We start from the raw sequence: 64,498 nt of genomic DNA on the forward strand, positions 1-64,498 counted from the left end.
ACAGGGAGGTTTCTAGTCACTGTAAATCTAGGTTTTGGAATTGCATTTATGCGTGAATACTCTCTTAAAATGTAGTAACTAATACCTAGGGTAAAGAAAATCTTTGCTGAAAGCTTGACAATCCTGCCCCTTCAATTAAGCTATTAGAGCTCGTAGTCAGCGTGCTAGCTGTCAAGAAAGGGAGAGGAGAAACTGAATAGTTAGAAATGAAAAATGGTAGCGGGGGGGAGGAAAGCAGGCTGTGAGAGAGAGGAAGCCAAAAAGTCCATTTAAAAAAAACAGCCCACAAACTTATTTCACAATTATCTTTATATAACTTCCCAAGCCCAGCAGGCATCAATTGTAAAGCTTGAAACAGTTCTGGAATGTTTTTGGCAAAATATGATTTTCATTTTTTGGCACCTGTATTTGCATTTACACAAGTTAAGGTGTTTTTTTTGCCATGGTTTAGGCTTAAAAGGAGAAAAACATGACTGAGTATAGCATCTTTCTACAAGAGAATATCTTAAAATGTGAAGAAACACAACAGACAAAATGGTTGTTTCCTATTGTCTTGCTGGCTGAGAGCAGCTGAGCTTTTTCTAGTGAGAGACCTAAATTTTAGGTGTACATTAGAAATAAAGAAAGCTGCTGAGGAGCAGATGCAATTGGTCTTGCCTGCGTTTGCTTTTTCTAGGCTACTGAAACCATTTCCAGTTTACTTGGATTAAGCCCTCCATCTAAGTTAGTTGTCAGCCAAATCCCAAGTCCCATGCTGTGTGTGCAGAAGGGAAGAAGATCCAATGATGAGCTCTGATTTGTAACATCTAGTAGCAGTAACTCTTCATTGTGGTCGCTTCTGTAGCCATGGTATAGCTGTTACTAGAAATGGGTGCCACCAGAATAAACAGTCTGGTATCTGACCTTGGCTTTGTAAGCATACTGGAAATGCAGAAACCTTCATGGATCTCCTTAAGATAGGAAAACAGTTGTATAATTTTTTGTATGGACTACTTGTCTGCAGGAAAAAGAAAGCACCAGCTGGCAAATAGCTATTGTCCACTGCTCCTGGATTTTATTATGTACAAAATAGACATTTGTGTGTGTATGTATACATGTGTATAAAAACACTTGAGAAATAGTGATTTCTGATACAGCTGGTTGAATTTCATCTTGAATAGCTGACTTTTCATTTATCAGGAAAAAAAAATGTGTCAGTGACACAGCTGTCATCTTTTTTGCCAAAATGCAGGTCTGTATTTAAAATTGCACACTAAAGATACCTAAGTGTTTAGGTAGTTTGACTTCTCTCTCTGGGCCTTCTTAGGCATCAGTATAGTACAAAAGAATAGCTCTTGGAAAACAATAAAAATTATTTTGTAATTCCAATTTGAAAGATCAATACAAATATTTCTTACTGGGTTATGTGAGAGTAACCACTACAGAGGCAATAAACTAAAATTTAAGCATACATATAAATACTGGGAACCAGATTAATGATGAAAAGAAACAGAACAGCAATAGGGAAAAACTAATAGAAGGAGACTTTGCTTTTGGAAGAAATCTGAAGCTCTTTATATTTTTAGTTAATATGCAACTTGGTGCTGTCTTGCTAGACAAAAGGCAGAGCAAAAACTAAAACTTTCTCATGAGAGGTCTTTTAAAGATTTGATATTAACAGTAGGATCATGAGCAGGAACACAGGCAGACAGAATGATTTAACACTTGACTGAGGGAGCACAACCCTCAAGAAAAGAAAAACGAACCACAGACCTCTTAGATGGAAGCTAGAAGGACTTTTACAAATGCATCTCAGGAAGAGAAGAATTTTAGAGGTAGTGGGAACATAGTCATAAAGGCTTAAAAAATTAATTCCAAAGTAACTGAAATACTCAGTTCTTAGACAAAAATAATTTTAGAAACATAAAAGAACCTGACATGGGAGAAATGATTTTGCACAAAATCATGAAGCCAGATAAAATACATTTCGGTATCAGTAGGGAAGATGTATTACTGAAAGATACAAAGAGGTCAGTTTTGCATTGCCTTTGGGATGGTCTCCACAGTTTGAAAAGTTTTATTGGATTTCTAAATATTTAAACAGGTTTCTCACTGCCCTTCTAGAATAAACCAGGATGATGTCCATTTTAAAATCTTCATCTCTTAAATATTTGACTGGACATGATATACTCATTCTTTATGCCATACCTGTGAAGAATTTGAGAGAGAGAGAGATGGTCCAGATTTTCTTTCAACTGAATTCTCACTGTACAAGAATAAAAGCAGGCCTACAATACTGAAAGCCGAAGTAATTTAACTTTATACATCGTGCTCTGCTAGACTTTTTGGCTTCCCGTAATTTAGGAAATTGTGCTGCATTTTCAAAGTGATAGTTTGTATGCTCTCTCCCATTCTTTGACGGCATGAAATAGTTAACATTTATGTTTTCAAGTGCCATAACTAGGATCTGAATTTTATCCAAGGATGGAGAATTCACCTTCTAGCTATTGTTTTTGGCTTTGGTTTCAAATTTGGCAAACGTTGCAGTGGTGTTATATGTGGGTTATGTTTTGGGCAATTCTTTCTTCACAACTGTAACACTAGAAAACTCTTTGAAAATAACACTTTGCAAGTCTTTGGAAGTCAGGAGTGGAGAACAATGGTGGCAAATGTGCTTCCAGTTGCTCTTTGGCATACCCAAAGACTTTTCTGGGTAACAGCAGAAGAGAAGAATGGTAGCTTCTATGTTTCTTTGAAATTAAGCTGTATGGCAGAAAAGAATGCTATACCAAAGTTACTAAACTTGTCAGAAGCACATTTAGGTTAGCCCAACACTCAAGTGAAATAATACATGATCTATCGCATATGGTTGGCCTTAGCATTGTAAGTCCCATTAACATCAAACTTTAAAAGTGTTGATGGACTTACGGTTGAATGAGCTGTTTAATTTTCTTGAAATTCAGTATATGAAAATACGATGTTTAACATAGAAACACGCTTTCAGTTTTGCATTATTTACAGTGAGGGTATTAATGAAGGTATAGGCTTGGTTTTAGTGAAGATGAGCAGTCTGAGTGTAAAACATTAAGAGGAGAGTATCTCAAAGTAAGCCTAAGATTCTATTAACTACTTGGAAACACATGAAAGAAACATTTAAAAAAAAAATACAGAACATATATATTACATGTTTAAGGCTTTAAAATGGGAGAAGGATCAAGTTGAAAACATTTTGATAGAACTCTTGAGCACTTTGTTTTCTGTCCAATGTTTATTCTTCCCCTTACATTTTTTCAATCTTCTTTCTGCATCTAATGAGCATGTAACGTAACCACCCTGTGGAGGAGAAAATTAAAGGCTGCAAAGGCTGCGGCTCAAATAAATAGGATGGCTAAGAGCTAAAAATTATTGTAAATAACATTGTAATTTGAAAATCCGGTGACCTATTTTGCCAACTTTTTTTTTTTTTAGAGAACATCTGTAGCTCATACAATGATAGAAAACAAGTTAGATTTTCTAGTACAGAAGAGAACTGTATAAAATTGTGAAGATATTTTTTTTTTATGCTTTACAGAAGTAAAGCTGGGAATTGTTGATTTTAATTAGACATTTGACCACTTCTTTTTTCCATTTATGAAATAAGTATTAATATTTTCTTTTATTCCTATTTCAAAGTTTGTGTGGTTTGTTTTTTTCTTGTGGAGGGGCTTGCTTTTCTAACCTGTGTATTTTTTTTCCTTTTACATGGAGGAAAATACTTGTAACAGGGTTTTTAGGATGTTAGTTAAAACAGTTCTTTGTATAGGCGATAGTTATTTATACAAAGTGTAAACACCTAGTTTGAACTGCCAAATTGAAAATAACTTTTTGCTGCTAAATTTATAGTTCAAAATAAAACACCTGGATTACTTTTGAAAGCACGTTGTTTTATTGTGTTTAAAAGGGCATTTGTGCGTTCTAGTCAAAAATGAAAGACACAGGCTGTTTGCAGGGCAGAGCGGGGCAGAACTGAAATGGAGCAAATGGACACAGAGGTCCATAAGCACGTGGTGCAGCTTCTACCTAAGTCATGGGTCTAGGGATTCTTAACCAGCTGTTCCTGAAATCCCAGGGGAAGAGGAAACTCCCAAGTACAGGGTCTTAGAAGAACTTTAGGTCTGCTTGAATCTTGCTATGAAGTTGAATATTGAACTGAACATACCACTGATTTTGATTGCAGGTACTGCCTGTTAAGAACTCTCAAACAGTGTCAGACACTGAGGGAAGCTCTAATTGCTGCAGGAAAAGAGATTGTCTGGCATGGGCGAGCAAAGGACGAGCCAGCTCATTACTGTAGCATTTGTGAGGTCAGTAAACAATATGCATTGGGCTTATGTAGTACTATAATATTTATTTGATTTTTTTTCCTGTCTTTGGTTGTTATTAATATTTTAATTTTGCAGTATTTTAATTTAAGTTGCAGCATCTACTATAAGAACATATAGGTGATGCAGTACTGTCTTCAAAGAGCTTATAAAGCTGTTTTTCTAGACGTAGGCTATATTTTGCTGTAGTCTTCCACAGTACTTCACAGCATTGTTATACTCTAGGTCGATTTTCAATTCTCAGTTATTATAAAAAATTGTTATCCCTTCCTGCATATAATTTGATCTGCTGAGCTTCATTGTAAAGGTGTGTCTGTCTTCATTTCAGAAGTCAACAGCTGCCCCAAAAGAGAGAGAATTTAAGTAAATTGACTTCACAGTACATACCTTTTGCTGAAATTTTTGATTCTGCTTTCTGTTAATAGTTCTTTAAAGTATGTGATCACAGTTTTCATGATGCTTAAAAGAAAATAAAATTATCCTGCCTCCTGAAAATATTTTTTCTAGTTATTTTCTGGCCGAGCCTCTTGGGCAGGATGAGCATGTGACTGAGTAGTAAGGAAATAAATCACAAACTTCTTTTGCAGACAAATTGAAATAAGGAAAATTAGGTATAATTGTTACAAATCCCCACCTTACTGAGTAACACCTATTTAGAGTATGAATCCTGCTTTGTCAATATTGATTAAAAGCTTTCCCATAGTGCTGTTCATGCAGACATTCTAAGTGTAATGTTAGTGGTTTTAGAATATTTCACATCTCTGCTTGAGCATTACAAGGATAGATTTTTCCCTGAACAAATCTAATTTTTCTTTTTGCATGCACAGGGTAATGGTGTAAATCTTAAAGAAAATGCAATTTTTGTTGGTTTAACTTTAAAAAAATGAAATTCTAATAGTTGACTTTCTGTTTCCTATCTAATAGGTGGAAGTCTTTGATCTGCTTTTTGTCACTAGTGAGAGCAACTCTCGAAAGACCTATGTCGTACATTGCCAAGACTGTGCACGAAAGATAAGCACGAACCTGGAAAATTTTGTGGTGCTAGAACAGTACAAAATGGAGGACTTGATGCAAGTCTATGATCAATTTACATTAGTAAGTCACATTAATAAGTGGGTGCATAAATACATGATTTGTAAAGCAGTTGTAGACTGTCTTGGTACTCCACTGTATGAGTACCATGGACTTTCTGATTCAAATGGAGGTACGGGTTGTGTGTGATATTTACAGAACAAAATGCTGAAGAGTCAGAATTATGTGAAATAGTAGAGTAACTTACTGCAGAACATAACCGCTCAGTTTTCAGGAAAAGTATGATGTTACAATTCATAAAGTTGTGGCTTTAAAAATCCAATAGAGATCACCTGAAGACCATAACTGGATCAGATGGAGATGGGAAGAATCAGGACAGTGAAGCTTGGAGAAACTAGCACCAGGTTCAAGAGCATCTCTAATACATTGGTTGTGGTATGAAGTCAGTATAGCAGCAGAGCATCCTGTGCACTCAGATCCCTTCCTTCCCCTTCCCCACCCATCCTCTCCCAAATCAGCACTGTCCTTCTGCTTAGCAAGTGGATGCTCTCAAACAGTTCTGTCTTTTGGCTTGGGGCCTCCTTTGCATTTCAATTTAAAGCAAAAAGCCTCTTTGCCATTATAGCTTTGTGCTATATATGGCAGCCTCCTGCTTTGAACTGTGTCAGCACAACTGTCCTAACATTTCACCCAGGTTTCATTGTTTCAGGCAAAGATGGCTTGTTTGTAATCACAATGAAAGCGATCCTGGATTTATTTATAAGCCTTGCCTTTCTGTCAAATGAGACAAACATCGGACTAAGCGTTATGAGAATTTCATGTTGAATTAATACAACAGCCCAGAAATGGCTGTGCCTTTTGATTTGTTTCCAGGTGCTGCAGAAAATGTATGTTTAGACAATTATTTCAGGTAATGCTGGCATGATAAGTTGTGACCTTTTGAGCTAAGGCCTCAAGGTTCAGGCTGGTGAAAGGGCAGGACCGTGCCCTCTGATTTTAATTCTCTTCATCGGTCCTACAGAGCCTGAGGTGGTTGGACTTCAGTTCATACTTCTAGGAGCCCATTGTCGTTATAGTTTGTGAAATACTGCAATTTCGAAGTGATGATCTGTTATAGAAAAGCATATAAATAAACACCTGTTCTCAGATACGTCATCCAGTTGAGTTGAAATGGGCAAGAACGTTTCTGTATGGAAAAGAGGGGGGAGGGAAGGGTATTTTGTTGTCTGTGTCTATAACATTATATAGGCAACAGTGATGATACTGTCCCTAGAACAAGGGTTCTCAACCTGTTCTCAGCCTCCCACCAAAGACTATCCCTCCAGTCACAAAGGGCGTTAATGATTGCTCTCTTATGGAATTGGTGTGCACATTCATTCCTTTTAAAGGGTATACAGTCTCAATTGAGAAGAGTCATAGCCTAAAAGTGACACCTGTCAGATCTAGAAGAGATCAGGCTTGTTCCAAGTCACAAGATGAAGATAATCTCAGATGGCAAAGGTGCAATAGGCCTAACAGAGAGGGTCAGAGTTGGGGTTGAAATACTGGGAGCAAATACAGGGGTCAGCTAGTGGTCATGTTTCATAGGTGGACACTATGGTATGATTAAACTGTCTTTAAAGACTCTGAGCAGCTTCTTGAAGGGATTCCACATCATGACAGGACTGATGAACAGGAAAAGAGGAGAAGGAAATGCCATCAAACATTCAGCATTTTGATGGTAGTGCCACAAAGTGCAGTATTGGGAAATAAATATTTCTGGACCTCATCTCCTGAAAGCAGGCAGGAACAAGACATACTCTACTCTTAGGGCAGTCTGGTGGTGTCTTCCAGGATTAAAGAACAAAATAAACAAGGAAAAAAAAAAAAAACCCAACCAACTCTGTCTCCATGTCAGAGAATCTGAGACCCTTTACACAGATACTGTAACTTCAGGGTTATATCTTATTGCTAAGGTATAGGGGGGGAAATGAAGCCCAGAAGGCATCTGGAGAGCCAGAAATGGACAATACACCCCCACACACACACAACCCCATTGGTAAACAGGTTGAGAATCCCTGTTTTAGGGTATATAAAGATATATCCATACTGAGCCTACATGGAGCTCTCTGCTGCCACAAAGGGACTTGTTTTGGCAGCTCACATCGTATTAACACAGACAGTGCCACAGCATACTCCAGTCTGCAGTATAGGCAAAATCCTAATGAAGAGTAATCGTAAAATATGTGTTGTATTTGAGTAAGTTGGAAAACAAAAAAAAAAGCCAGTATCCATCCTGAAAAAACTCCTGAAGTGTAAAAGCAGTAGTGCGTGTGACTAAACTCTCATGGTTACTGTTTGTGCAGGTCTTGGTTAAACAACTGAGTTTTACACCCTTGTAGAAAAGGTAATTTAATGTTTTCTTTTTCAGGCTCCTCCATTGCCATCCTCCTCATCTTGACATTTTTTCATGGACATTAAATGAAAACTTTTCTGATATTCAGGAAGTGACCCAGTTCTGCACCACTGATTTTTGTAGCTATCCCGTAAGGCTGCTGGCTGAAAGCTGTGTCTATGCAACCTTCCAAGTGCGGAGTGTCAACCAACTGGACAGGAGAGAGCACTGCCTCCTACTCCAGAACTCAAAACAAATAAAGCTCATCCAGCTGTACTTCAAAAAAAATAATTCCATGTTTTGTATATATCTGACAAAACTGGCAACATTATACAGACTACTGACTTGAAGACCACCTCTTTTGTATTTCTCTGTTTCTGGGCTGATGAGTTGGTTTCATCCATTTTTCCCCTTCAGAATTTCCCTTGGAAAAGTACTAGCTTAGCTGGTCATTTCTTTGTAAGGTAGTTAGAAATTTTAAGTCTTTCTTTGGGCAACTTCTTCTTCTTCTTTTTTTTTTTTTTTTTTTTTTTTTTTAATGTGAAGAGTTAGGTGATATAAATTTTTTACTGCTTTTATGTTTTTCTGTCTTGTTTTGAAACCATGACGGTTACACTTTTGGTTCCTAAATAAAATTTAAAACAATTAACAGCCAAGTCACAAAGATAAATGGGTTGCACATAGACTAAGGAATAAACTTCAGATTTGTGATTTTTGTTTCTAATCTTGATGTAAATTTACACTATTTATAAATACATATTTATTGCTTGAAAATATTTGTGAATGGAATGCTGTTATTTTTTCCAGATTACCTGCCATTGAAATTTTAAGGAGTTCTGTAATTTCAAACACTACTCCTATTACATTTTCTATATGTAAATAAAACTGCTTAGCATTGTACAGAAACTTTTATTAAAATTGTTTAATGTTTAAAGTTTTTCTATTGTTTGAGTTTTAAAAAGATTTTATGTACAGTGCCCAGTTTTTGTTCTTTTTTGAATCTGATTATATATATTTTATATATACTCTTGTGCTTGTGTATATATATAATATATATAGAAACTCGAATATAAATATGTGTATAAAGATTTAGAGACTAAATTTTTCTCGTTTTAAGTTTTACATCTATGGTAGATTTGAGGTGTCTACTGTAAAGTATTGCTTACAAAAGTATGATTATTTTTAAAGAAATATATGGTATGTATCCTCAAGACATAAAATGACCTTCAGACTGGTTTATTGTTAAATTGCACTTTTTGCAATAACAGACCAATAAATAGTTGCTGCCAAAATGTAGTAGTAGAAAATAAGTAACGGCTAAACTTTAAAGCTCTTTGAGAAAATACCGGCTTTGACAGGAAGTTTGGCACTAGTTTTAGAGGAGGAATGAAAAAGGTGAATTTGAGTTTGGGTGGGGATATTCTCTAGACTTCAACCAAATTGCAACTTATATATTACAATATGTTCTATTAACGATTTCAAAAGTTAAGACTGAATCATCTTGGCGTCATTGTCGACCCCAAAAAAGGACGTTGTTTTGTGGTACACTATTGTATTTTCACATATTTTGTAATACGAATTCACTGGTAAATTTTTGAAGCACTAGGTTTATTTAGGACAAGTTTATAATATATCATTGTAACAGTTTGCAGTTTTAATGATGGTATTTATTTTAAGTTGCTCCTTTCTCATTAGCTTCTTGAAAATGCATTAAATCTAAATTTCAAAATGGATAGCTTTCTTATCGATCGGAGTTGACTGATGCAGAAGGTTCTGCATCAAACAATTTCTCATAATTTCTCATTAGTGGGGTATGTTAGTGATTGCATTGTTAAATTCTTTTGTAATCGATGTGAAGTGTTAAAGGCACAGAGCATGCTAATAGTCTCTTTTGAACAAAAGGAATCGCCTCTTACATTTGTAGCTTCAAATGAAGGGTGTTGTAATGAAGAATCAGTACAGCTTGTCTAATGCTGTTACAACAGTTTAACCATAGTTACAAACAACTTTCTTGCTAGTTCTTACAACAGTTGGACAAAAGGGTGTAGAGGTTACAAAAAAAAAAAAAAAGTATAACAAATGCTCTTGCCAGGAAAATTATCAGCTAGCAGTTAGGAAGCCAGTATTTGCAGTTCTGTAAAGATGTAAGTCTCAGCTCTTGATAACAAACTCTACAAATCATAATTTTTTTACTTATGTATTTTATGCAGTCGTAAATATTGTAATCTTGACAAACCATGCTGCAACTGAAAAGCTACTCCTTTACAGTAGTCTTAAACCCAAATAAAAGCAAGATAACTTACCTCAACTAATGGTAAACAAAAAGACCTCGTTTCTCAGTGCTGTAAAAGAATATTGCTAATTAGGGAAAGAGCTACTGTGCACTAATCAAAAGGGCTTGGTACCTTTTTCCTCTCCTTTGGAAAAGAGGAGATGCCATTCCCAAGGAAGAAAATTTGCGTTTCGCCAATGGGCAGAGCATCGGGCAGCGTTGCTCGCTCTGCCTGGAGGTTTTGTTGTGGATTTGAGCTGCTGCAGGGGTTTAATATTTTGCAGTTTTCACACTTCTTAACTACACTGCGCTCCCAATCAGTGGACAGTTTTGATCTATCAGCCGCTATGATTTAGAACGCTTTTGTTTTCATTTTATTAAAAAGGCACACGTTAGTATTTCATCAATTGTAGTTCTTAACGAAGCACTTCCGCTTCTTAAATCACGAAGCGCGTGATGGAAGCGAAACATTTGTAATCTCTGGGTGTTTCCAAGCCTTAGCAACTGGGTGGGCAGGGGGAGGTGGGAGTCCCGAGCTGGCTGGAGGGGGCCAACTGGCTTTCCAAGGAGCAGGGTCTCGGGGTCCATGAGCTCGGCCACAGAGGAGCCATACTGCTGGTCACCCCCAGTGCCTTGTGGCTACAAGTTATTGTAGCTGGCAAATGAAAGACCAAAGTGAAAAAGGGCAAAAACGGCCAAAGACGTGGCATTTATTGCAAGAATTTTTGAAAGGTGCAGGCTATTTTTAAAAACAGCGCTATTAGGGAAGGGATAAAACCAGAGATACAAATGGGTGTTTAATTCAACTTTTTACTACTTTTTTTTTTAAAGATAAGAGGGGATTAAAAATAAATGGTAACAGTTACTACTGAACTGTGGACCTGAGAACTGTCCTGGAAGAGCGTGACAACAAAGGGATCCCATAAATGGGGAGAAGGAATAGCCCTATGTTTTTTGAGCTTATTTTTCAGTTTTTCTGTATATCGAACAGAGCATTTGATTTTTAAGCTTTCCTTCCGCTACCTAAGTCGGGAGCACTATCTGCTTGCTTTTTTGAAGAAGTGAAGTCCTACCAGTGGGTTACATTTTAGTAGCAGCGATGTTGGTAGATACCCAAGTAGGAAGTATCTAGAGAAAGATTCACTAGAGAGTGAGAAATTTCCCAAAACTTCCTGAATTTATATGGCAGATAACTTGTTGGTCCTGAAGACAGAGTATCCCGAGTCTGTGCCTTTGTAGTTGGAAGAAGGACTTTCAAAGTACGAGTGAAATGATGTTGGTTTGCTCAAAAGAGGACAGCTTGGCTCAGTACAGCGCAGTATAGCAGATTGTTGGAACAAAGTTGGGCAAGGACTGGGGACTCCACAGCTGGTGACAATCCTGGCCACAAAAACACTTAATACATTAGGAGATGGAAGATGGGAGGAGTCAACTGAGATGACAGGGAGGAGGGTGCTCATCCTTGGCTGCTGCCCTGATTGATCCTGGAGAGGGGGCTCAAGTAAAAATTGAATTTGGCGTAGAGGGATTTGAAGCTGGAGCTTCCCTAGGTTTTGTCTGGATCTATGGCTAGGATGGGGCCAACAGATCATAGAATCATCTGGGTCGGAAGGGACCTTCAAGGTCATCTAGTTGGACCCCCTCATGACGATTTATCCCTGGGGTGGGTCAAAGCCAAGGAGCATTGACTGCTTCCATCGTGGTGATGCTGCAGCAGAGGAAGGAGGGATGGAGGTGATGCCCAGGCAAGTTCAAGCTGAAGCTCAGGTTCAAGCAAGCCAGGTGCAGGGCAGGACCCCCCCATGATGATTTATCCCTGGGGCGGGTCAAAGCCAAGGAGCATTGACTGCTTCCATCGTGGTGATGCTGCAGCAGAGGAAGGAGGGATGGAGGTGATGCCCAGGCAAGTTCAAGCTGAAGCTCAGGTTCAAGCAAGCCAGGTGCAGGGCAGCTACCTGCCGGGCACAGGGTGCTAGCAAGGCAGCAGTGCGGGCATGGGGCCTACCAAGCCCCAGGGCAGCCTCCTTCAGCATCATTCCTCCAAAAAGGGGGAGGAGCAGAACGTTGGCAACTGGGGAAAGGTTGCAGGGGGGAGATGACAGATTTATCTGTTGGTGCCAGGCGCTACGTGCAAAGCTGAAGAAAATAGAGATGGAGAAAGAGAGCATCCTCCATGCTGCTCCTGGGGCAGAGGTTACCTGGGGTGGGGTGTGATGGGATGCAGTGCAGCTGCGTGTCTAGGCGAGGAACACAGGGAAGACCCCAAGCCTCACAGGAGCTGTCACCCTGGGTCTGGGGGTGAGCCCACGGGCTGGAAGAACATGAGTGGGTGCTAGAGGAGTGGTGCTTGGTCACCCCCCGGCAGGCTGGGCCCTCCCACCGCTTGTGGTGGGAGAGCAGGGGTGGTGGTAAGGCAGGGGAGATTGCTACAAGGCACCTTCCCATTAACAGATTCAGTGCAGGATGAGATGCAAGTGTCCTTATTTATTTCAGGAAGCCATAAAAACATCCTGGAAGGATGGAAAAAGGGAAAGGGCACCTCTTGGTGACAACAGTAGGGAGAGCTCAGCTTCTAGCTTCACCGCTGGGCCTTGTTAAAGTATTAAAATACAAGTGCTGCTGCCTCTGCCTGGGGAACGGCAGGGTGTTGGGTAAATGTAGCATTTGGGACACATGTATGGAGGTGGGATGGAAATGGATTTATTGTTAGAGCCCACTGCCTCCCTCCGGTGTTGCCCCTGAGCTCCTGATGGGTGATGATCTTCTTTCACAGAAGGCCGCACGCTCCAGTTTCTAGCAGGACGGAGCACCACTCTCAAATGACATATCCCACAATTTTGGGGGGGGCAGGAGGCTTCTTCAGGCCTGGTTTAAATGTGCACTGTTGCCCAGGATATAGGGAGTGATACGTGGTTTGGAACCAAAGCTGGTGAAAAGGGAGACCAATCCAGATGGGCATAGGAGAGAGTAATTTCAAAGTACCAAAGCCCAGGCAGCGACTAACAGATGGGCTAATGGTTAAACAAATGGGCTAAAGCACTAACCTTTAATTCGTGGAGCTGGGAGATACTTGAAAGAATCCCACCCAAAGCCAGAGTGTACAAACCAGCCATTGACAGAGTCCACGGGAACACTGAAATGTGGTTATGGAAGAGGTGACTGTGAAGTCCACGCAAAAACTTAGAATCATTGAAAGGGACAGAAAGGACACCGCAAGAGAAGATTGAGAGAAGTAGCATAAGATGTGTCCAGTGACATGTGGCTGGGCTCTTGTTTATAGTAGCTGCCTGGACACATAGAAATATGAACAGGAATAAAGAATATTTTCAGCCCATTCCTCGTCTATACTTTTCAGCCCAAAACTGGTGGGAAACTGAGTAGTCCTTTGAGGAAACCGGACGTTTCTTGTGGCAGCAGTCAGGCATCTTTAGCTTTCAATGCCATGTGCAAAGTGCAATGGGCAGTTCATTTCCTGGCTGCTGCTGGAGCTTTAATTTGTTCAGTTTTAAGATATGGAAAGTTTAGGGGTTTGAGGGTTTGTTTTTTGGCAGTACATCATTGCCAGTGGGCTGTCCCACAGGCTGGCTGACCTTTGAAGGATGGTTCCAGAGCCTGGAGAAGGCTGAGGGGTTGGAAATGGGTGCAAAAGGGGTTTGGTCACCTCCTGTCTGCAGGCAACATTCAGGTGGGTGCAAAAATGATGTATTTAAGAACCAAATTGGACCTCAGGTACAAGTGAAATTCGGCTAATGGAGGATAAATGAGCCACCAGGAAAAACCTCACATGGGCTGTGAAAAACAAACCAAGAAAAATAACTAGCAGCCAGTCACAGTTGCCACAGGTCCTTTTTTCAGGGGGGAGAGGGAAGGGGTATTTTGAGGGCAGTAGCACTGGGCAGGGTGTCCAGCGCAATGCGAGAAGAGCATCTGCTGTGGTTCAGTTCCAGGACTTCAAGGCCACCTCAAAGGGCAAATGTCTTCATAGCTGAAGATCTGGAAATGCTTTCCAGGGGCTCAGGAGCTGCTGGCAGGCTCGGGGTAGGTTTATGGCTCTGTATTTATGTGCAGGACCTTGTCTTGCTCAGGAGATGCCAACGTTACCTCGGCTGCCCTGGATTAAGTGCTAATGATTTGGGGACGTATTCCTTGCAAACAGGGCAGCTCTGCCAGCTCCTAAGTGGGGTGTCAGGAGGAAGGAGGAGCAGGGGGGTGCTGGCTCTGCTGGGCAGTGGAGAGCAAATGCTGCCAGCACAACAGCAGTTTTCCCTGAGTCCTGCTTGTGGAGGACCCAAGGCAGGGCTGGGGGCTCACCCACATCCCTTGGGGCTGGATTAGCCTGGGCAAAACTATCAGCAGGAGCTGCAAGATATGTTGGAGAGGGTTTAGGACTGTTGCTCCTTAATACTGTGCCCAGCCTTTTATCTACGTAGGCTTCCCGGGCTGGTGGAAGCCTGAAAACATTGTGAGAGTAGATGGAAAGGTAAGTTTTTAGGTGGCGAAGTGATGGTGGTTACGCTTGAGGAGGCAGATCCCTGGGCAGCTTAGGGATGCTGATACGCAGTCACCAGAGAAGGCGGCGGATACTTAATACCTGTCTGGCAGATTTAAAAATAAACAATTGGTTTTAGCGACAGGTTGCCTGAGTGTAATGTTACTGAGAAATGGCAGTGTGGGCTCAGCCCCCTGGTGCCCCACGGGGGTGCCATCCCAAGCACTCACGTGGCACGGTGCTAAATGCGTTTTGCAGCAAAATGCTGCACTTTGGCCAAGAACCAGCCTACAGCAGATCGTGGGCTGGTGGACACCTTAGGAGAAAAAGACCCTGGCTCTACATGGATTGAGTTTCTATCGTCGTTACCCGTCGCAGCACTCGAATGCAACGTGAGATTTTGGCATTCCTAAACACAGCCGAGGGAAATTGCTGTGTCTGTGTGCGTTGAACCGTGTTTGTACCCTGTGGCTGGAAGTAAAGTTGCAGCTTGACATTTAAACCCTACGTCAGCATCTTTCAGCTTTTACCTTTGTGCTCTGGTCAGAAATTCTACAGGGTTATGTCTGAGGTGCAGCAGAAAACGTTTCCCCAGAAAAAGAAACATTAAAAAAACAGGGAAAAAAAACAACCAACACTGGTTTTATGAGAAAGTGTCTTAGAGGTGCAAGTATACAATTTGTTAAAGGCAGGAAACCAAGAAGAAAAGGAGCAAAGTGTAGCAGGGCAAAAATCTGGACAGGCAAAAAGTTGTTTGAAGGAGTGCTCTGTGGTCTTCCCTCGGTTCTGGTTACCAGAGAGACAGTATGTGCGGCAGTGGCTGATGGGACCTTTGAAAAGCCACTTCTTCAGCAGCTACAAAGTTAAAAGCAAAGGTGGGATGAGTTTGCCAGCACTGAACAAAATGAGTTGGCAACTATCATAAGGGCAACTTTGGTTCCAAATTTTCAAAGTCAGTGCAAAATGCTGTTTACGGAGCCTGATGGAGCCTTTAGCAATTATTGCTGTGTTATGAAGAATACTGCAGACAATGATATATGTGGCTTATTTACACAATTACAAGATGGGAGAACATGAGAAAGCGTATGAATTAAGTGCTGCTGTGTTGGAATAGGTATTTGCTTGTCCTGAGCGTGCCAGAAGGTGGCTACTTCAGTGCTGCCTGGTGTTTCTCCAGCCAGTCCTCTCGGCCCCTGCTGGGTAAGAGCCCCAGGGCCTGACAGCACAACTTCATTGCCTCTGGACACTAGCTATGAGGTGTTTTGGGCACGATGCTGGACAACACGAAGCTGTGCATGAACATGGAGACAGCACTAGAAAAATGCATTTGGCTGTCAGCATGGAAACGTTCCCAGCTCCTGCGGTCCAGCAAAGGCCTGTCCCCTCCCCACCACCTCCTCTTTCTCAGCATTTCATCCTGGGGGAGGTTGTGGGCAGCCACAGTGGAGGTGCTGGCTGCTGCAGGAGGGTGCTGGGGCAGCTCAACACTTTGTCCCTCGCTGCTCACCACCGGCCAGGCTGATGCCAGGCACACGGGGAACATGGGGACCTGTGAGGGAAAACACAGAGTTCTGCTAAGAAAGGGTCTAAGGAAGGGATAAGGAGGTTTGTGCTGGCAGATTTTGGCACCTGGAGGGAGAATAAAGGGGTGGAACATCTTGCTTCACAGTTTCCTTTCCTCCTTGCCAGTGATTACCCACATTTACCATTTCTGCCTTCAGAGCAAACCCCCAGGGAGCTCACACACCGCACGAAAGGTGGATGCAGGGCAGCAGTAGATGTACAAGTTAAGAAAGTGGGGGTTTCTGTGGCTGGAGAGAAGGGAAGTGCATTTCTTCTCATTTTCCTGAAGCTGGGTGGTGTGTCTGCTTTCAGAAACTTGAAAACACAAAAAAAAATATCTTAGACAGGGAGAGCTGCTCACTGCTCTGTGTCTTTTTTTGCACCTCCCCCCTCCTCCAGTTACTCTGGCAAGCTATCGATCTGCCATAGCAGAAACCCTCTTTCTCTCTATTCTGGCAAATCTCCTCGCTTCTTGAATGTCTTGTATGCTTTATGTGCTCATTTTGATGCTTTTTAGTGGTTGTGCTCGTCTCTCTTTCTCAAAATACATCCCCTTCTCTTAACATTTATCTCCATGCTGACACTGCCAAGTATCCTTAGCATAAGCTTTCCATGCGTTGACACACTCTTTGTTACTCAGCTGTGCTCATCACCTTCTCCCAGTGCATTTGATGCTCAAAGGGGAGCAAGAATTTGGGTCTGAGGAGCAGGTTGGCATTAGGAGGAGCTTCCAGGCCAGGGATACGATAAAGCAATTAGCTCAATACCGTACCTAGATCTGTGCCTGTCACTGGCGATGGCAAATCCACTGGGATACAAGAAAAATAGTTCTTTTTAAAATAAGCACTTATTTGTCTTTCTGGAAGGTGACTCATTTGCTTGGGCTGTCTGAGAAAGCATTAAGTGCTTACAGCTTTAAAGACTGTGAAGGCTTAATGTCCCTCCAACGCCCCTCCACCTCAGTCCCCATTACTGAAATGGTGTTTTAAGTGTTGGTTTAACTTGAATTATTCTGTGATTCTTTATTTGGCTTTCTCATGTTTGCCTCTTGCCATGCTAAAATGCTCTGACTAGAATCATCCCTTCCTGGCCACACAGGTCACAGCTTTCCTTCTCCTGCGTCCATCCTTTACCCACCACGTGACTGACCTGACAATCTATATGATTCATCCTCACTTCTTCAGCTGGAGCTGTAAGGTCTTTCTGCACGTATATGTGCAGTTGTGTTTGCCCCTCTCTGCTACAGCCTGCACATCTTCCCCCACCCACACGGGGTTGGGCTTTGTACCCCCTTGCATCACGCTCCCCTGCCCAGATGTCCTCCCCACATCAGAAAGCATTTTACGCCTCTTGCTAATCATCTCTGGCTGCTCCTGACCTGCTCCCCTGCATCTCGGCTTGGGTTTAGGTGACTTCACATAGCTAATCTTTCAAGTTAATGACCCGCAGTTGACGTGACATGATGGACTCCGAGCTCAGCAGGCAGGGGCATCTCCTGCTTCCAGTGGGCTTGGAAAAGGGCCGGGGGACAGGAGCTTTGTTGGAGGGATGTTACTTTATTATGGCCTTTTCCCCTGAGGTCTGCAGTGGTTATCAGGTCAGCAGGGGAAGAAAACCGTGATCCAATTACCAGGAAATGGACTGGAAACAGTTGCATTTGCATTTTTTTTCGGTGAAACCTCCTTCACAGTTTCTGCCTCCTGTGATGTGTTTGCTGTATCTCTTTGGATGGCAAGTTCCCCCAAGTAGAGTTTATCTCATCTGACATGGAGCTGCACTGGCAGAAGCCCAACATCTCACGTCACGAGGCCCTCTGCCCCACCATATTCCCTTAATTTAGTTGGAATTGGAGGACCCAGTGGTTTGGATGGTAATGACCTTTCCCTAATTCCTCTCGTTGCAATCCACATTCATCTCCTCTGGCACGCACCCGGAGGAAGTTTTTCCCCTGGTGCCTCTCCAGCTGCGGCAACTTCTAGGAAGTAGTTTCTCTTCCCTCTTCCAAGCCGTGAAAGCAGCTGGAGTCCAGGTGATACTGGGGCACAGCTCCTCTGCACAGGTCCTGGGGGGAGAGCAGTGGCCTGGCAGCTGGGGCTGGTGGCAGAGGGGACATCCCCTAGGAGCAAACAGGGTGATGGCGGCACTTCATCTCGAGGCAGGGAAAGGTGTCCTCTTCCCCAGCTGCTTGCTCCCTGGCAGAGCTAGGGAGCACCACCAGGTGTTCACCAAAGTCCTCTTTCATTTAATTTCAGAAGACACAAAACTCTGTTTCTCAAATGAGTAATTGCCCTTTAGCAAGGAGGCTGGGTTCTCTCGGTCCTCCTGGAGAAATGACTTGATCCCAGCAAACATAAGTGAGTGAGGATAGTTAGAAGAAGCAGCAGCCATAGATTAAGCTGTTTTGGGTAAAACATCAAAAGAGCACAATCATGGTAGTTAACGTCTCAAAAAAATGAGGGAAGATACAAGGAGATGGGAGGAGGGACAAGTTCCTGAGCTACCAGGTTTTGCCTTGGAGGAAAGCAAGTTCTCCAAGCCCAAGGTTTCCAAACCCTAAAAAGCACACAAACATCAGATCATCTCTCTTGGACCAATTCGAATCTATGAGAGGAAAGAAACTTGTATTAATCCACGTACAGCCACTGAAAGCTGCTTCAGATGTTGAAATAAAACGTCTCTCGAGGGTTCCTGCCCTCCAAACTTAAACTGGATTCATTTTTGCCTGATGACTTGGTTTTGATTAGGATGAAGGTTTCTTCTGAATGAACATTTCCAGACATGCAAAGCGGCGAGGCTGGCAAATGAACGTTTTAATAGATCTGGGGTCTCAAAGCTCCCATGTGCCGTTACACAGTGCTCCGTCCCTCCCACTCATGACATTGATTTTAAGACCGTTTCTCTGGATTAGGATAAGCTTATTTCCTCCAAGTTGTGGGTTTTTTTGTTTGTTTTCTTTTTCCTCCAAAAGAAGATATCAGTGGAAAATCAGGGTGTTTCCTTGAGAAGGCAGTGAGTCATTAGTAGCTATGTTGCAATAGCTTTATTCATAAATATTGGTAAATTAATCACATCTTTAGTTTTATGGACATCACAAAGCTAAAGACTCTTTGTCCACTGAGGAAGATGTCATCGGAAGTGGACGCCTGGCCACAAGCTGAGACTTCCCCCCCAGGTAGCTCCAGGCCTCATTCCTGGCCATTCCTATGACCTTTAAAATTCCCTTGGGCTGACACATTGGGCCAAATCTCCAGTGTTGTGTTTGGGGAGGAATGTAAGAAACAAGATGAAGAGGGATCCTTCTCCTGTTATGTCCTCCCATTGCCCTGCAGTCCCTGATGTGGGGATTTCCTCTGCAGTCACCTCTCTTCAGGCTTATGATGCCTTGTGAGGCTGCCCTCCCCTGGGAAATTCCTCCCATGCCTGTGCCCATCTGGTTATCCCATTTTCTTCTGTGCTGTGCTCCAAAAAACCCAACCCTTTCCAGGCTCCTTTGGCAGTCTGAGCTCCCTGGTGCCCCTGCCTGAACTGCTGCTCTGCTCCTGGTTTTCTCCCCATGATGAACGTCTGCCTTGAATGGAGTCATACCCACCCTGTGTGTCCCCTGCCTCGGCAGCGAATAACTGAGCAGGGGTCCTCACTTGCACCCCCCGGGTAATACTTCCATCAGATATGTTATTAGCCAACTTCCCTATGGAGCAGCAGCAAGGTCTTGCATGGCTCCCCACCCTCCCCTGTGTATAGGCCCTGACAACTGGGGAGAATGGGGTGGGTTTTACCTGATTTTGTCCTTAACGGATTCATTTAAGCTACTCCTATTTCTTTTTCAAGACACTGCCTGTGAATAACATTGCAAAATACTGATTTCTTTGTTCCTTGGGCCTCCTCGCGCTGCGATTGCATGCTGGCCACAGCAGCTCTTCTGGCAGGCCTTCTGCTTCTGATGTGTTTGAGAAAGGGTTTATTGTCAGCCTCCACGCTGTTAGCAAGTAGCTCCTTGGGTTTCTCTTCTGGGGCTGCCTTATTGTAGTCTTGCATCTAATTTGCCTAATTTCTGCGTTTGATTCCTACTTTTTGAAGGGTGTCTGTTTGCTTTGAATCCCCACGTTGTGCTGCTGTTTAGCCACCTGGGGTATGTGTGTATTTATTTTTTTTTTATTTATTGTCAGTACACATTTACTCTGAGCTTCTAATGTGGTGCCTTTAAACAGATCCCACCGTTGCAGAGCTCTTCAAGAAAAACTTGGGCCGACATCACAGCAGATCAGGCTTTCCTGTTGGGCTCCATATATGGCTTGAACAGTTAAGTCACAAAGCAGCTCACAGCTGTCCTTGCAACCTGCAAACTCAGCCTCCACAAGCTTCCCTCTGGATGAGTTCACTCGTCTGCCGTGTAGCATCCCTCCATCCTCATCCAGCAGCAGGAGGTGATTTAGGGGGCTGCACCAAGGGCCTTTTCCTCCACCCACTCCAGAAGAAGCTGCCCAGTGTCTCAAGAGCAGGAATGGGTGTGCTCACAGATCTAGATCTGCGGCAGGAAAAAGAAGAACTTTGAAGTTGCACCTTTTCCAGTATCTCTTAATTTTTGCCTCTGTAGTACCGAGAGCACTCTCTCACCGCCCATCAGTTAAATCTGTGTTTCTGTCAAATTTATGAACAATTCTTCTCATAAAATCCCATGAACACTGACATTCCTGGGGCTGACAGTCTTTTGAAGACTCCGGTCCAGTTAGAAAAGTTCTAGTTGTTTCCATGGCATTTGGCCTTTTATACCTTCTCCTTGATTTTGACGGTGCTGAGGGGTTAGATTATTTTTTAAACTAAATGTATTTAATTTTTGTGGAACCTCAAGGTCATGTTCATACTCATGTCCTCCATTCAGAAGCTACTCTTTTCTGCCTTCCTTCCCCCGTAACTTTATATTGCTGTGTATATAATCTTTCAGTCATGCAAAAGCTGTATTTTTAGAAAGCTCTGCCTGGCTCCTACCCAGGGATGCGCAACCGTAAAGTTCAGCACTGCTTGGCCAGCCCTTCCCTGCTCGCTCTGCAGCCAGACACAAGTTCCCTCTCAGGGAAACTGAGATACTGATGATAGCCCCAACATTACTGTTGGAAAAAGAAGTTGAACAGCTTGACTTCAGAGACCCTTTCTCACAGTACGTTTACAAAGCAAGTTAATAGCTGTTTGTTAGATTTTTCCAGTTGTTTTGCTCACAGAATTGATGAAAGTGCTTCCTACAGGTTGCTTTTCTTTCACACCCTTGTAGACACAAAGAAAAACTCCTGTCAATGTTTGTCCCCAGGCAACACAACCACTAGATGGAAAGCCCCTGAGCACTGGGCATCACCCCTGGCCTTGCTCATCAGGTGGCTGCTGTGGGTGGTCCTTTGGCACCTGGGAGGTTTTATCCTGTGCTGCCTTCACGTGGCAAAGGCTCCCGGTGGGGTCCCCTTCTCCAGTGGAAGGGGACAGGAAGAGCAAGGAGTACCATGAGTGGAAATGGGAAGGGGTAAATAACTTGTTTCCTGAAACCTGGACAGCTGTTCCCATCCCTTGCCCACTTGCTGAAGGGATTTCTGTTTTCAAACACCAACAGTGATGCAGCAACTCACTTCAAGGACATCTGAAGTGGTGACGGGTACCCTGTGACTGGGAAAAGAGATGTTTAATCCCAGCTCTTTCCCTCAGCAGCATCATTCTTCCAGCACCTTTCACCTCCTGTCCTTCAGCAGCACCTGAACTGTACACAAATCCCTGCTATGTTTTGCTAGTAGAAATAGTGCAAACATATAAGGGCACTTTCTTTTCTTCATCTCCAGCTTGAGATAGTGGGGGAAAAATATGAGTAAATGTTTACAGCTGCTCCAGCCAGAGTGGAGTAAAAACCCAAAGGTGATCTTCTCTCATGCTCTTTCAGTACTGAGAATGCAAACAGAGGGAAGTTTTCAACCCTGTGAAAAGTCTGACTGTTCCTAGTGACTTGATTATTTTTCTCAGAGCAAGAAAAAAGCCCACTATTTTAAGACATCACTAGAGGAATGGGTTTGACAAGCCTTTATCCAACTGAATGTTTAAATTTTGAAAGGAAAAAAAATCCAGCGTGACTGACAAGGTCCTTTTAAAATGCATAATACGTGGGTGTTAGTCTAAAAAGCTATCTTTACATGCAATGTAGCAAATGAACTGTGTAAGACAAGGGTCGTAGCTATAAGCATCTTTGCTGAGTAGTACTATAGGATTGTAAAACCTGACAAACTTGTTCTCTTAAAGCTCCGTGTCTCCAGGGAAGAGGCTGGTATATTCTTCTTCTTTCAAGCACCTGAAAAATTTGCTTTAGGCTGACTATTGCCATTTATACTCTATGTGTAAGGAGTAGAGCTTGGTCTTCAAAAGCCCGCTAATCCCAGGCAGTTGATCCCTAAAGAAGTGAAGGGCTTAGGCTTGGAGAGGTGCTACAGAGGGAGCTGGTAGAGGTGAAGGTGGTGCAGCTCTGGCTCTCACTGGAGCTTGTTGTCCTTTTCCTGTTGAGCAAACTTCTGCCTGAAAGTTCCCCTCGAAGGTTAGGAGAAGGCTGGGGGTGCTGTAGCCAGCCCCCATCCCAGCCTGATGGTAGGGAGAGGTGAGAAGCTCAGTGGTGGGCTTTCGATGGCACTTAGGGAAGGAGTAAGGAGTGCTGGCAGCAGCTGAAGCTACTTTACAGGGCAGGCAGCATCCTTCTAAGCTCCAACTGGAGACCTGTGGAGAAATGGAAACTTCCTCTCTTTGCTCCAGAAGAGCAAAAACATAAAATCCAGCAAGTAGAACTATGCCAGAAACACAGTGTTTCTTTTTTCAATGAGAAAATTGGCTTGCTGCTGCTGCCCCATGCCTTCTGGTAGTCTATGCACAGATGGGTAACCCCACTGTTTTCTTCTCTGGATTCAACCACCAAACAGCCACCTGCAACATCACTTCTTTTAGGAGGTCTTGTCTCCATGCAAGATGTGTGGACCACAGTTTTAAGAGCTGACAGCTCATCACACATGAGAGAAAGAACTGAGGCGAGGCTGTCTGGCCACTGAGGTGGCCAGACCTGGTACAGGTCAAGGATCTCTAGTTGTCTCAGGGTCAGTCTCCTGCCCAGTTTGGTGCCATGTTCAGCCACATCACTATGCTTTTGCTTCCAGAATCTCAGCAGTGGAGACCTTGCAGCTTCTCCATCCATTTCCACGCTATTCCTACTGTGGCCCATCTAGCCTGCTACCCCATAAGTTCACATGCAGAACAGCTTATCCCCATCCTTTTATTGCTTTTTTAAAGAACTCTTTGAAGGTCTTTATCAGTTGACCTTCTCTAGCTTTCCATCTCTCTTTTCTCCTCTTCACTTTTTTCTGTACCTCTGTGCCATCCTCACCCTTCCTTGGGGGTCTCTTGACAGTTTTTCAAGTCTTCCTTGAGGAGCAGTGCTAAAAACCTACCAACCCCCTCTGACTGAGGCCGTCCTCATGTGGAGAAGAACAGATGATCTTGGCCATTTTTTCTAATCTGTTAGGAAGGAACTGTGCTCACCTCCCTCAGCCTTCTGTGGGCTTGCCATGAGTAGCTGTTTTAATTTAATTTTCCTTTCCCTGAAATTCATGTTTGTTTGTTTTTAATTTCAGGATGGCTACCAAACTCCTTTCAGCACTGAATTAGAGAAACAGAGGATACAGTGGCAGCTAGATTCAGTTATTAATCAAATGAATATGTCTTGGTACTGTGCTGCTGGCTCTTGTGGTTTCGTAACATCTCATGCCATTCAAATCTTTTGTTAGAGCTCTACTTAACTCTGCTTTGTTAAAGCTCTACATTATTCTATGATACTTTCCATATTCATGTGATAATGGGAGAAGCTGAGGTTTCACTTAGGAAGTATTAGCAATAAAGTACCTAGAGCACCTGGCTGTAGAGAGTAAATGGCAAATGGGACCCAAGTGCATCCTAAAGTCTCGGAAACCAGAAGCCAAATAAAAAGCACCTGCAAACAACTGTTGTTGGCTGAGCTTGCTAGAAAGAAGCTTGCAAATAATGTGCTTATCTGGCTGCTTCTGTGGACAGGAGCTGCTGAGTTCTGATCCTCAGTGCTCCAAAATGCATGGGTAGCCCCTTGTGGGAAGCTGGGAGGGAGGTGGAAGGGATGCAAAGGGAGACAAGAAATTATCACCCCAAAAGCTATGGAGTAGAAAACCTGGACCTCCAACCCTCCCCATGACCAGTTGTAATGAAAATACCCCATCAGAAGGTTTTGTAGTGCTCTGTGTGTTACCAGATAACTTGACTTCAACTGCCTTCATGGACTTTCCTGGTGATGCACAGCATCCCTTCCAAGGGTGCTGGTTGGGAGGTGCCAGGAGGTGTCAGAACAGCCCAGAGTCAAGGGCCACAGACATACCTGTGACCTTTGGGAGCACATGTGTCTCGGTGCCGTTTCCCCTGTGTGTCAGCCGTGGATGAACAAAGGCAAGGGTGGAGAGCAAATGGGCACTGGGTGCGTTGCTGGTGGAGGGGAAGCAGATTTATCAATTTTCCACTTTCTGTGATGACGACCTGTTTCAGGCAACGCTGCTGTCTTTGGAGGGATGTCTTTTGGTGCATGAAAACTACAATTTAATGCCATTGTCAGCTGCTGTTTCTTCCCAAGGGGCTGTGTGGGGCAGGGGACAGCAGTGCAAACACGATGGACATGTACGAAGGTGCTGACCGAAGATGATCCTTAGAGGAGCAATGAATTTTGGTGGGTGAAACTAGGACTGCTCCTTGCTATGGGCTGCCCATACACAGCCCCCATGCCCAGAGAAATTAGTCTTAAAATACCTGCTAGACAATATATAGCAGAAAATACAGTCTTACAAACCTCTTGACAGGAAAACTTCAAATATATCTGGGATATGGGGCACCCAATATTGGTACCCGATAAACAACTGGCTATAAAGACAGCTGCAAACGAACCACACATAAAGGAAGCTCTGAGGCTAATTCTGAGATTGGTAGAAGACTTCTCCTATCATCCTTGTCCTGCTGTGGAAACGTTTTGTTACCAGGAACAGTTTGCAAAGGCTCACACAAAGCCACTGTCAGAAATAACTCGAACACAGAGAGGAAAAAATTGCTCGAGAGTTCTTTTGGGAAGGATTAGGTTTAAAATAATTGCCATTTATAAATTAATTTCACATCCTTTTGGAGCTTGGCCTACTAGCATTTCAAGGTTTGACTGGAGCTGGCAGACAGGGTGGGCACCGATTCCAGGGCTTGACTGCCAAGAAAAAGGAAAATACTAAGAGAAAAAAAATGGCAATGCAAAAAATCAGGCCAGGGAAATATAGGGAAATGAGATTTAGTTTAGGAAAATTATTGTTCTCTGAGCCATGGACTGATTTTATGGTTGGCATATTAGTCAGTCTTACATGAGCCTGGCCTTTGTAATCAATGTCTGAAGAGAAACTGGTGGTCAACACAGGTCCCCATGCTTTAATAATTTTTAAATCCATGATTCTGTTATTTTTAATCTTTTCCTTTTTCTTTTTAAAAATTCATATCAAAGTCTATTGAAAGCAGTGGGGATACTCCTTTCAGCTTCAACAACTTTGAATCAAGCTATGTAAAAATAGATGCCACGTGCCTCAAGACTTCTCTGCAGTCTTGCCAGCTGAGTCCAGCAGCGGAGTATGACCATGATTCTTCTATTTCTTACACCTGATATTTTAGGTTTATGAGTTCTCAGGGCTCAGCTGAAGTCTGTGTGACACCTCTCAGTCTTCTGTTGGATTAGACCTGAGAAATCTGAGCTTGCTCCTACCATTCTCTAAGACACTGAGCACATGCATCCCCTCTGCATTTCCATGGACTAGTTTGAGAGCAGAGAGATGTTCTACTGCCCAGGAGACATTTTGCACAGAGCCATACAGTAGATGAATGGCTCATTTCCATAAGAAAATATACAAAAACTATGTGGACAGGCTGGATAGGGTCCAGAGAAGGGCCACAAAAACTGTCAAAGGATTGGGAAGCCAGCCACATGAAGAAAGGCTGAGAGAATTGGGTTTGTTCAGCCTTGAGAAAAGAAGGCTTAGGGAAAACCTTATCACTATGCTTTGGTATTTCAAGGGTGGCTACAAAGAAAATGGAGACTCCCATTTTACATGGAAAAGATGAGAGGTAATGGGTACAAATCAATCCTGGGGAGATTCCGATTGGACAGAAGAAGAAAATTTTTCACAATGAGAACAATCAGTCATTGGAATAACATCCACAGGAAGTGGTGAATTCCCCAACATTGGACACTTTGAATATTCAGCTGGACAGGGTGCTGTGCCATCTTGCCTAGATGGTACTTTTGCTAAGAACGGTTGGACCAAGGGATCCTTGAGGTCCCTTCCGACCTGGTATTTTATGATTCTTGGAAAGGAAAATGTCTGTGGTGAAAAGGAAAATGCCCAGGACACAGGGGAGAGGAGTGAACCCAATGTGGAGCCCTGTTGCGAGGGCTGCTCCTCCTTCCACTGCAAGTCAAGCCACTGCGAAACCAAAGAGTGCTGAACCAGATGCCAACCTGAGTCACAGGGCAGCTGTGAAGACCTCTCTGCAGACCATAGCTTGCCCATCATCCCTGCTGGGGCATGGGTGGGTCAAGACAGTTCCTCATCTCAGAGCTTTTTGAGGATTTTGCAGTGTGTGATTTTAGTTACAACTGGATGAAGAAGGCTGCCCTCCAGCACTGAGCTGGCAGCTTGAAGCCCAGGGTGGGCAGCACCTCACTGCTGCCCCATGCAAGAGCGGTGGTGTAGCAGGAGCTCCTCCTGCCTGGTGCAACAAGGCCAGCCTTGGCAGAGGACTCTCTGGAGGAGAAGGGGCCTGGGGCTAACGCCCAGCTCTCAGGTAAAATCACAGACTGAGAGATCGGAGATGCAGACAGATTCGAGAAAAACTGTTGAAAACAGATTGTTAGTCAGCCTTATGGATCTCAGTGAAGGACATGTTTTTCTTATTGGAAGAGAGCCACGATGTAGAAATAGACTGAAATCGAGAAAGAGGGCTGCAGCCATAGCTTAGGCTGTATATTTAAACATTTTTGCTGTTGGACCATCTGGGCCTGGAGCTAAATTTACCTACAAATTATTTTCAATGTTTCTACTTCTTGAGAGGTGGAAGGTGCACTTGATATTCTATGCCAGCAGGAAAGGTGAAATAAATGTCCTGGGTCAGATTTTCCCAGTGTCAGACCGGTGCGTGGTTTCGGATGCCTAATTTGTCTGGAACACCTGCCTTGAACCCCAGGCTGGGTGCTCTGCATGCATGGAGCCCCTCCACAGCCAACACAAAATCTTGACTTGCATTCCTCCTCCCGCTAACTCCGTACAACAATTAGCAATGCAAATGTACTCACTTCTTTTTCTGCTTTCATGCTGTTACTGATTTCTTTTTTTTTTTGAACCATGGCTAAAGGAAGTCTCTTTCTGCAGTGAAAATACTTACGGGGGATCCAGAGAGTCTAGTTTCTGACTTAGCTCAGTTAAATTTTCTTGGTGACTCCCACGCACCTGGATCCCAGAAGAAAGCCTCAAACCCAGGTGAGATTTGGTAGTCCCCTAGACACCAGGGAAGGTTTGGTGTGGGCCTCTGATGCCTCATGGGGATCACGCAGGACGGGGACTGACAGGTGCTGGGTGAGGAAGTTGTGGTTTGCAACTCTGCAACTTTTGCAGCCTTCCCTCACAAAATGAGGCACCTGCATCCAGCCCTAAGTTGGCCACTGCTGTGAAAAAAGAGTCCACTACCCCAAATATTTGGTGCCTGGGTCACTCCTTTGGAGACTGGCTTACTGATTCCTCCTTTGAAAGGCAGGTGGATGAGGATGGCTGTACCTCTTGCTGGTCAGGACTTAGACCTCCCTAGTTCTTTGGGGGTGCCCCAGCACCTACACTGGAGTAGTGAGTGTTCAGCAGGTCTCATCAGGCTCAGAGTAAACTAATCTCTCATCTTCTGCCTGTGTTGTTCCTTCTCTTAAGGTATTTTTCTCATTTAAATGTTTTGTGCAAATGGTTCCTTCAGTTTTCTTTTGGGAGAAAAATGTGAAAATATCTACTGGACAATCACATCCCAGAGTTGGGGTTTTTTCAGATCTTAAACCAAGAATATTTATTAGTTTCCAATTACTGCCCATCAACTTGGGAAAGACTAAAAGTAATTATATTTGGGAATTAGAGAAATTAACTCTCAAGAGACATTGGACCTTTCAGCTTTTTAATGTCATTGATTGCGTCTTTCGGTTCCGTGTGCCATAAAAGCAATAAAATTTAAATATTTCATAAAAGTGACCTGTGATGGGTGATGGTTCAGAGCTGATCCACTGATTCAGTTTAGCTATGATTTAAAAATTACCACAAGGAAAGTCTTAAATGCTTCCATTCATCCCACATTATGTATACATCATCTTGATCAGAAAGACATTCTTGATAATAAAGCTCCTCTATCTAGCTAGTTATGAGTTTGCTACCTTCCGACAGTTTCTTTTTAATGGATGGCATGGAAAACTCTTCCAAGGCCAAAATATATGAATAAGATTTATTAATCCTGTGGCTCCTGTTGCTCACGATAATGCTAATAATCCATAAGCCTTACAATCACGTCTAACATCCCATGTAACAAACGCGTCTCTGGGAGATGAACAATAAATCCCATGTGCACTCTGCTTCCTCATCCTCCGCCTTGATGAGGAAGCCCCAGATTTGGTGCAGCTCTTCCCAGCTATCCTGGTTCCTTCTTGCTTCCCATGCTGGCAGGGGGCTGGCATTGCCCCAGTCCTTCCCGGGGGACTCCTTCTTTGAAGCCGTCAGTATTTGTCACTGTATTTGCAGTCAGGGTAGCGGTAGGCAAAACGGGAATCACAAGACCTTAGAGGTTTCAGGATCTCCGCCAGCTCTGCCAGGGCCTCGTTGACACCTTGGCCATCGGCAAGGCCATCGGCACAGTGCTGCAAGAAGCTGTCTATTTTCTCCTGCACGGGCTGCAGGAATTTCCCCTTCAGGAGCTTCGGCAAAAGCTCCTGACACACCATGACGAGGCTGTGCTTCTCTCTGATGGAGTTACAGGACACAAATGCAGACTGGCAGTCCACAGTCAAACAGCTAAATATGTCTTTATACTCCTGTTGGCCGTCAATCAGCTGGCTCCCTATTAGAGACAATTAAACCAGTTGTTAGAAGCACGGGAGTGAAATCATGGATAATCACATATGTCCGTACCTCTGTATTAATGCAAAGTTTGTTACTATCTAAAGGATACTGCTGTCTCACCACAAAGTAATCTGTGAGCTATAGCTGTCTATGGGCCAATTTTCTCACTCCTGAAATATATATATTTTTCTGAATGACAGAGCTCTGCAGAACAGCCTGACAGAGGAATTGGAAAGGAGCCTGTCGAGTCAAACTGATGCAGAAAAAATGAGAAGAACTGGAGCGCTAACCTAAAACATGGAGTTCCTACAAAAATTACCACAAATCATCAAAACCATAATTTTTCCATGTTACCCAAAATCAGTAAATTGCAACAACAGCTCATCTAGCTGGAGTCAAGTCAACCGTAATAGCTCTTGGGACAAGAAAAAGAAACCCATTGGAAAATTCTCTGAAAGCTACTTCTGAATATTTAAGATCTACTCAGCTGAATATGTGACCTGAGCAAAGGCCTTTAGAAATTTGAACATTAAAAATGAAATTGTTAAATTATTGAAGGAATAGTCTTTGACTAGCTCTCCTTCCAGGAGGTAGCTTCAACATAACTTGTGAAAAAAAATAGTAACCCTTGATTTCATGTAAAAATGACGGGCATAGTAACCCTTGATTTCATGTAAAAATGACAAAAGGAGGATTTTGTTGCTATAATAATAATGATGATTATTTAATTAAGTAAATGCACCTAAAAAGAGTCTGATTTGACCCAACACTTAAAAGAAATGAAGTTATGAAATTTGTGTGGCAAAAGTTTTAAAAGAGGTGATTTAGGAAGGTTTCAAATGAGACCATCCAGCACCGTGCACCTTGAATGCTGCTGCCGGGCACAGAGGGGGCCAGGGAGGACGTAAGTGCCCACAATCGGTCACCAAACCATTGACCACACAAACAAAATGCTCATCGTCTTTCTGACTCAGAGCCAGGATGGCAAGAGCTGCTGGTGCTTTTGCTGTCAGTAAATCTCCCTGTTAACTTTTCATTATTTAATTTAGGAAGAAATGTTTGGTTGATTAAAAAAAAAAAAATCAGCAGCAGAGCTGAGCGTAGCAGATTTGTTCCCCCTGTCCCGCTAAGCCCTCCTGCGACAGATGCGCGGCCAGGGAACCTGCTGAGTACCTTCCTCCTTGTCGATGATCCCCAGCGTGCTGGCATCCCGGATGAACAGATGCCCGTTGCTAAACACACCAAAGGTGCCAGCATCCACGTGGGTGAAGTAGAAGAAATAGTTGAGGTCATTGGTGCCCATGGAGCGGAGGACGGCGAGGAGCTGGAGGGCCAGGTCGGCGGCCACCTCGGGGGCTGCACCGTAGAAGTCACGCAGGGGCCGGGTGCTGGCGCTGACCACCAGCCGCCCGCAGGAGCCCAGGTACCGCGGGAAGGGCCATCCCTCCACGTTGGGGAAGATCTGCCAGGGAGAGTGGGAATTGAGGGATGGATCCTGCCCTCGGACCACTGTGCTCTCCCCATGGACCCACCTCCCTCCCAGAGGACTTTCAAATGCTGTAGATGGCTTCAAGCAGTAATGCTGGTGTCATCTTTTGCTTTCTAAAGCAGCCCACCACCCTTCCTCACCCCAGCCTGCCCCATCAGCCAGGGAAGGCACTGCTGCATCCTGAATCAGATATGCTGCTTTTTTTTTTTCTTCTTTTTTTTTTAATAAAGGAAGAAAAATATGGTATTTCAAGACCTGTTCCATGAGGGTTACAAACTGGAAAGTCCAAGATAATAATAGAGTTCAAATTCATGAAAATTTTAGGCACTGAAGAGCTAATTTTAGGTGTCTTTGATGGGTCCCGCAGATATGCTGCTTTTTTTTTTTTCTTCTTTTTTTTTTAATAAAGGAAGAAAAATATGGTATTTCAAGACCTGTTCCATGAGGGTTACAAACTGGAAAGTCCAAGATAATAATAGAGTTCAAATTCATGAAAATTTTAGGCACTGAAGAGCTAATTTTAGGTGTCTTTGATGGGTCCCTCAATGAGCACTGCACAGCTGAGATCACGGCTTGGAGGTGAGGCGGGTTTTTGTTAATTTGTAAGAACTGCCTGGTTGTTTCGTAAGAGATTGTGCAGTCTCAGAAGTGCTGGGTGCGTGCTACAGTGGGGACACCTGGGCTGGGCTCCCTGCATCACTGCAGCTCGTGCTAGCGGGGCAGTTATCCCAGGTGGAAACCAAACCTCGTGGCTGCTGAGCTGTGTCCACACAAAGCTTTCTGCCATTTGTATTAGAACTTGTCTGTCTATCCAGCATCTCTAGGCTCTGCTGAGGTGGGGGCTATGAACTCGTCCAGTTTCATGTTTAAGGTTACTTATCCTCTCTGCTGTGAAGGCATTTTGGGCACCCATGTAACAAGCCATTTCTCTTCGGCATGTTCTTCTCACCTCTACAAGCTGCATTCTCAGCATTTACAGTGCTGAGAGCTGCAGCCTTGTGCCCCAGTGAGCTGTGGCTGGGCTGGATGAATGACCCCTGGGGGGCTACTCCCAGAGCATGAGCATCATTCCCCCTCCCTGGGACCGGGTAGAGCCCTGTAAGCTGCTGAGGGCAGCGGTGGCCTGGGGCAGGAGGTAGATTCTGCCACTGCCTCTCTTCTTCATAGATTCTCAAAGGCTTGAAAGAAATACAAATGAGGACTAGAGGTGGGGTGGTGGTGGGGAAGGGTGAGGCTACTCCCTAGGAGATATGTATAAGGAAAGAGAAGAGCCACACGCCAGGCATGTGAGACCAGGGGAGGGATGTGAGGCCTCCCAGTGCTCTGCCTTCCAACTCAGAGCTCAGTTGTATTTGGAAATCCACCAAACACCTCTGCAAAGCTGGGCTTTGCCACAGAGCTAGTTACCAGTGGCACGCAAGTGGAAAAAACAGCGTTGGCACATGGAGCCTGGGAAATCAGTGCTCCCCAAGTCCATGTTCAACCGCAACACCGCGTCTTGGTCCTCCCACACTAAAGCATGCACTTTCTCTTTTATAAGCAGGCTGTGATTTTAAGTAATACATTAGCAATGCAAACATAACACTGTGAAGTATCGGGGACGTGTAAAACCCCGGCTTTCACAGTGTGCTAGTGCAACAACCCATCTGCCTTCTGTTTTATTTAAGGGGCCTGGCCATCCCTATCTCTCCACAACTTCACAGGCTGATGCAAGGAGCGCCATGGGAGTCTGCCTGGCTTCAGCCATCCAAACCCACTGAAGAAACAGGCTTTATGAAGGCTAGGGAGCTTGCCAGAAGCCAGGGCTGGGACTCCACTGCAGCTGGGGCTTGGTGTGCATCTCATGTGAGGGTTTGCTGGGGAGGTTGGTGTTTCAAGCCGGGGCAAGGCGGTATGTACCTGTAACAAGATGGGGTGTGAATTCACCGAGAGCGTGTACAGCAGGCGCAGTTTGTCCCGGTCAGTGAGGTGGTCCATGTAGATGCTGCCAGCGTCTGGCACCTCAGCGTAGCGCCGCACTATCCTGTCCAGGAGACGCTGGGATGGGCAGCGCAGCATCGGGCTAGACAGGCCCTGGAGAGAGGGGAAAACACAACACAAAAGATGTTTATTTTCCGGCCTGAGGTGTCGCAACGTGCCTGGCCCATGCCGGGGGGTATGGGCACCTCTGTGCTCTGCCCACTGTGCCTCTGCCCCCTGTGGTACAGGCACGTGGAGGTGGTGGTGGGGATCTCTACAGAAAGACCCTTCTAGGAAAAAAACCCACGCCATTCAAAAATGCCTGATCGCAGCTCGGGTTTCCAAAATGGCACCCCATAAGTCTTTGTAAAAGGTCTGTGGATGCCACAGACCTGCTTCATTTCCCCCCAGCTGAGTGGCACCACGTTGCTCCGTGCCAGCGGGCCTCTTCTCTCTGCCCGGGTTTCCAGCCCTGGCAGCCCAGCTCGCTGGTGGGGGCCTCCCCATCGTTAAGCCGGTGAGTCACTTCCCTCGTTAAATAATGTCTCCGGATCACTTCGCTATTTGCTTAGCCTGCGAGCAGCTTTCTTGGAAATACAATTTGCTGAGGTCAGTAAACAGGCTTTAAAAGTGTAAATAAACACTGCATGTGGATACAAGCACAGGATATATTCTCTCTCTTATAAACTTGTACGTTAACTATCAAAACAAAATTTTAATAGCCTGTACATAATTTTTTGTAAATACCAACATCAAATAAAGAACTGTTGGGCTAATGGAGTTAACCATCACCGTATTTCATTTTTCAAATTTGGAGGTTTGGCTTGTAAAATTGCAACAGACAGTCTATGGCTGCAATAAATGCCATCGATATTTGTATGTTTGTAGTCAAAAAAGACTTTTGTTTTGAAGTCAGTCGTCCTTAATAGCCAGGAGAGTGGATGTACGGAGACTTGCCCACAGTGGCGCAGAAACACTGCCCTGCCATGTTTCTCCTGGGGAAGGCAACTGGGTTTTTAATAAGTCTTTTTCTTCCAAAAGATCTGAGTAGCCAAATTTACTCTTCTGAGTTTTCTTTCTAATTCGGTGGCTGGGAGATGTGCTTCAGAAGAAAGGGTACTGGAGCTCACATTGCTCCCTGCCATTCTTTCACGCTGAGAGCAAAGATTTGACTCAGGAAGTCCTCAAGTCATTTGGTAACTCTGAGGTAGGTCTCTCTCAGCCCTTCCTGTGCGAGCTGTTCAGTTGGCATAAAACACTTAATTACCCAGCCATGATGAAAAAATAAAGAAACAAGGGAAGGAGTGTGCTGCTCTCACAATTGAAGGTGGAAAGGGGGGACTGGACCTCCCGTGTTCCCTCCTCTGCCTCCCTGCTGGCCTCAGTGTGATCCCAACTGCTCCCTTCTTGGCCATTGGTTGCATGAAGCAAGCCCTGAATGCCAATAGCTGGTCAAAACTACCTGAAAAACTCAATCCCAACTGGAGCGTTGTTTCACCATTTTTTTTTCCCAGGAGAATAAAATGTTTGTCAAAAATAATTCTTCCCAGTTCTAGTTGCAAGTCTCCACACCCTTATCTCTTCTGGTGTAGCTTTATCAAGGAAATATTTTTTCAACTAATTATCTAAAACCATAGAAGGTGGGGGGAAGGGATTTCTGGTTATGGATTTCTGTCTCGCAGCAGTTGCAGGCACGTTGTGGCTGACTCTGTCACTTTCCCTTTGGAGGAGAAGTGAGAAAAACTGAGCAGAACAGAGCTGTGTTAAAGAAGAGAGAAACGGTGGAGAAAGTCTCTTACAGCTCAGCGTGTATGCAAATATTTGCAGCCAAAGTTAGAAAGCCTTGCTGCCTCCAGGAGCTTGCAACGGAAAAGCTGAGACCCTTGAGAGTATACAGCAGAACAGAAACCACAGTGGCAGAAAATGCATTAAAGTTGTAATTAGGATTTTTTCCATGGTCAGAGCTCATCCTATTAACACAGACATGGACTTGTGCTGCGTGTGGCCGTCATGGCTGCTTATCTCCCAAGGAAGAATTTTAGGCACACCAGGAACAGTGCAGGAGCAGAGGAGCAGGGCTGGGTGCTGCCATGTTTGTATCAACCATCAATGTGGCTTCCTAGGACTTAATGAAACCCCAATCCACCAAAGACAGGCAATGGGGCCAGAGCTATCCAAATGCATAAAGTTCAGCATCTGCTCAAGTGTTATGGCAGAGCAGGGCCTCCCCTCCCAGCTGAAGGATGGAAACATCCCTACAGAGGAACAGGAGCTGAAGTTGTACAACTATCAGACAAAAAGATGTCGACAGAAGAAAAACCTTAAGAACACATACTTGAAACACTGGAGATACTGATTTATCTGAGAATTTCTTAAGTCATTTGCAGCCTGACTTGACAGATAGCATGATGTCTTATTTGTGATTGATATGGAAAGCTTCTTATTTACTTTCATTAATTTGTCACATTTTATATCTGACAATGAGTAGTTCTTGCAATGGCTGCCTACACTCAGCTGTGATTTCTTTTTCCCTGCTGCCCAGTATGTGACACGCTTTAAACACCTGTGTATGCATATCTAGTGTGGACTCGCCCAGAATTCACTCTGACATAAAAAATGACTTCTAAGACAACTTTTCCTCAGTCCTCTTTCTCTTCAGCAGGGCTGAGGAGGGACAGCAGGGCTCAGGAGCACTGCCACCTCCTGCCTCACATGCCACTGCCTGGGTGCAGCTTCACCCAATGACCAAGTCTGGGGTGAGATCCGGGAGGAAACATTTGGACGTAGGTGTCAAAGCACCTGCAGCTTATGGCTGTTTGAATTCAAGGGGTTTGTTCACCCCCAGAAGAGAGAAACTGAGGACACCCTGTGAAGCTATGGGGCTCGTCCCCACTGCAGGCACTGCTGCTATCATCCTCCTGCAGCAACAGACTGGGTGCAGTTGGTGCCGGCAGGTTTACTGAAGCAGGTCTCTGAGGGTGAGGTGGAAGGCTCAAAGAGGCAGAAGGTCTGAGAGGTGGCTCTGGGAGCCCCATAATGCCCATCCTTCCCTAGGATGGACTGGCTGCCAGATCAGCGAGCTGCTGCCCATGCGCTGTGAGCAAAGTGCTAAGTACTGGCCACATAACCACTGTGCCAGCACATCTGCTGAGGGCTGGTGGAGGTGCCGGTCAATAATTTCAAATAGTACACCCTAGGGGGAGAGGCTGAAAATGGCTGGCTTTTCTCCTTGTTACTGCTTTTGTCTGCCTGCCTTCAGCATTTTCCAGGCTGTAAATTTGCCCTGTGGGTGATCTGTGCTGAAACTATCTCGCTTTTTTTGTTGTTCTTCCCTTCGAACAGGAAAAGCACCAGGCACGGTTTGAGGTGATGGGCTCCTGGGTGAAACAGTGGGTGGCTGGGTCTACCATGCAGGCTGAGCCCCTGCTAAATACTGCTCATCTTCAAGGAGGGCTGGATTTTAACACTGAAGACTTCGCTGTGTCCAATAAAGACACCACCCTGCTCTCCTGCGGGTGAAATAATCACCGTGGCAGGCAGCTCGGCTGAGAGTTGGGTCAGTCAGGGCAGCCAGCGTAAAGCGAAAAAACGTTACTTCATGGTCTGTCATTTTGATTCAAGCACGTAACGGTTTGTTGTAATTCTCTGCTCTATAAGACAAAATTACCTGAGCTTTTCTTGGCGCTGCTATATACGCAAAACTGTGGGGAGGGCAGTACTACTGCCGCTGGGTGACTGCGGGTTTGTGAAATAGGGTGGGCATCATGTTGAGCATCAACAGTAGTGTGCTGTTAGTGCCACCAAAAAGATGGGGGGGACGTAAAGGCCAGTGCTGCAGGTAAGTCTTTGCAGTGACATGTGGTACCCCCCAAGAAACCTTTCTCCCATGGCTCATACTGGGTTACCAACGCGTGCCTACCCAGCAAACACGGCAGAGGGGCAGCAGTGCTGGGCTGGGGTGTAGGCAGAAGTGCTCCTGCAATTTCATCTCTGAGGAGGGCAGGTGGGGCCGGCAGAAAAGAATGGGATCCCTGGCTCTCTGGGTTCAGATGGCTTGGCAGGGGGTCACCCGGTAACCTGTGGTGGCCCAAACAATGGGGTTGGTGGGGGAGTCTCATGTACAAACTCACACAATGACTGAAATATTGCCACAGGCTGTTTTTCAGTTTGGACCACTGTGAGACCAGCAGTCATTTTGCAGAGCACATGGCCGATCTTAAACAGCGATTGCTGTTGAAATTTGGAGGAAGCAGAGGGGGTAGGAGTCAGAGCCTCTAGATTGCTATTCTCCTCTCCTCTGTATAATCAAGCTTGTATGCTATTAGAAGGGATTTATCTCCTGACTTACATTTCCCCTGCTTAACGTTAAAGAACCAAAGAACCATGAAAATATGAGCGACACAATCCCGAGGCTGGTGCGCAAAGGTCTGGGCCTCCCTGAAGCCTCACTATGCCCTCACCAACTAAAAAACTGCAGGGTTTGCTGAAATGCCCCAGGGCATTTGTCTCTGGGCATGTACCCCCAGACTGACCCTGGAGATGCCTTCAGAGGTGCCCTGGAGCAGGGGTCAGCTCAGCTTCCCACCCCTGCACTGGGAAATTCAAGCACCCATGGTTAGGTGTGAGGCCAGGATACCCACATGGTGCTGCTTGTGTGTGTGTGTGTCTGCATGTGTGTGTGTGCATGCATTTGTGTACGTGTGTATGTGTGTGCGTGTGTTAGTGTGAGTGAGACCGTACCAGCTCAGCTGAGGATTCAGTTTCCAAGAGGACAGCGTAGGGAAAGCTGTATAGCACATCAAGAGCCTTTTAAGGAGAAGGATTTGGGGTCAGCTAATGCCTTAACTTTGCAGTGGATCTGAGATACTACAGAGCCACATTTCCCCAGTTACTTTTTCACTCAGCTCAGCAAATTTAAGCTCTCGACTTCTTGTGTTTCCCATGGCACTGCTGTGGGGGACAGCATGATTTTGCACAAACCCCTTGGAGAGTCTAGCAATTCTGGAGGGCCTGGCACCCTGACTTGCCCTCCCGCAGCCCCCTGCAACGCTGCCTTGGGGGACAGCAATGGCTTGTGGGTGCCTGGGAAGCTCCTGGGATGAGGTGTCCCTGCCTGCAGCCCACAAGCTCAGGTGAGGGATGCTCTGAGTGGAAGTGCTGCGTATTTGCCCCCTCCCCAAACCACTCTACTGAGGTTACTAGACAAAGCACAGTGTAGCTTTGCTCCAAATAATTTTTTCCCATTCAGCATGTGTCACCCTGCCAGGAGGGTGCAGCCTTCAGGGTGACCTGCCATGTGGGGCTGTCCGTGACTCAAGTGCGTCCCTCTGGGAGCAGCTCGGGCAGTAGCACCAGGGCTGCTCCTGCTGCTGCTGCTGCAGCGTGGGGTCTCCTGCTCTCCTTCCTCAGGCGTGCGGCTTCATGGGGTAACAGAAGCGGAAAAACTAAAGCAGCATATCTTTAGCATTCAGCAAAGCTGAGCGGATGTGGCAGCGTGCAGGCAGGAGGAAGCAGTTGCCTTTATAGGAAAAAAAAAAAAAAGAAAAAGAAGTCCCTTTTTCACAGCCACTTCTCTCTTGAAATGAGGGGAGAAGTACTGGAATAATCCTTCTTTGCCTCTCAGGGTCTTGTTTAGAGTATACCCAGCCTCTGCCCTGGCGCCTGCCCCTTGCCAGTGGTTATCACAATGCTTTGTTGCTGTTTGGATGGCATGGGGGAAAGTGTGTGCATTTGGGGAAGGGACTTTTGCTCTCAGATGCAAGACAGCTGCTGCAAAACACACTGGTGTGCCCAGTGGCCGTCCCTGGCCACCCATGGCATCCCTTGGGGTGGGCAGCGCTCAGTCACCAGCTCTCCTCTGGAGCCTGCCCACTCTGTCCCTTCATCCCTGCCTACGTGTCTGCCTGGAGACATTGACCCTCCATGCGCATGTCCTGGCTCCACCTGTGACACCCCAGGACTGTGACAGAAAGGGCAGCTCGCTTCTTCGTGCCTGAGGTCACTTGCTATAGACAGGAGGGGGATGAGGAATCCGAGGCTCTGGCTCTGACCGCCCGTCTCACCCGCCCTGCTGGCCCCAAGCAGAGGGATCTAAGCTGCCCCAGAGCAAAATCACTTTCAAGGTATGGGCTGTCCTTTTGGGTACAGCTTTGTGACCAAAAGAAAAAAAAAGAAAAAAGGGCAAATAAAAAAAAGCACTGAGACATGACAGAAAACTGGAAAAACAGCCAGAAAAAATATCCCCGCTTGAGCTGTTGCCATTTTTGTGTGCATGGCTCTATGTTTTACCAACGCCTGAAACCAGCTTGGTGGTACAGCTTTCCATGGGCCTTCAGCCTCAGCCTGCATGAGGAACCAGGAGCTGGTGCCCACCTTCCCAGGGTTGATCCCCAACCCTGGCCACGGCGATGCCTATGGCTGTTGGCCCAGGGCCTCGGGCACTCTTCATCTTGTTGGGCCTCATTTTGCCTTTCCCTCATGGTGGGTGGGCTCGCATGGGGGGAGGACTGGGCTGCCTCCTCTCCACCAGGAGGGATGGGGCAATTTGCCCAAACTCGCCCTCCACCCAGCAAGTCATGACCGTGTCTCCTTCAGACCCTTTCCCCCCTCTCCACATCCCACCCAAAACCACATGGCACCCCCTGAGGCTCCCTCCCCTTGCTGGTATGGGGCACGGGGAAGGGTGATGTGGGGCACAGACCTGGACCAGGTCGGGGGTGAGGCGCTTGGCCCGCAGCCATTTCTGGAAGCGTTGTGTGCGGCGCAGGGCGCGCTCCAGGCTGCAGGTCTTGGTCTTCAGCAGGGAGGTGCAGATGCGCTTGTCGGCCCGGTCGTGCCGGTACTTGGAGGTCAGCCGGGTGATGTCGACCAGCCGCCAGCTCTTGGCATCGTCCGTGTAGTTGCCCGAGTAGCTGAGCAGGTAGCTGGGGGGCAGCTTTAAACGAGAAGAAAGCCAGGTGTCAAACCTGCCAAACCAAAACAAGAGCCCCACGGAGAGCGGGTTAACAAGCTACACGGACACACACACGGCGCCACCACGGCTGCTTGGCCACATGCTGGCCCCAGGGGCTCTCTGCCATTGCCATGGGCACTGGGGTGAGGAAAGGCAGAAGCCGTTGGCCGAGGAAATGTACTTTGGAAAAACATCTGGGTCTCTGTTTCCCTTTTAAACCACCCCTCCTCATGAGCAGTGCTGTGGGGTGGGGGGTGAAACACCTAAATGGGGCCTTTTGGGGTGTGTAGAGAGAGGGAGGGAAGGAAGGGAGAGGGCTGCAAGGTTTTGGTTCATGGGGAATCCCCAACATTTTAAAACTTCCTTAACCTTAGAGAAAGGGGCCCAGAAAAGGAGTACTCGACACTTCAAGGGACCCTGAAGAACAGAACCTCCCAACAATAAATGTATTTGGGAACATCAAAATGACATTCTGTTTTGAGGTGGTGGCTTTGCTTGGTAGTGGGGTCAACAGGTGTCCCCCGACGCCACTGGCTGTGTTTTAGCAGCCGGGATGAGAGCACTCCCCAGGCAGTGGCAGAGGTTGGGGTGTGATGGGAGGGATGGGTGGACGCGTGCCCTGGGCGTGCAGCACCACTGTAGCCATGGAGATCTTGCACTGATTTGCTCCCCCTACACAGGCACAGGAGGGGAGCATATGGGCCGGGTAATTGGGCTGTGACAATTTTGTGTGTGTGTGTTTCAGCAGCCCCCTCAGCCCTGCCCACACACGCGTCGCACATGCAGGAGCCGAGGAGCGCGGTGCCTGTTCTGTAAGTGCCTCTGTAACCTGCTCTTGGAAAGCGGCTGAACTCTGACCTTTGTTTTGGGCAACGTCATGCAATCCTTGCCTCCAAAACCTCCTGCCCTAACCCCCTTGCCCCGACGCGTAAGAAAGTGCATCCTGATTTAATCTCACCATAAATTAAAGCCGATAGCTCTGAAGTGAAACAGGAGAGGCAAGAAGTTCCCTGCAGGATCAGCAAGCTGGAGTTAGATGAAAAGACATTAACTAATCTGAAAGCTGATCTAGTATGAGAAGCTAATCTTGTACCAGAAACAGTGGAAACTGCCTCCCTGTACTCGGCACTGGTGAGGCTGCACCTTGAGTACTGTGGTCAGTTTTGGGCCCCTCACTACAAGAAAGACATTGAGGTGCTGGATCATGTCCACAGAAGGGCAACGAAGCTGGTGAAAGGTCTAGATCATAAGTCTTATGAGGAGCAGCTGAGCGAAGTGGGGTTGTTTAGTCTGGAGAAAAGGAGGCTGAGGGGAGACCTTATCACTCCCGACAACTACCTGAAAGGAGGTTGTAGTGAGGTGGCTGTCAGTCTCTTCTCCTCAATAGCAAGTGATAGGACAAGAGGAAAATGGCATGAAGTTGTACCAGGGGAGGTTTAGCTTGGATATTAAGAAAAATTTCTTTGCTGAAAGGGTTGTCAATAATTGGAACAGACTGTCCAGGGAAGTGGCTGTGTCACTATCGCTGGAGGTGTTTAAAAGAGGTATAGATGTGGTGCTTAGGCACATTGTTTTAGTGGTGGGCTTAGCAGTGTCAGGTTAACAGTTGGACTTGATAATCTTAAAGATCCTTTCCAACCGTCTCTTCTCCTCAATAGCAAGTGATAGGACAAGAGGAAAATGGCATGAAGTTGTACCAGGGGAGGTTTAGCTTGGATATTAAGAAAAATTTCTTTGCTGAAAGGGTTGTCAATAATTGGAACAGACTGTCCAGGGAAGTGGCTGTGTCACTATCGCTGGAGGTGTTTAAAAGAGGTATAGATGTGGTGCTTAGGCACATTGTTTTAGTGGTGGGCTTAGCAGTGTCAGGTTAACAGTTGGACTTGATAATCTTAAAGATCCTTTCCAACCTAAATGATTCTATGATTCTATGATCTTTCCTTTCAACTTCCAGTTGGGAAATTGACACAGAGAAATTTTAGGGGGACTAATTTCCTCTGATTTCAGGTAGAAAACTGATTTGATGACAATAGCTGCCCTCTGCCATCAGGGACTAACTGGCATCCTCTGCATGGCCCCTCTTGAAGTCAGCGCCTCACTTCTCTTCCCCACCATGGACCCTGTGCAGCTCAAGTCCAGGGCAAGTATGGGTGCCTGGGAAGAGAGCCTGTCTCCCCAAAATGCTGGTTATTGCCCTGCTTTGCTTTTCGGCTCTAGCTAAATGCCTCCTTCAAAAGATTTTCCATGGAGATGGGGGTGGACCAGAGGTGGAGGAACCCGGTGCCTTACACGAGCAGGTTGGGGCGTTCACGCTTTTCAGTCATTTCAGCGTTTTGCCCAATATGAAATTGAAGCTTCTCTACAATTAGGACATCTGACATGCAAATAAATGCCTTCTTTGGGTTGGTTTGATTTTGTTGGGATTTTTTTTTTTTTTTAAGTTTTTTTTTTTTTTTTCCAGTCTGGTTTTGAGCTAGGACCAAAGAGCAGAGAATACTTGCTACGCCTCACTGTGATTTGTTGTGCATCATGACCCCTCCCAGTGCCTAATCTGCAAAGCAGGCACAGTGTGCCAGGCACGTACAGGGAAGAGATGGCTATGGGCTGGGTTTTCTTGCTTTCTTTTTTTCTTTTTTTAAGTTAAGCACAAATGTGCCTTGTGATTTGGCTGAAGCGTGTGTGTTCAGGGGAGCTCACGTCAGGCAGATACCAGGAAAGCGCCGCCTCCCACATACAAGCAGCACATGGATGTGTGAAATCCAGGGCTGAGCGTTAATTTGAGTGCGGATGGAGCGATTTCCTCCACAGAGCTCCCGGGGGAGAGGCACACGGGCCTGGGAACCTGCCATGGGCCGCAGCAATTCTGTATTTGGCATCATTTCTGGGCAGCGCAGCACTGGCTTGGCACACGTGCTAGATACTTTCAAGATTCATCATCAAGTTCTGCTGCAACAATATTTCAGTCTCGTATGAAGCCTTTTAGCTAAGGGCCTGAATGTGCTTTAATTAAGACTTTCAGTAAGATCTGTGTGAATAACTGGGCCACAGATTACAGATTTTAGATCAACCCAGAACTAAAGGTTGTAGAAAATCAAACTTGTTTTTCTTTTTGCCTGGATGAAATGAAGTATTTCCTTTCAGCCAAAATAATTCTGCTTGCATTTGGAGTTTTATATTTTTTTAAAAAATTAAGTTGTCCTAAAACCAAAAATCAAGAAACTCCATGTAAACCCCCATCAAATTGGAACATTCCAGCTTTTTCAGACTTCCTTCCCATTACTTTTAGCCAAAGCTCATCACCAGGGTTGGCACAAGTCTGCAAATAGTTTTGGTCAGCTCAGTTTCTCAGTGTTTTTGAAAATCTAGTATTTTGCAAAAACTTTTGCTGCGCTCTGCGCTCAGGACAGTTGGTACTCAGGCTTTGGTATCCTCATTTACAGATGGATAAAGTTGGGCAAAGATAAGGGAAGTAAAACACATTCGAGCACAAGATGAGTCACCAGCCGTTCTGGGAACAAAACCCACATCTTCTTACTCGTTAGTTGAGTGTGAATGCATGTCACAGCTCCCGGAAATGATGGAGAATTAATGAAGCATGTTCTAATGAGGATTAACACAGAGAAGCGCCAAGTGCCATCCACCTTTGTGAACATGTGAAAAGGTACACGGGGGTGGATCAAAGAGCATAAGCACCACTGAAATTTCCCCCGTTTAACCTTCCACTTGCCAAAATATCCCAGCTGTACAAGAAATCAAGTGGGAGAACAAGTTTAACCCCTGCAAAGAAAAGCCTGAAGCTGACTGCCTGCTCAGGAGAACATTTTTTAAAACTTACCCTTCCCAAAGTGCCCAGAGCAGAACTGTATGTTATCACTTATTTGTGCGCTGCTTGTGGGGAGCCAACTGCAGGCTCGCAAGAGGAGAAGAAAAGTCTCTGGTTGAGGAAGCCCCTCTACCTTCCCTGAGGCAGGAGCATCGTGCTCCCACGTTTGTGGTTCCACACTCCCAAATCCTGCCCAGACCCTCTGCACACCCACACTCCCTTTCCTGCTGTCCCCCCCGAGGAAAGCCGGTGCGGGGGGGCTCCTGTTTTAACTCACGTAGCACCTCTTTCCTGCACCCCGGTGCAGCACGCAGCTGGCCACCGGCCAGCCAGAGGCAGTTGCTCGTTGCAGAAGGCTACTGCTATTTTGGGCAGGGCTGAAGGAAGCTGCACAGCCCCGGCCTCCCCGGTGGCTAAGCAGGAATAACCGAAACGGTGCACCTGCGACAAGCTGCACACGCGGAGGCTGCTTTGCACCTGGTGGCAGGTCCCTCAAAACCCTGCACAGGAGAGTAGCAAATGGGCTGCAACAGGTTGGGAAACAGGGCAGAAGCCAGCTCCTGTGCCACCTTGCTGCTGCGGAGAATAAAACGTAGGGCAGCCTGCTCCCCGAACGCACCCCCAGCCCCTGCAGGCTCTCACCAGCCCCTGTCAGCTATCAGAATGCAGGGATTGCAAATCCATCCCCTTCTTTTGGGACAGGAGCTTGGGCTGGGAGACACCCAGCACTGCTGACCTGGCCCTTCGTAGTGCCCCTGCACCCTAGTTACCGTGTCACCCTTGGCACGAGCTGGGAGAGACAAAAAGCCAAGAGGACCAAAAGCCAAGAGGGCTGGGACCCCCGGTGTGCCAGGGCGAGGGGTGCCCTGGCCTAACAAAGCCACAAGCTGCCCTTTTCCAACAGCAGCCAGGGAAGGATGGATGTTCAGTATTACAAGTCCATCCCAGACAGACCATTATTATGGTTTTACTATGCTACGTTTTATAACATAGTTTAAGGTAAAAACGATGATTTGTCCAATATTATACTACTTACATTATAGCATTAAAAATACAATTTTACTATAATAATTTCTCCCCCCCCAAGGCTTTTATATCTATAAAAGAAAGTGCATATGGCTCTATAAATCATATCAGACCCAATAAACCCTTCTTCTGCCAAGCACTGCCTTTAACTTTCTCCTCAAATACACTGGCAACATTTTCCCTGCTGTCGTCAGATATGCTCTGCTTTTGAGCCTAAAACTGATTGGATCAGTCCAACGACCGCTTGAGCAGCATCTGTGACATCAACTTCGAGGCAGATGCAATTTCTTCTTCTGTCTTCAAATTCTCATAGAAACCTCCCAAAAGCGTACTAATAATTTAGCCCCATCTATTTCTGAGCATGTAGGTAACCTGACGTGCAAAAGTCCTCATGCCTCAGGCAGGTTTAGATCGCTTTTGATCTCAGTTAATGTGCAGGTGAAATTCTGCACATTTGTGTTGTTGCACCTGGTACAAAATTATATAGCATGTTTATATGTTTGTAGTTAACATAGTCCATTGGGAGCATACAAAACTAATCCCTCTTTGCCTTTACTCAGGTGCTTATAATGAAATACTTCCAGTACATCTTAACAAGCTGATTTCTTCCTTGCCTCTTCCCTTCACCCATCATTGCCTTGAATTGTTTCGGAGCTGCACTCTATGCAGAAAGTTGTGTCTTTTACTTCTGCTTTCAAATTACAATTCAGGGCTGAAGCCTGATCATGTTTGTGTGGCTTTAAAAAAAAAACAGAGACAAAGCGGCAGCTTATAGACATTAATTAAAGTACTAGGCACTGTAATTGAAACTAGGCACTAAGTTAGTCTTTGCATTGTCGTTCATTAAAGCACTTGGAAATACTAACAGGCAACGTTCAAGTTACTATGCAGAATGCTTTAAAAATTACTGTGCTGAGTTTCTGACCTTATTTCTTCTTTAAAGAATTTCTTGCAAATGGATGTCCCAATGCAGGCGTTGCATTTATCAAGTCCCAGGAAAGTCCGGCCAAAATTGTAGCTGGGTTTGATGTGGGGCGCAGACGGAGAAGCTGTTGCTGCTGTGGAAGGGTTACAGCTCAGAGCCAAAACCAGGAGCAGCATCAACGGATCTACAACTCTGGACCAAAGGCAACGTATCCAGCGCCCCATCTACAGTAGTGGAGAGCTCTGCCTTTTGCAAGTTACCCCTCTTTATGCTTTCGGTCTCTTTTTAATGACCTCAGCCTGCAGCAGTGAACCCCAAAACACAGCAAGACACACTGGTTGTGGGAGACCCCGCCACAGTCCCCATCCTGCCAGCTGGTCACTGGCTCTATTGGCTTGAGGTTTGGGTGGGAAAGATATGATGTAGGGTGGGGAGAAGGAAATACATGGAGGATGCAGATAACTTGAGTTGCCATGGTTACCTTTCCTTTACTTGGTGCAGCTGCTTCGGCCCCTGCTGACCCTCCCATCAGCCGACTTGGAAAACAACACGAAGAAGTGCTCATCTGCACTTTGTGCAGACAAATGAAGGATATCCTGTCGCTGGACCAAAGGGCATGTGCGGGACACTCAGTAAAAACTGATTTGGAAGGAATAATAGTGTGGCAGAAACGCACATTTTACCAGAAGCCAAACCCTTAGCCTCGCTTTATTCCTGGAGATTTGTGAAGGTGCACTGCTCAACTTCTCGGATGCTTTCTTGGCTCAGTTTCCCCTTCTCACAGAAGTGCTGAAAAGACCGTCAGGTGTAATCATTGCTGGTTTGTTTCTTGAAAAAAGTGTCGTTTAAAAGCAATTGCACCTCAGTGTTTCACGCCGTGAAAAGCAGGATAGCATGAAGCTTTCCAAAACACCCAGCTGACGTAACAGCTCAGCCTCTAAGCTGCTCTTAAAAAAATGGGGCTTTTCAGCAAGACTTGCGTGCTTTTGAATACCTTTTCCTGATGGTCCTGGCAAGGGAAAGGAACTGGAGAAAGGGACGGGGGCTAACGCAGGAGCTTGCCAAAAGTTTTGAATGCGCTTAGAGACTACTGCAATCACACCCAAAAGCAGTTTGTGTTGGGCTAAAGACTTGAAAGTTACGGAAACTGCTGATTACCCATCCTGGCTGGGATGCTGGGCACAGGACTACGCCTCTCCTGGGCCCAGGGTGGCTGGGCTGCAAGCACGGGCCCTGGCGGACTGCTGGAGGCAGCTGTTTGGGGCCCAGAAAGCAGAGCTTGTCCCTTGTTGTACCCTGACCCTAGGCAGTACAGCACATCATGTACTGCTGCGGTGGCACCAGGCTTTGCTCCTCTCCCATCCCCAGCTGCCATGGTTTGATTGACATGGGAGGCTCTCCTGGGCCGTATCTCACTGTGGGAGTATGGAGGAGCAGACTGAGGCTTTGGTGACTTCCTGTCCTCTCAGCTGGACCACTCACACTATGTGGGTAAGCCATTTCCTAGCACATTTTTTTTTAAAGGAAAAAAAAGGTGCTCTGTAGCCATTCTTTATTACCCCCTCCAGCCTTTAACTGCAGTCTGGTGGGACTAAGGGACATGTGAGCTGCAGGGGTGCGTTGCTTTCCGGGGGGGCAGCTGTAGGAGGGTGATCCCAACAGAGCAAGGCAGCTCTTTCAAGCACAGAAGCTCATTAGTTGTGGCACTTGGGAGATCCGGGGTCTCTCCTCGACTCCATACCCCTGTGAGAGGTTGCTTCATCTCCCGGTGTGCGCCTACATGCAAAATGGAGATAGTGACATTTAGGGTTTGTCTACAGGGCGCAGCAGAGACAGGAAAGGATAACGAGCCCTGCTGACAGGGAAGGGGGATGTAATGAACCCCGCCAGTGCTGCAAACCAGAGGGGCTGGGCGGTGCTGGTGTGCCAGCGGGTGCTTTCACTGCACAGTCCTGCACTCTGCCATGCTCACAGTTGGCATTATACTCCAGTATAAAGCTCTTTGAAATTTGCTGGTGGGAAGAGCCATACCAGAGCTAACTGCTTCCCACATCCAGAAGTTCACCCTTGGCATTCCCTATTGCCTGTACGTTGCTCCTTTCCCCCACGCAGAAACCAGCCCTTCCCACTGTTTCCTGCCCATGGCTCCGCAACACTGTCCCTGTTCACATTGCTCCCTGCCCAGCTGTTCTCTGCATAGTACCAAAATTAAACGCCAGCAATCTGTCTTTATCTTCAGTATGTAATATATGAACCACGTATCCTTCAGTTACTTTAATATTTTGATTGCCTGCCTTTGGTCTTCCATTTTCCTTTGTAATTTTAAGAGCAGAGGCCCAGGGTTCCAACTCCTAGCGCCTCAGCCTGCCCTGCCCCATGGCAACCCATGGAAGAGGGAGGGTTTCAACCCCTGGGGCCTCTGGGCCTTTCCCACAGCAAACCCTGTATTCTGGCACAAAACCCCCACTACACGGGTAGCAGGGGTTCTGTTCTATTAATGATGCCTTGATGGCTTTGTTGTTACTGCACTTCTGTGTTGTTTAGGCACATGTAAAGCAATGTTTATCTTTCCCTAGGAACAGCATGTGTAATTGTGTTTTTGTACAGTGTACCACACCTGCATCACCTTGAAGTGTTATAAAGCAACATTTTATCCAAAGAGTGGGAGCTGCTCTGCCATCCCCACCTCGAGATTGCTGCTGGCATCTGCACTTGCCCCCAGGGTCTGAGCCCCCTCGTTCCCTCAAGTGTTTTTGCTTGGGCTGGGCTGTCTCAAGCACAGATGATGTGTGTAGGAAACACTCAGTCCCGCTCACAGCACTAAAAACAAAGCTTAAAAATGAGTACACATACCTCCAATCTGGCCTAAAATCACAGCTGGGAAACTGTGGCTTGATGTATGTTGCGAGAGGGGCTGCGCTTCTGAGAGGTGGTTCAGGAGGTAATGTCAATACTGTATTTGTTTTCCTTTCCTTCTGGTAACACATAGGTATTGAGGTCCACAGATGCCTTGTAGGTGTTCTGCCCATGCCAGGTGGGAGTAGTAGCTCTGATTTTTAGGGCACTGATTGCAGTGGTGTCTGCTGGAGCTCCCGATGGGTTGGTCCTAACGGCCCCATGGGACCTTCACAAACCTTGTAACAAGACATTTCTGTGCAACACCATTAATCACATGAGAACGTGGAGCCAGTTACCCTAATGGAAAAGCCTATGTAGTTTTATAGAAGTTATAATTTCTAAAAATTTCTAGTATGGACCAAAATGCATGTACTGCCTTATCAAAGACAGACCAAGTGCAGAAAACCTTTTGAAGTGGTTTCTACCAACAGACGTTAAAGGGCTTAATTAGCCTGATCTCTCCTTTCTCCATATGCCATGAGGAGTGTAGAATTCCACTCCTGGCTGCAACCCTGTAGGCACTGGATCCACTGGGTCCCCAAAACGTCCCATCTCTGCAGACCCCAATGGCTGTGGATTTGGAGGGGAATGGCTGCAGTTTTTGACTGCTCATCGAGGCAGGAGAAGACTTGTCTGTCCCTGCTGCTGGCTCTGGAGGAGATGAGGGGCAAGCAGGCTGATTTTCCCAGGGCATGAAATACACCTTTAAATTAATGCACCCAATCTGTTGGGTGGATAGTCTCCACCCAGTCCACTCATGCAGTCCAGCTGTTCCCCACTGCCTCTTTCCACTCTGGTCCTTCCTCACCTCATCCTGAGCAACACTGGCAGCCCCCAGAGTGGGTTTCACTCCGGTGGAGCCTCGCAGCCCCCATCTCCCCATCTCATTGGCGCTGCTGGCTGGCTTACCCCATGCCAAGCGCCGTGCCAGCTCTGTGCTCTGGATCTAACTGGGACACTGGAGATGGCTTTGCAGAGCAGAACACATTTTTAGTTAATTAGTTAATTAATTAGTTCTGTTTAATCACCACTAAATGCTTCGGAACAGACCAGATGCAGAGGAGCAGAAGGTGTTGCTCCCCAGTGGATGTTACCACCAGAGTCCTCGCTGCTACTGATCTGCATTTGCTCATAGGGACCTCGATGCTTGGGAGACCTAAGCAGCAGGTTTCAGATGTCCCATCACCTCATTTTCCTCTTCAGCCCAGGTTTACTGCTGCAAAAGAGCCCTCTCAGCAAGTACGGGGTTGCTGAGCAACAGAATATTGCCTGGTAGGTTGCGGGAGGGCTGCATCTCACTGCCATGCACAGAAAAGAAACAAAATACAGGAAAAATCAAGCTTTTTCTGGAAGAGGAGAGGCTACTGCTCTTCCTGAGGTCTTCAGTGGGTCCTGCCTGGGTCTTGCTGCCTGCAGGGCCCGGATAAGACCTTGGCTGCTGCACAGAGCGGCTTCGCGGGACAGGGTGGAAGTCAGTTCAGGGTGTGGTGCAACATGATTATTCTTAATAGTATTTTTCATTAATCACATCCAAGATAATCATTAAACTACTGCCAAGTAACAAGTACAGACTTGATATCGAGCTGCTTATCACTTCAGTCCCAGTTCAGGCTGGATTTGCGGATTAATTGCTAGAGTGCCTTGACACACTTTCAATTCTTTCAAAACAAAAAAAATGTGTCTTTTTGAATGCTACAAAACTCATAACATTTGGGAGGATGCGATCACTTCCTTTTTCTGCATTTTCCTCCTGATTGCATGATTATGAAAGAAACATCTGTTTTAAAGTGATCTGCAACAGAAAATTTTTGTTCCAGTTGGATTTGTAATGGACAACTTCTGTTATATGCTCTTATTGTCCCCACCCCGTTTCGTTCCCTTTTTTGCCTGCTAAAAGATGCAAGAGAAAGGGAGAGGAAAAACAAGCAAGCAAGCAAAAACCACTGCCCAGACTACAAATACAGACAAAAAGGGGCCACTGAGGTGTGGGTGTCAAAGACCACAGCTGAGCTGGTAGACCGTGTTTATACTTCGAGTCACTATGAGAAGATTTGAAGTTTTGTGTGTGTGCGTATGGATTTTTTTACATTTTGAATCAATGAAAATACTAAAAGGCGAATGAAAATTTGACATGTTTTTTGCCTCACCAGGAAATATTTCCTATTGTTTGATAAGCCTGGGTGTAATTCATAAGAAACATCAATAATCTTCTCTATTGATAATATAAGAAAATAGGTACTGTTCTGTATCTGTGATATTTTTTTGATTCTCCCTGACTCCATTCTTCTGCTGCAGAAGAGGAAGCTTGCTGTTCAGAAATCTCTGCCTTTGCATACTGGTAGGCAGCTGGAGGAAAAATCCAGCTAGAAGAAAAGCCTCAGGCACTGTGGCCAACAGATAAGGACAGTTCTAGTTTGTGAAAGTCTGAAATGTCAGTACAAAAGGCCACCAAATGCTATCAGCTACTGTAGTGTTTGCAGCATTTATGGGAGACTGTGCCAAGCAGTGAAAAGCGTGGAAGAGGATCCCAGATTTTGTTGCATCAGTGTCCATAGACAGAAAATGAGATACAAGTATTTTGAGCCTAAGGGAAAATGGTAGTGAAAAGAAAATTGGCTGCACACCAGATCAGGGTGTGCTGGTCACTCTGTGCACAAACCATGCAGGAAAGAGGCGAGGAGGAGCTGTCTGGAAAGGGAGCAAAGCCCCTTGTCAAAGAGCACTTGCCCTCTGTTGATGGTGGCCTTGCAAACACAAAAAAAAAATAGGATCGATTGTGCTCCTGGACCACTCGTTTGGCAAAGCAGCTCCTTACGTGGAGTTCAAGCCCACGTGACTGCAATTGAAGCACTGGTGCGTGCATCGTGATTTTCTTTGACAATACTGCAGCAAAGAAACAAAGCATCCTTCCCCAAGCAAAATAAATAACTAAATAAGATCCTCTTTCTATAGAAAAGGAGAAATATTTTCACATCACACAGTTTTCCAGAAGGGAAAGACCTACCCACAATATTTTTCTTGGGTATGTGCTATTGATTCTGTGTCCCAACAGTTAAAAGGATTAAAAATAATGCAGACTTTTTGGTGTTGTAACTTCAGATTTTCTATCAAATTCCTCTGCGAGGCAGAAGCAGGACAAAACAGGGTCATCTACAATAAAAATGGCATGGCAGGGAGACACTCTTGGAATGGGCTGCCTAATGAACTGGAGCTGTTAAAATAGCAGCCCGATTTCCAAGACTAAAGTGAAACACACTTAAAATATGGGTCCAAAAAGATTCCTTCTGAACTAGTTACCAGGAAAAGGAAAAATCGTTAAAAAAATATACCCCCAAAGAATAAAACATGACAGATGTTTGATCCAGTGGCAGACTACTGACTTTGTCAAACTATGTATTTCTTTCTAAATATCAATTATTTGGTTCCATTTGGTTTCTGTCTACCTGATTGGAATCTCTGGTTAATTATTTTTGAGTGGGACTATGGCAATCCATATTTTTCAACGGCTGTATCCTTCCAGCTGTCTGGATGCAAGGGGAGGTCAGGTAGTTTGTGAGAAATATGTGAAAACTGCTTTGACTAACCTTGGGACTGGTCTCAACCAATACCCAGTGCTAGGACAGGGAATTCAACTATGAATTTTAACAGTACAGGTGCATTCTAGGCAGTGACCTTTGTTTTTCCCTGTATTCTGGAATGTTCTTGTTATCATGCAACTGATATTTGCAGGTGACAATAGCAGAGACACTTTTCTACACTCATTAACAATTTTTGATATATTCAGGCATCAATTCCTGTTCAGGTGAGATCAGAGTTGATGCAGACTAGGTGCTCTTGTGTCTGGTACAAACATGAACACGTTTTTAAAATCTGGCCTAATCTAGAAGTGTATTAATTGGAAGGAAAAATGAATCAAGACATGAAATGTATTGGTTTTCTTTGTAATTTTTCATAGCTCTCTTATAACTCTGGCTTCTATTCTCTTCTGTCTATAAATCTGGTATTTTAGTATTTTGGTAACTAGATGTGTGACCTAGGCCACCTCCCTTCTCTTTACCTATTTACTCCCACTAGCCTTCTCTTTGCATTTCCTAAGAAAGAGCAATTGAACGAAGGAGACTTCTCTAAAGCCCCCCAGGTCTAAGCAGACTGTTAAAATCTGGAAAACCTTTTCTACATGTAAGCATTGTTGTCTGGGGTCCTACAGTGTGGAGCAGTAGAGCATATACATAAATTATATTTGTTTGGGCTTGAGGAGGACTGAGGTACATGATGCAGTGCTTTATTTCATTGGGGCTTACATGTCTGGATCCAGATTTTCTAGGATAGGCACCAAAATCCCAGTTAATGAAGCGGGGTAAATGAATCAATTCCCTAAATGTGACTTAATCTTGGACCAAGTTCAGTCATGAAATTAAAGAAAAACTGAATAGCTCGTGATCCATGAGCAGTGGTCAACCCCAGCCTGTACAAACTCTGTAACACAGTCTGTAATGCTTTGGCTGCACATTACATTGCATATGTTACCAGGCATCCTTGAAGGCTTGTGACATACTCCAGCACATTGCCAGATTACAAAAAAAAAAAAAGAAAAAGAAATGTTAAAATCTGAGTTTCAATGGTTTTATAGTCAAACTGGGGACCATACTTGGCTGTAGAGGAGAAATACTCTAGAAAACTCCTGGAAAGCAATTAGCAAGGAATCTGAGTTTCAATGGTTTTATAGTCAAACTGGGGACCATACTTGGCTGTAGAGGAGAAATACTCTAGAAAACTCCTGGAAAGCAATTAGCAAGGAGGTGCCACTTCTTTTCATCAAGTTGCTTTGCTCCATTGCCAGTTTATTACTTCAGTCTTTAACCTCCACGTGGGGCAATCCTGCATGTCAGCCTCCCTTGTCTCATGCACTTCTTCTTCCTTCCATTGCTGCTTTTGCTTCTACCACCTCTGCTTGCCCAGGTGCCATGTTCCCTGTGAAACACCCACATGAGACAGCAGCTTTTATGCTAGCTGGGGTGTCTTGGGGACCAGCACTGGTTGCAGAGCAGAGCCTCATGGAGCTCCTTGCAGATGGGTTACCTTTGTGGGAGGCACAGCCAGGCAGCTCCAGGGCTTGGTGCACTCCTCCGTCCCTGATATCCCAGATACTACAAACCTGTGGCATCCTGTCAATGCAGGGATGTAACTGGCTGCTCTTTCTCACTCTTCCTTAACTCTCCTGTGCCTTAGTTATTTTCTTGTGATTTTTAGCATCCTTAAAGTAAAACAGTGACAACTTTGAAGATCCATGTTAGAAAATGTGTGCAATCACCTGTGCACACACACACACACACAGATTCATGAGGATACGTGGGCTGCTCTTCCTCGCATTTTCAGTGACTTTATATCTGCAGTTCTGACACCAAATGAACCTAGAAGAGGAAAATCAAGAAAGGGTTAATTAAAAAAAAAAAAAGTGCAAACTTTGCCTTGTTTGCACTGATCTTACATCAGTTTCCATGGAAATGGAAGTAGAACAAGCCAAGAGCAGTGGTGTAGCCAACTTCAGCTGCTGGCTTCTAGTTCTTGCTTCTGTTTCCATGGAAATAGATGCCAAATCAGCAAAAAATAAGGTAACTTGTTTTAAAATACTAGAGTTTTAAAGGCTTGTCCTTATTTAACCTCAGGAAGATAGCTGGTGAGGGGAGGCAGCCAGCAACAAGTGAAAACTTTCAGAGGCTCTTTCAACGGCTGACTGCTTGTTGAACTCTGTAGAGAGTGAATTCACAGGGCAGCTACTGATCTTTAGAAACATTTTGTAACTTTCCTCCATGTCCTAAATAAAATACATTTTTCTCTTGGCTTGGATAGTCACAGTAGTCTCTAACAAGCCAAACTGACTAACAGCTCCTTGCAATGCAACTGTGCAACAACTTCTTAGGCTGTCTTTGCCTCCAAGAGTTCAGAAAGAGATGTGCTTTTCTCAGAGTTACAATAAGCAAACTTCTCCCATTCCAGAAACAATACCTTGTCTCTCAAAGTTTTGAGAGAGAAGCAAAGGAGGAGTAGCTGGGGGAATTCCTGACAGTGTTTTACAACAAACATTCCACTTTCTTTTTTTATCTAATCTGGGAAGGCAAAATTTCACCGAGATAAAAGAAGTTGACCATAACCTATTGCTTATAGCAAAATGTGGATGTGGAAACAGGAAAATATGAACAGAATCCAACCAAAAAAATTCTACTGTAATCTCAAGAACTGAAATTTCATCCAAAACTCAATTTATTAAAACTAACTTTAATAGAAAGTTATTTCAAGGGTGGAGGTTGGCTTTTGATCCTTAGCTATTGCTGTGGTGGAACTGGCTGCAGGGAAGAGTATTTCTTGGTGGGAAGTTGTGTGAGGGCAAAGATGAGAGTCCCATCCTTGGCACCATTCTTCTTTTTGTTGCTCATAAATTGGGCTTGTTCCCAGGTATCTTCCACCTCTTTCTTCCCCCGTAGCCCCTTTTGCTTACATTCTCCTCTGGAAGTTCTTTAATAGGCTGCAAACACACCCTAAGACAATGGATCATATCAAAGGTCACTTGTGTGCCCCTTTTTGGTAGCAGCATATCTCTGGAAGCAAAAAGTGTAGGTATATGTTTAAGAAGAAAAAATCTTGGCTGACATTTGTGGGGAAGCAAATGCAATTCTAATGAGACATTTCTTCATTTGCAATATTACATTTTTCCTTTTAATGACATAAAATCTGCTCTTGCAAGGACACGTGCTTCACTTCACACACTAAGTACTTTCCCTTGGGCTGCCAAGGAAGTAAATAAATGAAGACTGCAGGCCAACCTAATTTTAAAGAAGTGGATCAGGCCTGGACTGGGGCCTCACAGTTGTTCATTTTCGGTATTATAACAATGCCCTCATTTTCTGACGGCTGTCGATCTTCTTTGAAGAAAACCCAAGAAACATCAAGACCTTCAAGAAATTGCCAAAAAAGGTAGAATTTTTTGCATAAGGAACCGTTTAAAACATGGGAGATCTTTTTTTTTTTTTCTTTTCTTTCTTTTCTTTTTCTACTGCACACAATGTCTTAAAATTCAAGGAACTCGCTCTGGCTTTATCAAATGTTTATTGCTGCTGTTGCTGCTGTGATGTGATTGCTTCGAAGCTGGTTTTGAGCTGTTGGGGTCCTGCTTGAAGGGAAAAAAACAGTGCTGTGTTACTTATAATCCTCCATGGCATTTCACTAGTGTTTCACCTAGAAAAGCTTTAGTCTCTGTTAGAATGGAAAAAAATATCAGGGAAGCAATGCAAAGCCAATGCATACATTTTAAGGGGAATGGGGAGTTGAGAGCGCCACTGCTCCCCAGGTGTTTGCAATTAAACTTTCAATGTACCTTTTTGACTCTTCATTACACAACAGCTCATCATCCTTCAGGCTTGCACCAGCGCTTCCAGGCCTCCAGGTCACTAACCCGCATAAAGTTCGTGCCCCTTGACTTGCAATGGTTAAATCTCACAGGGAGTGAAATAGGAGCTATTTGCCAACTTTTCTGCGAACAGCTCATAGCACCATAGCATGACTCAAGGGATCATGAGAACAAACTACAAGAGCAGCAAGTTGTGGAGCCAAATCCAAGGGAAAAAAAAAAAAAAGTAAAAATTAAAGAGCAAGGTCTGACATGAGGACCTTGCGGCAAAAATTACACACCTGCACTTTTCTGTGAGTTTCATAACGTTGGCAGATCAATCTTGCTGCACTAGGCAATCCAGAATGGCCCTGTCCTGGGCATCCTGCTCTGCCAACTGGCTTGGCCCTGTGTCTACCCCTGCCCCGGGGCCATCCCCAGGATGCCGCAGCAGATGGGCACTGAACATGGTGTGGCAGGAAGGATGGAAATGTCCAAGGTGAACGTGGGCCATCCTGTGCTTCTCCTGTAAAGTGACCATTCCCAGAGCAGACACGGCTCCCATCAGGCAGGAGTATCTCATCAGTAAGGTGGAGCAGCAGCAGCCACCAGGCGCTTGTCCCGGGCACAGGATGCCACCGCGCTGGGAATATCCCTCCCCCTTTTGGCTCTGGCCAAAAGCCACTGTCCGTGAAAACCTCCTCCTAGAGGCACCTGATGATGCTGGATGGTGATTGAATTATATGTAAAAGAATGATCACACTCATCCCTACTGGTACCCCATGCTGAACAGGGAGAAGTAGACAGGTAGGACGTGTGGATTGCTGCGGACATGAGGTGAGCACAAAGGCTGAGCTGCATTTGCCCCCTGATACCTGCTGGAGCTGGCACCTGAGGGTGCTCCCAGCCTGGTCCCAGGAGTCTAGGGACCAGCCTTTCTTCCAGGCTCTGGTCCCAAGTTGTCAACCATCTTGTGCCAAGCTTCTTACCCTTCAGGATCCTTGTTGCTCTCCTGATTCTTGATGCAAGTGTTTTTGGGGCACAGCAGAGTGGACATGCACAACACCTTGCCCCATGAGAGCCCCCTCTGCAACTAAGGCAAGTACTAGCAAAGAGCATATGTGACCAGAAAAGCAGTGTGATTGCTTTGCTCCAAAGCTCAACCTTGACTGGGATTCAGCCTTCGTCCAGACATCTCACCGGTGGACTCTTGGTACTTACGAATTGTCTCAGTGTCTGCAAAATTTTTAGGTTAATTTAGCTCATTTGCTCATGAGCTTAGGTCATAGGGACAGTCACAGAATAACAGTCGTGTCACTTTTTTCCCCCTCCTTTATCCATGAGTGGATAAGGCTGCTTTGTGTATTGCTTGCATCATGTACCTGCACAGGTTTTTAATCTTTTTATTGTTTGTACTAATGGTTTTAATTCTGGAGGTTTTTGCATTGGAAATGGAAGGTCTGTAGCTTTCACAGCACAGATGGGAGATAAAAGCACCATAATCACAGAGCAGGGTCAATGAGACTTTTTCCAGGAAGATGCTAAAGGCATTATTTGGCATTAACAAAGAAAGGGATAATTAGAAAATATGCAAAGAAGGTTTTATTCCTGTAATTAATTTCAAAGCTGGAAGTTCCCTAGTGCTCTTCTGTTCAAAAGTGACAGCATATGAACCCTCGCAGAGGAGATATGTCTTAATCATAAATCAGAAACAGGGGGGAAATTGGAATTTGTGTTTCCATGGACTTTAAAAAGAAAAAGCTGTAGTCAGGGGTTGATGTGTACTCTGACTCTACGTGAAGAAATTACAATTATATAAGTATTGACACGTTACATGATAGGGAAGAGGAGGATGTAACCAAACGTGGTTTCCTGGGAGACTGGGCATTCCTCTCCAGAGAAATACAATGCTCAGAAGTCACTTCGATAGCTTGAGGCTGTGCCTACGTTTACAGCTGGTTTTTTTCACAAATTTCCTACAATTACTATCAGCTCCACTGATGGTGGCAATGATGGAAGTAAATTTCCTCTAGCTCCCATCATTTTAACACAGTCAAAACTGTTTCTGAACAAGTCTAAATGGCTCTGCTTTAGGAATACCAGCAGCCACAGACGTCTTGGTTACAGCCTTGCTCCCATCTGGATCTGCAACTTTTTAACAGGTAACATTAGCACCTTGCAATGCACTAAGATCAAAAGTAAACAAAGGAAAATGGTGTGCCCAGCTCTCTGTATATATACCTTTTTATCCCTTCTGCCCCCCAGTCCATGGCTGTCGACCCCATCACCGTATTCAGCAGTTGCCGTACTGTTTGGTGCAAAGCACGCCGCTTGTGAAGCCATCGTCCGTGCTACAAGAGATGTGGTTTGACAGCTTCAGCACTGCTGGTTTTACTTAGAAACCCTGGATCCCCTCAAGGCAGCTGATGTTGCACACAGAACCGCCCATTTAATATTAAATTTTATATTGGGGTTTTTTGCTTGGCTTTGGTTTGTTCTGGGTTTTGTTTGGTTGTTGGTTTTTTTCTTTCTTTTTTTTTTTTTTTTATATTGGCTGCTTTACAGTTAGACTTCTTAGTTTAATCTGAGTTGAACTGAGGTATTGTTACCTTTGTACTGTGGGTAGCACTGGCTTGGCTGATGAGTGGTGTAGGTGAACACAACTCTCATCGTGTCTCCTCACACCATGAGGCATTTACATCCTGCACACACTTGCAAGTTCACATTTGTGTATGTACTTGTAGGACTGACTCTAGAACCATCATCCCTTCAGCTACAGTGTAGCACATATATATATTTATATGTACCACCACTCACATGGAAAAACTGTGCACATGCACACACACTTGCATGATCTCTTTGCAATAACTTTTGCGCTCAGTTGCTCATGAGCTTGGTTAGGTCTTCTCTCTTACATTCAGCTCCAGCTTGCAGGTGGCAGGTGAACTTGGCATCTTGGATTAAAAAATGCATAAAGGTAAGCTATAGCTTTATAAGCATATATGGCTTTATTTTTTCCCAGTTAATTCAAAGACAATCCTTCTTTTATGTTTATTAGCTTGTTGTAGGTCCCACTCTAAAGTTTCCTTGCTTAATGCACAGAAATATGTGCACGAGCTTATCACAGCGTTATACACAGCAGCTCAGAATGTGCAGATAATATTCACTGGTAGCAGCAATGATGGTGTATTGAGTATTTCTCAATGCATGGATAGAGTGTTTTTAAACAGCAGTTTCCTTTTCTATTACTTGCTATTTTCTAAATTCTGTTGTCATTACGTGAGCTTCAACACTTTGCTCTCAAGTAAGTGATGCTATTTAAATTCTCCTGGAAATATTTTTTTTGCACGTGCAGGAATTAAAACATTATTTGTGTGTCCCTTGCAGAAATATCTTGTGGAAACGCTAGTGGTTTTCTTACCTCACAGCTGTATCCAGGGAATGTTTCTGAATTTACCATTTCAAATCACTACAGTGATGGCTTAACTCAAGACAGATGAGCCACTCTCCTCCTTCCAATAAAATTATTTTCTCCTGATGTGCGTGTGGTTCAGTCTCATTCTTGAATATAAGCTGGGAAAACCACCCCACTCACTGTCATAAGTTAGTCTTTGGCCAGCAGTTGGTCCCTCCATGCATTGCTTTGGATACACAGCAGATGCCATAAAGGTGCTGAGATGCTGCCTCTGTCCCACAGCTGAGGGAGTGCTCACTCCAGCTGAGGAGCATCAAGCTGGTGAAGACCCTTCAGTAAGGAAGGGGACAGGTCCACAGGCAAGCAGGATGCAAGGGCTCATGATCAAGAGAAGGACTCTTCTCCTAGGACTTACAGAGCTGCTTTCCCCTGCAGCAGCGTTAAACTCCTAATTTTTTTCAAGTTCTGATCAGCAGCTTTGCCATCTGATTTTGGATTTCCATCCAGTACACAACTGTTGAAGCTCCCCTCTGAAATCCTCCCAGCACCTTTTTTTCTCTTTGCTTTTTTGCCCTTGCCAGTAATTTTGTATTTTGTGAACGACCTTATTCCTCAGTTTTTGTTACTTTGAATACAGTTGTAATGCAAATCTTTTTTCTCTTTTATTCATTTATCTCTTCACAGAATAAATTTTACTAACTTTGGCAGGAAGAAAGTTTTAAATTTTAAATGTATGGTTTATTTTGCAAAGTAGCACCAATTATTTCTGGGTTGTAATAATAAAAAATCAAGTTTGCAGAAAAGTATAGATATGAATGTCAGGTATCTGGGGCATCTTACAAAAATACAGAGTTAGACAAAGGAACAAGAGGCCTTGCAGGGGAAATATCAATAGAAATTTTAAAGCTCAAAAAATTACAATTTTTGAGAATATTTAGATTTTATATTAACACAAGCAAAAATCTTTGTTTAGTATACAACATAAAGACATGACAAGACACAATGTCATTCTTTCACAGCACATGTAAGATATATTATGATACACCACAGTAACTCTAACACAAAAAACTTCAAAGACAACTTAGTAATAGAATGGTTAATATAAATTTTGTGAAACATTCAAAAGGATATCAACAGATTAGGCCAAAGTATAGAATTTAATTTTTTAAAAAAATATACAAAATTTCATCCCTTTTTGGCAATTGTAAATGTAACATTTGGCTAAATAAGTTTTGAAACTTTCACACTCAAAACCTTTCAGTAGTTGATCAGACTGTGGAATTAATTTTTGCACAAATCTTCTTGAACCTTTTGATTGGTTTCCCAGTTGTCACTGGGAATTGATCATAAAAATCACAGAAGCAAGCTTAAAATTATTTGAATGTCCCTAGAGCTCAGAGACAACTAAATTTTAATTTATTTTTAGTTATTTCACTTTTCCTGCTCTTTGCCCTTCCAGAAGACAGGGCAACATTTCGGCCTGTCCTGGAAAGGGATCTGGCTTGACTACAGGCAACTCCTGCTTATGGAGGGACCCAAAATAGACACCTGGCTCATACCCAAGCAATAGTTTCCAAGTGAACCAGCTCACATCTCCGTCTCAGTGATCTCTTTCTCATACAGAATCAGACTCTGCCACCTTGTTCATGCTCACGTTTACTCCTCAAGAAATAACACAAGCTACTTCCAGAAGCAAGCACTATTCCCTGTGAATAGGCTTAGCACAATCTAGATCTTAGAAATGGCCTTTCTTTGCGGAGATGGACCTCATTTGCTCCAAGCCCTTTGGCTGTGGCTGTCCTACTCAGCCTCTGCTGGACCACCGCAAAGACTTTTCTTTCAGCCTGAGTCATCCCGGCGCTGCCCTGGTCATCGGGCAGGAGGCAGGTCTGTGCGGGAAGCACAGTCCGTAGGCTGTCGTGGGCTGCTCCCATCCCCTTTGGAAGATCTGACACACCGCCGCGATTTATTGGCAAGGTATTTTGGACTTCAAAGCAAGAAAAAGAATTCAAATTCATGATTTTCTTTGCTGTGAAAGGGAAATTAGTTTCTTACCCACTCCTCCTTCCAGTCCGGGATATGACTCAGTCCCTGATAGTTCAAAGATGATCAGAGCTGATACTGGATTTCTTTTGTGAGATGTGTTGTTGCTGTACTAAATGCTTAGGATAAAAATACCCTCTGCGGCAGTCTGCCGCTGCACTGGAAAACAAACAGGACTTCTTCCTTTAAATTGACTGTTACGTAGCTGGAGGTAGATTGCTTTTCATCTAGACTTCAGTCAAATGTATCGTTTTAGGACTTCTCATCTAATACAAACTAAAAATCTTGTAAAAAGAATGAAACATACTCGTGCAATTTGGGTAGTGGTGCTAACTGGGGAATATACATCACGAGGAATGATTCCAGAAAGGTTTACTCTTTTGCTGGGCTTTAAAAAGAAAAATATCACAAGGAAACACAGATTGTTTGTGGTGCTAACAATGCCTATTTTTGAGGGTCTCTGGTTTCCTGTGGCGCCTCATCCTCAATGCACTTTATTGTGAACATGTTGGCACACATCCTTTTCCCAAGCCAAAAGCCACCTGGCAGATGCAGCAGGAAGAATGAAAAGCAACATCCCACTTTCAATGGTAAATTCTCAACCTGTGCATGATTTGCCATAACAATCTACTCATTTACTCTCCTCCAGTCATAAATTACTAGTGCCTTGACTGCTGTAGAAGGAAAATTATTTCATAATACCTCCTACATTTATACCCCCAAGCATGACAGTCTCTCCTGTATTTTAAAACATAGGAATACCTAAAGCAATATACTCACCATGTAGATTTTAGACATTTATGAAAGACTTTTATTCTGTCTCTGATATTACTTTTAACTTAAATTAAGAATACAAGCAAACCTGCATCTAAACAAAACCCCCAAATATCATAATTAGTCATTTTGAGTGCCTGGCTCATTGATTTTCAGATGGCTGGAACTGAGCACAGTCTGAACACCAAGTATCTCCTAAAGCATTTTGAGTAGAAAACCCCAAAGCAGAGCATTCGCTATTATTAATATAATTTGCTTTTGAAAATCTTGACTGGGAGTGACATTTCTGTTCGCTAGATCCCTTAACTCCAAAGACAAACCGCCCCTATGTACATATGTTCGCACCTTTTTAAAACGATACTTCAGATACTAGATGCTTGAGCTCACTCATAATTTCCTGAATACTAGTAGTTCAATCATCATGCTAGTCCTTAAACATAGTAAACCTCAAGATGGCACTCTTGAACTACAGAGTTTTTCAGGGAAGCTGATTATGAGTTTCCTGCAAGAAATTTGCAAAAAAAATTAAAAGGAATTTAATGGTGAGTGTGAACCTGTGCAGGAATAACCAAAGCAAATATCAAGTAGAACAGCAATATCAGACTAGGACATCAGAGCCTACTGGGGTTCACATGGCAAAATCTACTTGAAAATATTGATTGCAATAAAAAAGAAAAGATTTTTGATAAAAACCAAATTTTGTGATTTCTTGAAGCTTCTTGAAATTTTTTCCTTGCTCACCATCCTTTATTCACTGCTTCCTTTTTTGACAGAGAGGATGTTTTTATGTTTCCTCATGGGTATCTTGAGGTTTCCTCAAGTACAGCTTGGGTTTGGTTCAGATGTGAGATAGAACGCTCAATATTTATGTGGATGGCAATGGCCTATAAAGGCTGGGCCTCTCAGTTCCTCCTTCCACTCATCATCTCCCTGCTTGCAATGGAGGATGCTGTGCTGGTACAGAAGTCCCTGATGGCTTCATCCTGGTCTTCCTGCTTTTTCCTCATGCAATATGGGGGCAGATGGAGGAAGCCCCTGTGTCCTGGAGAAAATAGGGAGGGGAAGGACACCAACCCTCCCTTCGTTTAGGTGCTGTAGAGTTAACCTGCTCCTTGCTGGCCCCACAGGAGCTCTTTGCTTTTTTCTTTTAATTTTTTCACACGTTGTAGCATCATTCCCTGCCTCTCCACCAGGCTCCTGGGTGGAAATCTTGCATGAGGCTGGAGAGAGGCTGCCTTAACACTAATGGGGGGGTTAGACACAGCTGCTCTGCTGTGGCTCCTGTGCAGCTACAGAGCAGCTGGGTCCAACCCAGGCACTGTGGTGGGTGAAGAAATCCTGGCACCAGCAGGCAGTCACCCTTGTTTTGTGGGACAAGGGGGAGCCCTCCTCAACCCAGGCTTGTGTGAAAGCTGGGAACTGGAGGCAGCAGCTCCTAGGCCTCGCAGAGCCTTTCTTCCTCCTCTTGCTCTTCCTCCTCCTTCTCAAGAGGAAGTTTTGTCCGAAGTCAGAAAGATGTAATAAGGAGCATCCATGGGAGGGAGGAGGCAGACCATGGGTGACCTTGCAAAGGCTTTTTGGGATCTTTCTCCTTTCACAAGAGCCTTCATTCCCTCAGCAGTTTTCCTCAGTGGTTGCTTCTATCCATGTTGACTTTGGAGACTCACAGTCTTGGCTGTGTCTTACGTGAGGTTAGGGTCACAGCTGGCACCCACCCAGCCCACCAGCCAGCCTGCCTTGCTTGCCGCCCTCATAGCCACCGCGTTGGAGCCACTGTTGAGCAGTCTTACAAAATCATCTGCTGACTCACCCTTCCCTTGCTTGCCTAAGTGAAATCATGCCTGCCTTTAAAAATCACACTGCAGCATTACATGACGTATTTATCCACTTTCACTGTCATGAACTGCTTCAGATAAGCAGCTGTGAGGCTTCTGGAAAAGATAGTGGGGCCTTTTTGCTCTGGGGCCATTGAAAAATGCAGAGCATTTGTTTCTGCTCTGCTTGCTGGCATAAATCTGAATCTGTTGACTCATCGAGGTCATTCCTGGAAATGCTGGGAATGGACTTCTCCAGAGCTGGTACAGGTGGGTCCCAAGGTTTTTTTTAATGGTGTCTGTCTCTCACATGCTGTTTCTCTCTGGTTGTGTGGCTGCTTAGGGCAGCAGATTGATGCCTCTGAGGATCTCACATCATGTCAGCATCCTTTGCTCTCATCAGCTCGCATTGCAACATGGCCCAAACTCTGGCCAAGTTTGATTTTGGTACCAGTACTGTGAGGTTTTTCAGTTACTATGCCTATATCTGAGACCCTATTTACTTCCACCCTATTTTGCAGAGCTGCTGTGTCCTGCGTTGAATCTTTGTCCAAGCCAGGCTCTGGCACAACAGGGAGATTAACTACCCAAGGCAAGAGCCTGATGAGTGATGGATTTTGGAGATAGACAGACAGGAAAAAAATGAGTGGGATTTTGCTTAGATTGAGCCAAGGCACAAAACTTTTTTTTTTTTTTTTTTTTTTTTTTTTGAAAAAACCATTACACCAATTTTTTA

General features: G+C 44.9%; 2 protein-coding genes across 21 annotated transcripts in view; one reads left to right on the forward strand and one right to left on the reverse strand.

The window, feature by feature from the left end:
- The window catches only part of KDM6A (lysine (K)-specific demethylase 6A), a 131,258-nt gene extending 121,200 nt beyond the window's left edge, over window positions 1–10,058 (forward strand). For 9 of the 20 annotated variants that reach the window (XR_001411479.1, XR_001411483.1, XR_001411482.1 and 6 more), the window contains 3 exons: window positions 4,196–4,322; window positions 5,265–5,776; window positions 7,783–10,058. Coding sequence is in view for 10 of the 20 variants with exons in the window: in XM_014938081.1 (XP_014793567.1) it covers window positions 4,196–4,322; window positions 5,265–5,435; window positions 5,698–5,754 (355 nt within the window). In the remaining 10 variants the exon portion in view is untranslated. Of the gene's footprint in view, window positions 1–4,195; window positions 4,323–5,264 lie in introns of all 20 variants that reach the window. The other 11 variants (XM_014938082.1, XM_014938089.1, XM_014938084.1 and 8 more) reach the window with 4 other exon arrangements.
- An 18,253-nt stretch (window positions 10,059–28,311) lies between these two features.
- On the reverse strand, window positions 28,312–45,901 carry LOC106885623 (chromosome unknown open reading frame, human CXorf36). The gene is made up of 5 exons (XM_014937967.1): window positions 45,435–45,901; window positions 39,409–39,673; window positions 32,649–32,822; window positions 30,434–30,722; window positions 28,312–29,258 (listed from the first exon to the last, which is right to left on the reverse strand). The coding sequence occupies exons 1-5, from the start codon at window positions 45,656–45,658 to the stop codon at window positions 28,918–28,920; spliced, it is 1,293 nt and encodes a 430-aa protein (XP_014793453.1). The 5' UTR covers window positions 45,659–45,901; the 3' UTR covers window positions 28,312–28,917.
- Between the last annotated feature and the right edge of the window lie 18,597 nt (window positions 45,902–64,498).

The sequence above is a fragment of the Calidris pugnax genome, unplaced genomic scaffold (genome assembly GCF_001431845.1).
Source record: "Calidris pugnax isolate Ruff unplaced genomic scaffold, ASM143184v1 scaffold25, whole genome shotgun sequence".
NCBI lineage: Eukaryota > Metazoa > Chordata > Aves > Charadriiformes > Scolopacidae > Calidris > Calidris pugnax.

What these genes read in the sequence shown, in the direction of transcription:
- LOC106885623 (XM_014937967.1), bottom strand. Translation starts at nt 45,658, where the DNA reads ATGGGGCGCTGGATACGTTGCCTTTGGTCCAGAGTTGTAGATCCGTTG. An exon ending in TTCTTTAAAGAAGAAATAAG is followed by an intron (nt 39,674 to 45,434) that starts GTCAGAAACTCA and finishes TTGGTTTGGCAG; the next exon opens with GTTTGACACCTGGCTTTCTT. An exon ending in TCACCCCCGACCTGGTCCAG is followed by an intron (nt 32,823 to 39,408) that starts GTCTGTGCCCCA and finishes CCCTCTCTCCAG; the next exon opens with GGCCTGTCTAGCCCGATGCT.